This window comes from Manacus vitellinus, unplaced genomic scaffold (genome assembly GCF_001715985.3).
Source record: "Manacus vitellinus isolate BGI_N305 unplaced genomic scaffold, ASM171598v3 scaffold_14_pilon, whole genome shotgun sequence".
NCBI lineage: Eukaryota > Metazoa > Chordata > Aves > Passeriformes > Pipridae > Manacus > Manacus vitellinus.
In genome coordinates this window covers 13510313-13582401 of record NW_021939063.1, presented here as the reverse complement: position 1 = coordinate 13582401, position 72089 = coordinate 13510313, and the positions used below count along the sequence as shown (strand labels likewise).

The 72089-nt window shown below is 39.7% G+C and overlaps 1 long non-coding RNA gene across 1 annotated transcript; it reads left to right on the top strand.

Moving 5' to 3' along the window:
* The first annotated feature begins 11558 nt into the window (after positions 1-11558).
* On the top strand, positions 11559-17413 carry LOC108638943. The gene is made up of 3 exons (XR_001920170.1): positions 11559-11766; positions 17088-17182; positions 17348-17413. It is a non-coding gene; the product is annotated as an uncharacterized LOC108638943 (long non-coding RNA).
* The last annotated feature ends 54676 nt before the right edge of the window (positions 17414-72089 follow it).

Sequence of the window (72089 nt, the reverse complement as noted above, 5' to 3'; positions counted from 1 at the left end):
CTGGATGTGTTCAAATGTTTAACAACCTTATTTTTCAATTAGGCACCATTAGCAATTGTCACTTCTTTTTGCTGAGGTACTCTAAGAGAAGCTCAGCTCTCAGTTTCGTGCAACCTCATTTAACTTTTATCCCAAGAAAATGCAGGGAAATAACAACCATATTTGCTCTTTCCAGAAATGTGTTTTAGTTACCAACAGGCCCAGCAGATGTTTAGCAATTGTGAAACCACTCTACAGAGCACAAGTCTGAGCTTGATTTAGTGGGCAGTTTGTTCTCACTACCCCAGAGGATGAAGGCATTGGACACTATCATATTTTCATCTACCAAAACAAAGGCAATTTTCTTTCCTGCCAGTTTAGGATACATTAGTTAAAGGTAGTGACAACTAGTAAATATCCCCAAATGCCAGAGTTCCTTTAATTGTGTGTGAGCACCCAAAAGCCAGAGGATTTTCTGAGTTACACAAACTGCCAAGCCAAAAAAAAAAAAAAAAAGGCTTTTCGTACCTCCTGCTTCAGGCTGGCTCAATAACTACTCAAATGTGTTTTCTTTTTAACAGATTGGCAGTTCCCATTTAGAGTTAAAGGAGGGGCTATACAAGGGGGAAAAAGAGAACTAAATAAGAAGAAAATATTTAATGTATTTTAAACTCTTTAGAAGGTTTGACCTTGACCTAGGTGAGTTTCAGATACAATTCAACTCTCACCAGTTTGTCTATCTGTGATCATAATCAGGTTCTGCTCCAGCTTATGGAAACAGTAGGTATTTTTTTCTGTTACTATAGGAATAAACATTCTCACCACAGTGAGAAAGCTTTGCACATATTTACACTGAGAATCTCCAGTAGTAACATCTTGCAAAGCTGATGACACACTGTTCATTTCCCCTTCAAATGTACAATGATGTACAGGGTTTACTTTTAATACCTGTTCATGTATTTTTTTTTACATACTACCATTGTATTTCTGAGGCCATCAGTGACATCCAGTGGCCAACTAGATTAAGCCTAGACATGTTTTATAGATATCTGCCCGCTTTCCTTAGCAAAAAAATCAATAAAAATGTGAACCGTGCAGTTGACTTCTTTAGCTTAATTCCCTCACAGGTGTGATGGGAATCTCCCTGGAGAAAAGCTCTCAGGATTGGATGCTCACTCTGTTCCCTCCCTTTGAGATGGTGAAACCCAGCTGTTCCATGGGAGGCACAAGGATGTGATTCCAGCTCTGTGTTCTGTGACAGTATCAGTCAAAACTGAACCTGAAGTCTCTTGAGATTTGAGTTGGTGCACAACTATGACTAGATTTTTTTGGTTTTGATGCAGACAGACATGAATCTCAATGTGTGTCCTGTCCTCTTTGTTTCATTAAGGAGATTTTATTTTTACAAATTTATTTTAAATGAGCTACTCTAAAAGCAATTGATAGTAAAGGCAAAGGAAATATTTATTCAGCCCAAATCATATATCTGAATAAAAAACAAGTGTGAAGCACTACAGAACAGGTAAAACTCTGCACCACAAAAATGTCAGTCATACTGTATCTAACAGGAATGCAAAACTAAAATTAGGTGTGATAACAAATTCCCAACACTGAATTTTAAGCTTTCTTGCAGTGAGCTATCATGTTATTAACTCGGTTAATACCTTTCATTGGGTAAAAAAGAGGTGTTCTGGAGAAAGTGGTTGATGATGCTCAGCCCCTGAGCTAGCAGGGCAGCACAGGGGTGTCAGCCCTCACAGTGGGTGTTGAAAGGGCATGTCCACCCCCAGACACCCCCTCCTCCTGTCCATCTTTGGGGAGCACCCGGGGCTCTGAGTTCGGGTGAGTTGCCTTATCCACAAGTGATTATGCCACACGTGGTGAGAGCAAATGGGGGGGTGTTTGCCCTCACCTGGTTAGCCCTTGCAAAGAACAAACCCATTATATTTTTTTTTGTAAAAAAATCACTTTAAATAGAAAGGGTATGAAAGAAATGGAAGTTAAGGACCAAAGCTTTTGTTGTGCTGATTTAGCACTACAAAGTACAGACAACAGCACTATGGTTGCTACCATCGTGTTCCAACACCAGTAGTAATCATTTTGCTACTACCATGACTGTTTTATGGCATCTATCATCTTTTACTTGATAGTCAATTTTCCTGTGACCTGTTCCAATAAGCTATTATGTCTGCAATTTGCAAGAAATTCAAGAGCTAGATGCAGTGCTCTGGAAAAGGACATTTGTGCCAGCTACTACCATTGTCATATTTGTGATTTATTTTCCCCCCATCATCCTTTCTCCATAGCTGGCAAAAACTAAAGAAATGGGGCTGCTTATGAAAAAATAGTTGCGGTCATCAGAAACAAGAAGAAAAAATAATAAATTCCAGAACTCTAGTTTAGAATAAAGTGGTTTGCTTCTGGGAAACACAGTATGAGCATGAAGTAGCAGTGAACAAGAACTAAATGTCTGTTGCTCATTAGTCCACCAGATAATGAATTAACGATACTTCATGGATTAGAGCATGCAAAGATGGGATCTGTGCTCATCTATACTATTGACAAGAGGAAAGAACATCAGTGAAACTGAGACTTACTCCGCATTTAAACTAACACTGTCAGAGAAGAAACCACCTTTTTGTTTACAGTACTTTGAATTCCTTTAAATAAGTAGATAATATCCATTTAAGTGGCCAAGAAAGGCCAAAACCAAACCCAAGTTTTCACAAGCTTGCTTATTTGAAGTGCACTAAATAGACTTTAATTTAAAAGGTAACGGATGTTTACTGAGCTTTCTTGATTCTTGCCAAGGACAAGCTGACTTAGAGGGCAGACAGTCAGAGCAAATATGCACCTTCTACTTGTAGGCAAAAATGTTTCATAATCTCTTCATACAATCACAGTTACTTTTCTGCCTCTACTCTTTCCACAGTAACCAGCAGCCACTTAAATAGCAGCTTTGTGCACCTGGCAGCCAGTGAGCAATGGTGAGGGATTGCAAATACACACATTTAAATACTTGTGGATAATATATTTTTAATATATATATAATACAATATACTATGTATTGCTTGCTATATATTATATAGTGCATATATATACTTTTTTCATGGCACTTGTTCAGAATCAGCACTTTAATCAGCCTGTTGAAGGTGCCATTACAAACATCAGCATTCAGTGTCAGGATATGAGTTATGCCATTTTTTTCAGCGCAGTTTCCTCTGATTTCACAGCGAAGAGAGAGGGCAAAGCCTGCGAAACTGCTGCAGATGAAATACAGAAAGAGTGTTGTGGATCATTTCTGCAGTAATTCCCACTGAAAGCCAGTAATACTTTTAGAAACTTGCAATTATACGTGCAAGGCATCGTTACTGGCAAGTAGCTCTGCCATGAAAGGCTGTACAGTTGGTATTGCGGTTACTGACGGTTTGCTCTGTTCTGCTCTATGGTTTCCTTTCTATGTATCATGTAAAGATATTTTGATGATGTTTCACCACTGTAATATACAAACAGCATTTTCTATGAGGCAGAAAATTAAAATCCAGAGTGGATACCCAAAGGCATTGAGAAAATATGTTAGCTACTTTATTTATGCAGTTATTTAAAGAATCTCGTAAGAGCACTGGCATAGCTAAGCCCACAGTACTCATTTGGACAGTTGAGCTCAGGATCTTCAACTCACCATCAACTGCATATTCAGCTCACTGCAAGGAGCTTTTGCCATATGTTTTCTTTAGACTGTGCTGATAACACACAGTTTAAAAAATCCCACTTCTTCAGTCAGAATGGAGCATTTGCTAATTTTTGCAGGGAAACTAAGCATACCTGTGTTTTGGAAAATTAACTTTTAAAAGGCTCCTTTGCACTTGTAATGATGGGGTTCAGGTCTGCTAAGCTCCTTCTTGTTGCTGAGCCTATTTTCATTAGCATTTTCTGGCTCCTCAGACAGCTGATCACAGCATTGGCAGCACTATTTTTCCATCTAAGATTTGTCTCAGTTTTGGTCTAGGTAAGAGCAATTATGGGATTAATTATTGGCTGTACAGCTGTTCTTCCCCACACCCCGACAAAAGGCACCCTAGCACACAGTCTTCCCCACACAAAATGCTGGTGACAAAGCAAATATGATGTGCTTAGTCTGACAGAGACACAACAACTCCCATCCTAGAGCCAAACCAGAGTATTACAAGCAAACACTTGCCAGGAAAGCTGCTATGCACTGTGTGCCTGCCCCTCTGCAGGCTTTGGGCAGGCACTGTGAACACACCTCTGGGATCTGGAATATGGAATATATAAGAGTCAGAGATGCAGACCAGACTGTACTTAAAAAACATTTTTCCCCAAATCCACCAAATACTTTATGCAGTTATCCTAATACTAAATCTGTGTCATCAGTTGTAGTAGAACTATTTCTCAAACACATTCTTTGTACTGATTGCCCCTTATGTAATCTGTGCATCTCAGCATGCCAATATGGAGTTCTGCTTGTCCACTTCCTTTGTTGACACAGACACCTTTTTCTCTAAGAACTAAAGACAAAACTACCAATACTTCAGCCTAATTAGTGGCACTTTCTCCTTTCCATCTGCTTCCCTATGTCCTGCCCAACTACTTGCCCACAACTTCTTCCATGTGCTTCAGCAGTGGGTCAGTTATTGCTATAAAATATCTTAAAAGAGCCCAAATATTCATATGTGTCCTTGGAAATCAATGTTCCAGCATGGTCCAGCATGACTTAATTTCACTTGCAAGGTCTGCTGCTGGGCAGCTGCTGCTTTCAAAGCCACCTCTTGCCTGCTTCCCAGTTCGACATGGGGATAATGATGTAATCAAGTGAGTGAGCATAAACCCTTCCTTTGGTTCCTTTGCTTTAATCAAAACAGCAAACATGCACCTTTTTCTGCTAAGACCCAGTAAAAGTGCAAAGCAACTTTGATGCTCTAAGACAAATCCAGGAGACCATGGGACAAAACACAGCTGCCATGAAGAAGCAACCTGGGCTGAATTTAAAGCTTCAGCTTAAACAAATGTCATCTGCTACTGCTGCAGTTCAGCAGAGCTCTTCCTATGGCTCTCACCAAAGACATCATCCCAATCCACAGTCCCCATGGCAGCTCAGCATAAAAGCATCTATCCTTCCAGTGTGCTGCATGTTATTGTCACCACTCCTAAGTGGAGAACTTGGGGCCTGCAAGGATGAGTCAGAGTTTCAAAGATAGCGCTAATTCTCCATTGTTGTGTTTGCAATTTGCAATTCATTGGATTACATAAATCACACGATTAGCAACCAGAAACATTCCCACATCGCTTCAGAAGCCAACCACGCCAAGGCTTCTGACATTTGAATAGTGAACCCTTACAGTGAATTGCTTGTGTGCTATTCAAAAACCAAAATAATATTTTGAAAAAATGGCAAGTAATTTTAGACAAATAGTCTGCATAATGTAAAAAAATCTGTGAACCAAAAAAAGAACTTCTTGGTAGTTTTAGTTAATAATTTTAGCCTTAACCTATTCCAACCCAAATCCCATAGCTAGGTGTTTGCACTCTGGCTGTGCTCCTCAACACAGCTTTAATCAACAGCTAGCAGAATTATTTTTTTTTTCTTTTGAGGATTTTTTTCCTCTGGAAGAATTATAGAAGTGGTATAAGAATTATAGAAGTGGTATAGAAGTATAGAAGTGGTAATAGGGATCTTTCTGGAACCACATATTTATTTTCTAATCAAGTGTATTTCTATTGTTGCCCTCATGCTCCTGTTTAAGTGAAATCTGAACTAGTCCTGTAATATCTGTGAAATTTTGCTTCCAAGTCGAACTCTCACACTGCTTCTAGCTTTCAGTGACTTTCAGTAAGTTGTCCAATGGCTCCCTGCCAATCTGAAAGTTTCAGTAAATGCAAAGCATCTCTCTGAGGACCATTTTGGAAGCACAAATGTTTTTGGTTTCAGTAACAGACCAAAATCTAAAAAAAATTTTGGGATATTTACTTATACAGCATAAATGGGTATAATACTGTGTATCATGCTGTTGGAGTTTTAATTCCCAAACTACATCTTAGAAATTCCAAGCTTTTACCCTCCTACAGTGAAGCCTGAATGTTGTAGAAGCAGAGAAACAAATGAGGTTTTTGAACTAGATGATCTTTCTGGTCTCTTCCAACCCAAACCATTCTATGATTATCAATAACTGAGATATCAAATTTCACTCCTTTGGTACATATAAATCTGAAATGATCTGAATGGCTTCAGCTGAGTCACTTCCAGACATATCTGGCACTGGAATGTCGCTTCTCAGTGATATTCATCAGCTGCTTTTGCTACCTGTGCTCATTGTTTCAGGCACAGAGACGGGGCTACATCCCACCCACAGCACATTGGACCTGCAATCCCAGCACATCTGCTCTTGTCCAGTAAAATACAACAAGCTTCTAGATAAGTATGTGCTCAAGACTAGATATGCAGTCCAGCAACCAAGATTACAAGTGAGTTCTGTAGGTGGTAACATCTGCTGGCAGTGGGTGTTTGAAGTGGACTTGACAACCAGACTATTAACCTTGGGGTTTGATGTTGTTGGTTAGTTGATTGGTTGGGGTTTTTTTTTACATCTTTGAAGAATGACAAAAATTTGCTGGAAAAACAGGAAAATAATGGGAGTGAGCAGCTGTTGGAAACTGAATTTTCATCTACCCCAAAACAAGCAAGACTTAAGTTGCATAAAATTCTTTCTTTGGGACCAGACAAGTTTCCTTCCAACTGAAGTGTTTAGAGTTTAATTTCTTTTTTTAGAGGAATTATTTCTGGCTAGCTTTTGCTGACCCGTCTAGATTTTTTTTAATTTTATTTTTGTAAAACAAACTGACTGAAAACTTAACTCACCTCAGCTGTAGAGGTCACTTTTACACAGAACTGCTCATTGCAGAGCAGTGGAAGTTCATCTGTCATTTTTTCTCACCAATGTAATATAAGAGAAATGGTGGGCCCCACCAAGCTCGGGTCAGAAATGACCACAGCATCTCTGTGTGTCTGTTCAGGTGTGAGCACAGGCACTTGCAGGGCTGGACATACCCACCTGCCCACTCAGTTGCTTTTTAAGTCACAAAATACTATACCATTTGCACTGATCTCAGATAAAAAAAGTATATATCTCTAATCCAGAGAGATTCTGGGACTGAAATGCAGGGGTAGGGTTAGGGTTAGGTCCTCACAACCACTCCTTTCTCAATAATATGTTTAATTAGCCACACTATCTTCTCTGAGGTTTGCTGATTTAGTAAATGTATGAGATTGTATCATCTGTTTGAGTAAAGGGAGATCTGACCTAATAGGTTTTCTCTAAGAAAACTACTGTGAGAATGCATGTACAGAAAATCCTAAATACACAATGCTTTCTTCTTCACCAGATAATGCTTTCTTCTTCACTGTACTAGTTGGTCACTGTTGTAAACAAATATGCAAAATCAGGAGACATGCAGAAAGATGTCATTCTCCTGCAATAAAGTTGTTCACCTGCTAATGTTATTACTAAAGACAGGAATAAATTCTAATTAATAAGGAGAAGACAACTGCAGGAGACACAAGAATAAGTTGTACTCAAAGCCCATCAAGGTGATGATCAGCTGACCTCAGTGGTGGTTCTTTCTGCTTTGCACTCCAAAATGCCTGCACAGGTACTGATTATAATAAAACAAATATTGGTTGTGCATGCCACACCGTGCCAGATAGCAGATGCCTCTTAAAAGACGAGTAATTATAACCTTCCAAGATTATTAGATTAGCAAAAATACAGCTGCAAAACAAAGTAGACACGAATTTAATTACCATGCTAATTTTCTTTTGGTATGAGAAATACTGACTCTACTGTAATTGCTTACTTTATACATCTAGTCTCGCCACTACTACTGTTTAAGTTACTAAAGCACTTAAAAAGATAGAAACTGCATTGCAGTCGTGAAGTTTTATGCTCAAACAGCCTATGAGTATTAGGGAGTTATAGGATCTTAAAAATTAAAAAGATAACTTTCATCCTTTTTAGGGGAAATAAAAGCTGGAGCTGCTAAGCACTAGGGAGAATAAAAATACATTTGTGCAAACTGTGTCCCCTCTTCTATTAAGCACTTCTGAAATTGTTAATAATTGATGCAAAATTAAATGTTTTTATGAAAAATCTGGGGATTTTCTCCTTCACCAATTAGCATTTCAGCATTGACTATAAAAGAGTCTTTCTAATGAAAGGAAAGAAGGAAACAGCAGGACATTCACCAAGAAAATGCTCAGACCCCGTGAATTCACTGACACTTCTACTCAGGAAAAGTGGAACTTGCCACTGAGACCTGTGTGATTTCAATCATTTACTCACGAACATTGAAACCCCACAGTTCCCTCTATCATTGCTGTCATGAGATCAATGTTTATAAAAGGAGAAAATTCAAGAAAAGAGTGTCTGTGTTGGATTTACTGCCTGGTAGATGCAGACAGTCCTGCTGATGGGAGACTGGAAAATGCCATTGCTCAGGTGTCAAAGGAGACGTCGGATCAGCTCCCTTAGAAGACAATCCCTTTTGGGCATCAGAAATATATACCATTCTGTTAGAAGAACATAATTGGGGTTTTGCCATTTTTTTTCTTGTTCTCTTTTAATTTTAATGCCTCTTGTTCAGTTTATCTTTAGATAGCAACAACTAACATTTCTTTTTATTTGAGAATATGTCCTATAGCTGGTACTGGTATTCAGCAACAAAGAATTGCACAGCATAAGCCTTCACAAAACAATCTACCCTCAGACATTTGTGGACAAGTCCCATAGAACCTGGTGCATACTTTCACCTTATAAATTGTTTTTGTCGGCAGAATAATGTTTCTCTGTAAACTGTTCTGGATTTCTAGAGCAAATATAAAGTGCTGTTTCTAAACAGTAATGCTATTTCCCCCCTCCAAAGTAGAATATGCTTCAATTATTGGCAGGAAACTCATTCTCTACCCTGGGATAGCTTGAGTGAGTAAAGGGAACAAACCACTATGAACTGAATACTTTAAAAAGAAAGAAAGAAAACTCTCCTCCCGCTTGCAAACAGAAGATTGGTTCATTTGCGCATGCTGTGCAAAACTTGCCACAAAGTCCTTTGTGCCATCAGCATGAAAAGAATCCTTTGCCCAGGCGGGAGATTAGGGTGGCCAGCGGGAATCCCTGCACCCGAAATTCAGATCAGAATGGGTAAGTTCATGGGAAGTTGGGATTTTAAAGGGATTGTTCTGATGATGCCAAAAGAGCAGCAGCAACAACAGCCAACTCCACGGGTCCATCCAAATTTCAGCTTTCTCTCTCAGTGAAGGTACACTGAGGAGACAGAGCGCAAGGGGCTGGTTTTGCTCACCTTTAAGGGTGTCATGCAAGAGTGAACCACAAAGGTGCCAGCAGGTACATCAGGTGTCCCGTCTGAGACCCCCAACCGCAGCCTCTCCCTCCCCTTTGCATCAGCAAACCCCGAGAGATCGATGCCGCTGCTGGCGGCAGCTGAACGCTGCGGTCTCACGCAGCACAATCCATGCATCAATCTTCCTTACAGTAGTGTCTTATCTTGGCTCCCAGAGTCGTAGTCAACTCCAGAAACTATGAGGGCACCGGGGAGCGGGTGCGAGGCGCGGGAGCCGCAGCTGCCACTCCCCTCCTGTGCCGGCAATTGTGCTGCCACCTCGGGAGCGCTCCCGGCCGCCCGGCCTGGTCAAAGGACCTTTGAATTAACCTTTTCACTGGAAAAGAGATTGTGGCCCTATAGAAAAGTATGAATTCAGAGCAAAGCCTTTCTGCGGGATTAGTCCATTAGAAGCAAGAAGAGAAAGGTTTTTTTGTTGTTCTGCGAAATATAAGTGATTACAGGATTTAAAGGAGGGGGAAAAATCGTCTGCTATAGTGGGGAATATCAGCTTTGGAACAATGAGTGCTCTTATCCTCCGGCTAAGTCCCTGTACTGCCCTTATCTGCAGCCCATCGGACTGCCTGCCAGGAGAGTGAGCTAAGAGATACAGTGTCCTGTGTGGTCCTTCCCTCCATCCCCTCTCAAGGGAAAAAGGTGTGTGAGAGATGTGGATCTGCTGCACTATAGGATTTTTTTAAAGAGGGAAGGCTGTACTAAGATTTTATATCAGAGGAAGAGAAGTCATCTGATTTCCTGTCAGAGTTTCTTCTTGTTTTCTTTTTTACATTTTTTTTGGTGATGTTTTCTTCCCTCCTCACCTTGCCTTTCAATGTTTCTCAAAGTCAGTTATTTGTCCATTAATAGCCAAAGCACCACTATTTGTTCATCTCACCTTTGGGAGAGAAGTAAAAGACTGTGGAATTCCCATCAACTTAGAAAGAAATTACTTTTTTGTATTTTAGTATTAAGATATCTATTCTGACATGCCTAGGTACAAAGGAATTTTTTTTTTTAATATCAACTAATGGAGGGGCATTTTCAGTTTGGTGACAAATTTGAGTAACCTTAAAAAAGCAAGATTATTTTTTTTCCTAAAAAAGGGGGAGAACAGCACTTAGTAAATAAGAAATCTGTTCCCTATACAGTATCTGGTAGAAAGAGAAGAGTGAGCACCTCTGTTTCAATTCATCATACATCCTCAAATAAAGGCAGGGTTTCTATAGGTCCCATAGTAACTAAAGGTAAAAGGCTTTTCAAATTTCAGACCACGCAGTCCTTACGTCAAAACTATTCAGTTCAGATCTTATCATCAGACTTTCAAATAGATTCTGATCTTTGTTTAGAAACCATCTGGCCAAAGAAAAATTGCCAACTATATCCCTTTTTTTTTTTTCTTTTTTCACTTCATCCCAAAAATGTGTTTTGTGACCAGCGTTTCACTTTTCATCCTTATGTGTCAAAAGTGATAAAGGACATTTAAATATCCAGTGCATGTTCTTTACACATAACAAAATTTGTGTAATCACATTCTTGTAGCACTAAAATTCCACATTCCTTCCCTTTACAGATGGCACAGTAATTATCATTTAGCTCTTAGAGTATAACTCAGGGTGTGGAAAGACACACAAAGTTTACATGCATGCTAACCCACCCTTTTGCAGAATTTCAAATGTAACCAATTTTTTGGTTGTATGGTCACATTAAAATTCCCCTTTTGCAACACTTTATGCAAAAAACAAACACCTGGATTCAGAGTTTCCTAAAGGAGTCATCTGAAAATAGGTACTTTCTGCCAAAATGTCACAAAGATTTATGTGCTTACATTCATGGATTAAATTGAGGACAGGTGGGAGAACATTCAAGTATGAGAAGGAATGATAGCAAATTTATGTGTAAAAAAAGGGGGGGAAGGAGGGTAGTTATTATGATTTCTGGTGGTTTAGATAAAACACACATAGATTTTTTTAAAAGGGAAGGTACCGTGCCTGAAAATCCATCCTTCAGCAGTGAAATAATTATCTGTGGGATTGTATTTCCTTAAAGTGAAGAGAGAGGCATTCTGGAATTCAAAACATAGTGTCTTAACCACGTCACTGAACAGCACTTGGATGTCACACGGAGTGTTGGAGCAGATGTTTATGGCCAGGACTCACAGTGCACCAGCATGGTGCCAGCAGGCACTGAGACACTGCAGCTGCAGCTTGCTGTCCTTCCCTGGCCAGGATCATTGTGCCTCTCCCAAGGACATCCCCTCCCACCACAAAATGGGAGAAAGCAACGGCTCCTGCAGAGGAGAACTGGATGGTCACTGACATTCCCTGGAGCCCCTCACACGTGGTGGCCTCTGAGCTTCTGCAGGAAGGGCAAGAACAGGTGGGCACTGGTCATGGGAGAGAGGAGACTCAAACCAAGTAAGCTGAAGTAAAAGCAACAAGAACACCAAGCTGTTCGTGAAAATCTGGTTTTAAACCTCGTTTGTGTTTCAAACCCTTTTCTAATCTCTAGGTAGTCTTAAATAGGATCACATAATGCCTGACCCATTGGGAAGGGATGCTGGAGTCTGACAAATGTCCTCTTATCTCGATTTTAATGGGGGATGGAGATGAGGGTATCCATTAGAAGTCCTGTTGTGTCCAAACCCTATACAGGACACTTTCAAACTAGATTTTACACTGAAGAAAACTGTAACATAGCTCAATAGTCAGCCAAGCCAGCTGCTACTTTAGCCTCTCTAAAACACCATCCCAATTATTATCAGGATTCATAGCTAAGATATGTTGTAAATCAAGCTGTTCAGTGCTCACTAAATTCCTTTTAGATTAAAATTAACTTCATTCCAATCCGTGCACCCAGAGCTGGCTGTGTGTACATTATCGTTCCTTTAAAGCAGCGATGCACTCAAGATCAACACATTCCCACCTTTAAATCACAGAGGATGATTACATTGAGGCAAATGAAAACTGAAGCATATTGACAAGCTTACTTTTTTTTTAACTCCCCACTGCAGGAAATGATTGTAGAGGTAGGCAACCTAGTGTTTCACAGAAGTACTGTGTTTTATGTAAATAAATATATAGCTAGGAACAGTCATGGAGGTTAAAGGGCATCTGTAAAGAGAAAACTATGATTCCTAGACCCTTTGTTAAGTTTATTTAGTAGAGGGACTAGAGAAAGTTTCAGACTGGGCTGTAAGGTGCTAATAGCCCAACCAGATAAATGTTAGCTTCCCAAGTCTGGATGCCAGAAGAAACTGTAAATGGCTAAGAGCTGACACAGAATTCTTCTATCCAAGAAAAACATATTATTCTGCACCAAAAAAAAAATTAGGGTATAGAGTATTACATCTCAGTATAACATTGATGTATTATTCTTTTTCAACCTCTGGCCTTCAGGACAGTGCAGTGTTATCGTTCTATATTAATCCTCCCATGCATAAATTTAGCTTTAAAATTTTTAAGTAGAAACCATCAACCTATGCTTCATAATTTAAAATTTATTTTTATTCACTGTTGCCTCCAATTACTTCTTAGAAACTTAAAGCTGAATTAGATTGCTTCCCTATATTTATTTTTCCTGTATCACATACACATGAAAATTTATCAACGTGGAGCACTTGTATAAATTCTGAACCACTGGAATTGCTTTTCTGTTCAGAACCAAATTAAATTATTTATACAGTGACAGTGACTGCTGGATTAGACCTTAATTACAGCAACACTTTTACAAGAAAAACAGGTTGAATTTACCAAGTTTATAATTGATAATCACTAACAACAACTTGCTCAGTGAGTATTTCACAACTAGGTTAACAGTATGTTTCAGGTGATGCTCCTGAAGGCATCAGGGGCATTTTTCCATCTGCCCTGTACCTGCAGAGTTTGACACCTGACCAGAGTCAGGTCATCTGTATCTGTCTGTTGCATCTGAATTCTGAACGAAAGGTTGTTTAAAAAATTATGTCTGGTAATTTCATCCTGCCAGGTACAACTGAAGCTTCTAGAAATTAATTTTTCTTCAGATAACATAGAATTTTCCATCTGAGGTTCACCAGTTTAATACAACCTTAGGAAATACTTAAGTTAGGCTAATATTGTATAGCTATGTTGCTTGAAAGCTCTTTGAAAAGTGGCAGATTCAACCTATTCCCAGCAGGATGTTAAATTTTGGACCTGGTGGGATCAAATCATGTCCCCATTTTCACCTTTACAATCACTCTGAAACCACCAGAAATATGCAATTGGAAAAGAAAGCAAATGTAACGTGAGGTCACTGTTCCTTTTTTCTCCAAGATAAGAAGTTTTCACATAGCAGCAGCCTCTGGGAAACAATCCATTTTAGACCAAATTAGTCCCAGTGGTAATGTTGATTTTTAGCAACTGAGTTACACCAGGGATACATTTAATTCTACTGTTCTTTGTTGTTCTCATTAATAAGCCACATTATGTCACACAGTCTGCATGCAAAAGTATGATTAGTGTTATTTAATTACTTTGTTTTTGTAAGAAAATCTACCCAGTTGGGTTGCATATAACCAGTAATGTGGCCAAATCAAATGTGTGCACTCCAACCCAAATATTTTTTTCTTTGTTTCTGCACATATAATTGCATGTAATTTTTAGTTGTGTACAGAATTTTTATGATAAAACCCCATTAATCACATATTCGTCAGTGCAGCAAAAATACATCTGAGCAAAATGGTATAACGTTACAAACATAAGACATGTTTTAGAATGGAAAGAGGCCAGGATTCCCATCTTCATCTATCCCCTAATGTTACATAAATGACTAAGTCATCATATCCATGGTTTTCACATGGAAATATAAACACCACTGAAATTCCATGCACTATAAATGTCTATGGCTCTTGAGTGCTTAAAATTACCAAGAGTGCCGTAAGAACAGTGTACACAACGTCCACTGAAGGATGAGAACAGCCCAGGCAGTGCTGGCAGCGGGTGTAGATGACGTGGGGCATTAATTGCCACCCAGGCTCCCACGTTATCACCTTCCCTGGTGTCCTCACACACAGGTTGCTTCAGATCTCTGGCCATTCGGTTCCCTCCAGCTCCTGGAGTGTTTTTTGTTACACTTCCATCACTTGGATTATTTAGCTCTGAAGGCCTAGCATGCAAGTCTATGGCTCCTGAGAGAATGGGGTCTCAAAGTTTATTTAGTTCCTGAAGGCCTGTTCTGGCACTAATTAAAAATAACCTTTCATGTGGGGCACAGTGTCCCACTCTTCTGCAGAAACAAAGAGTTGAAGTCAGAGAAGTTGCTCTTCATGTATAGCAGCATCCGGGTGAGAAAAATTTTTCTCTGTCTGTGCTTTTGCAACTAAACCAAAGCCAGGCCATATTCTAATCTAATTATAGTCCTTAATCAGGAGTGTGTTACCAGCTCAGGGTCTTTTTAACTTTAGAGTCTCGAGAAAACAATTCATAAACAAGCAGTGGTTGTGAAATCCAGTCAGGCAAGAGACTCCTCTGATTTTGAAGTAGAGATTCGTGCTATGTTGATGACACTACTGGCTCAAATATCATATTTACATTCTAGTTTTTAATGGCTTGCAGTTAGGAATCAGACAAGCTGTTCTGTAGGTGGTCTAAATTATATCCTGTGTGCACACTGCGTGCTGAGAGAAGTTTGCTGATCTAACAAATGATAGAAGACTAAGCAATACCCACTGTACATCCAAATCTTTACCCTGGCAAACCTTATGCTGATTTTTCACAGGAGTTTTCCCTGAGTAATGGCCATAGAATTTGGCCCATTTTGACTAAATTAGTGATTAACAGTTCAGTACCAGGAACCCTGTCCCTTTGGTCCACTGTAGGTATTTAAAGCTAATTCGCATTATTGCAATTACAAAAAAAAATCTTACTATTTTCCAATCTTTTTTAACCTCAAGTTTTTCTGTGGTGAAAATATTTTATCCATTTAATGTTAATATGTTTTTTTAGCCAGATCTGGTTACCTAAATATGTAGATGTATGACTTGTGGGACTTTCAGGAATACCTGTCTTTCACTAAAATCAAGGAGAATGAACCGTTAAATGTCTTTAATGAGTCATACCAAACTGACTGATGAATAAAAATCACATTAGAAAGCTCTGACAAAGCAGGAGATTTATTCTGCCACCCATAAGCCAAACCACTATTCAGGTCCCAGTGCTTGACTTCTGGTAACACTGTCAGTCTCCTTCCTCTTTAACTCACTTCTTTCATGTACTTTAAAAAAGGGCTGTCTAAGATACAACCTGATGTTTCAATCTGTACAGAGCTCAGTGAAGATCCTAATCCTGACTGAGACTGGAAATACTCAGCTTAATTATTTTAACTCCAATAAATGGTAAAACCTAGAAATTGTGGTGACACCAGTAGAGAGCTGATACTTCCCATTCTTTGCTTTAATGTTGTATTTGAAACAGAAATGCTTGCAGAGGGGTTTTCTTGTTGGGGACGGTGGGTGGGTAAACTGAAACAATAGTTCTGTGACAGGTCCCTAAATGATATCAAAAACTAACACCTTTGTCTTATAAAAGGCATAAAAGATGAGAGCATGTCCTCTGAGGCTCTGCTCCCTCCCCAGCAGCTGAGCAGGCGCGTGCGCATCTGAGCCCTTGTGCCTGAAGCTGCCGAGGGCCAACTCAGCAGGACTGTGGCTTCTGCCCCTTCTGCACTGGCATGTTCACTGCTCTATCCAGGGCAGCAAGTCACAGTGCAGGCACAGTGGATTCCACCATGTGGGGCCAAAATCAACCTTGGCTGCTTTTCTGGGGGAAGAAAAAGCTCTGGGGCAGCCCTGTGGCCTGGGCTCTTAGTGATGGCAGAAGCCTGGGAGGCGTTGTGGAGCACAGCTCCCAGGAATTTGTACTCTGGAAACACACTGACTAGTGGGACTAATTGGGAGATTTACCTCCTGATCTGAAGTAACATGAGACATCATGTAAGAATGGGATTAAAATTATTAATTTGAGGCAATTGCAAGGAGAACAGCCCTTCTTTATGTCACTTCTTCATAATCCTGAAATAACCCCTGGAAGTAGGCAAATTTCAGTTTCCTTCAACACCTGCTAATATGTTTGAGATACATGTTGTAATCCTTGTTCCTCCTTCCTGTATCTTGCTGGACTTTGGCTTTTGGGGAGAGATTTCTGTCGCTGTTCTCTAATTGAATATAGCTCTGCTTACAGCCATGAGTTATTAACACTGTGAAACTCCCTACAGTATCTCAGCTCTTTATCAAGTTTAGGAACAATTTAAATAACAGTTTAGCAGATAAGGTACTTTCTTACTTCCCCTCTTTATCCCACTGCCTTCCTGCAGAGCCAGTAAAGAGCAGGGAATAGGAATATCAGGGCTACCTCTTCATTCTTAATAAAACACTGCTTGTGAATAATCATGGAAGGACAGGAGGAAATGCTCCAGCAAGTTCAAACCCGCTGCCAACCCTGATGGTCAGACAGAGGAGGGAGCTGGTGGGTCCCCAAGTATGAGCACTGTCTCAGTGGGGTGGGGGCAAGGGGAGCAGGCAACAAACCCTGTACAGGTCTCATCTGTGGGAGCTGCTGCCACAGTTCATGGACAGGCCTTGGAAATGCAGCTCCCAGTCCTTCTTGTAGTAGTTATTAGCAGTATAAGAGCTAATATTTTCATTTATAGGCAAAATTTATTCTTTATTTTATTTTTTGTAGTGTATTGATCTGATCAGATTTTCAGCCTCGGTGCAACTACCTGCTATTTTCATCCCCAAGACTTTGGAGAAGACAGGACATCTGTACCATGTCAGGTGGGTGCTGTCCTGCAGGAGGTCAGAGCCTGTGGAGTGATAGCTTTTACTCAGAGAAGAAAGAGAGTTCTTCTTCCAGGAGCAATGTTCTTCTCTTCATGCCTTGGAGACCCTCAGCAGCAAAAACTAAACTTCTCTGCTTTCTGCTCTTTCCCCTCCCTGAAGGCTGCCCAGAGCCCTGCCTAAAGGCTGCAAGATACCCCCTGTTCCCAGTGCCCTGGATTGAACCACGAGCTGCTGAACTCTCAAACGTGCTTTTTGGTGGGTGCACACAGTGATGTTTTGTCTGCTGCCCCTTCTAACTTGAGTTCATTTGTCTTGATGTTTCCCACAGATGGTTACAATAAGACTGCAAATGGTTTCCCAGCTTTAAAAAAAAAAAAAGAAAAAGAAAAAAAAAGGCAACAAAACCTCCCTCTCCTTTCTATTCTCTTTAGAGAAACTCAGATGTCTTAGTTAGGAATTAAAGTCTGAATATTAAATTAAACTATTCTGTGAAGTCATTTTAGTTTTGCTGACCTGGATTTTTAAACAATCAAACCTCTTTGGGATGGAAATGTTCTCTCTGTAAACCAGGAGAGAAGAATCTTTTCTGCAGTGGCTTAGGTGATAAAGGGTATATATAGTAAATAATAACATGGTCATATTTTCAACACTGTCCTTGGTCATTGCATTAATCACCCCATGCATAAAAATAGGTTTTCTGGTCTGCTTATATATTGTTCTGCATATTTGTTCCTCATTTGTAGCTTCTTTTTTTTTTTTAATCTAGCTTGCTAGATCATGATGGGATAATTTCAGGAAGTTTAGAGCTAGATTCCCTCCTGCTTGCACTAACTCTCTGCTCTGAACAGCAGGACATCCATTCCAAACTAATGTAAGAAAAACAAGAACAAGTTTTCACTGCGAGAGGTTCCTCTCCTAATTCATTCAGACTTTCTGGGAGAAGGGATGAAAATGGCTTTTGAAATATAAAAGACTGCTATAGCTGGCTCATCACTAGGGTTTGTCATATCCCATTAGCAGCGATCTAGAAATATCAGTGTCATAACGTCTTGGCAATCACCCCTCTTTACCAGTATCATATGAATGCCCATCCACATTAATGTCCAACCTGTCATTCAAACAGCTACAAAAACGTATTGTGTAACAGGAAAAATTGCTAATGCACATAGGCTTTCCTGTTACCAGTAAGAGTAAAGGAATAACATCCTCTATCCTGTAGAAACTGGTACCTCTGTCAACGTTCACCAGACAAAAAACATAACCATCACAGGTACTTTCACTACTTTTTAAGATTTTACATTTTAGATATTCTTTTTATCTCCGTTAAAATCCCTTACTATACATGTATTTCATGTCCATGCTGTTTGCTGAGGTTTAGATGTAAAATATAGCTTCTTTGCCTAATAAACTGCATTTTTTTCACTTCTATTCAAGTAGGTCCACTTTATTACAGAAACCTAAATGTTCAGTCATTGTAAGGGATTACCATTACATATTCCTATAAATAATTGTTCACTTTAAGGATCAAGTGAGTAGGAATTTGCTTCCAAAGCATTCTCATCAATATACTGTCAGCTTAATGCTGATACCTTTTAATTACATGGGATTTTTTCTGGAGATTTATCCTTAAATCTCTCAATAATCCTAGCAAAATCTTCATGTCAACTAATGGACCGCTCCCCTTGCAATTGCATCAAGCAAAGAAAAGGATCTAAACGTTTCCTTCCCTTTTTCCTCAATTTAATAATACAAAGTTGTTAAATGGGAATAGAATGTAGGAAATGTCAGTCCATAAACAAGAAAACTCCCAGTAAAAGAGACTGGGTTACATGCCTTCCTCTGAATAGAAAAAATTCAGCTGCAAGTCTGTGGCATGCAATTTCATCTTTCAGGAATTTTCTTCGGGCTCACAAAGGAGTACACATTATTCAGCTTTTGTCTGCAAACGATAAAACAAAGCCAGCACGAGCTCGGAACAGGAAACAGAGAGAAGCAAAACAATAGCCTTGAATTTGGAATAAGACCTAGATGTTAGGTGGCTGAGCTATTTGAAATATAATTGCAGTCACAAATATTCCGGGCTCGCCGGGCGAACTTTAATAAATAAATAAAGAATTGGGTGTGAACACGCCGTTGATGCGGGCGTTCGGCACAGGGCCACCTCCTGCAGACCTGCCGAGCTCCGGAGCACATTTTTCTGATTGAACGCTCTTCTCCCAGTCAGTCAGAGCGCGGCACCAGTTGCCAGAAATCATTCATCAGCCCCTTGCAGAAAGGGCTGTCAGCTCAGGCTGCAGGCCTAGCGCCAGGCTGTCAAGTGTTGGGCTTGCAGCCAGTCTGTCATGGTTTGAGGCTGGTAGCCAAGCAGTAACTTTGATGTTTAAGGGGTTAGCCAACTGGTATGTGAGGGTGGCCTATCAGCTCAGAAATAATATACCGCACTCAAAGGTCACGAGTCCTGAAACTAATCTGGCTGTTATAATATTTCTAATAAAAACTGAGGTAGACCTTTTATATTGTAAAAAGTGTTCAAATTATTTCAGTATTTGTTTTGATTAAAATTTCCATTACACGTGCTTTTCATTACGCAACTCAATTAGTATATAAAAGATTTTCTGTTTAAAATGTTCAAATGAGCATAATTGTTCAATTTGGAAAGATTACAATGCTTTTATTTAATTAACACTGCAATAAATACTTCATTTTGTAATGAACCCCATACTTTTGGGCCATTAACCATTCACTAAATTTACAGTATGGAAGGTTCTTTATGGGGAAGAAGATAAATAAAGCGATTTAAATGAATGTGCAACAGCTCTGATGCTAAGCAGCAAATTATAGCTTTTTGCTTCCCATCCACAAGAGTCATACCTCGATTACAAACATATGGGAATGTAATAAACACTATACATTTCAATTACTATTTTGAACATGAGTTACACAACACTTTCAGATCTGCTACGTAGAAATGCATGTCTGCATTTGTGGCATCTTCCCAGAAAAAGAAGATGAAGTAAATTTTCATCTGCCTTTTGCTTTCTCCTTCTCCCACCCCATCCACTGGTTCTTCAGTTCTGAAAATCTGTGTGGGAATTTCCTGATTTAGACCCAATGATTTGTTTCTTCATGAGAGTAAAAGGAATCAAAAACCAACAAACTTCCCAGCAGTAGCAATATGATGGAGGAAAATGCCCTGGTAGTAGCATGGTGTGGTGAATGAAATCACAGCAATGAATGAAACCACAGAGAGCCAGGTTCTAACAGAGTGACAGGAATACAGAGCAAACCCTGGCGCTCCAGCTGGATCACGTACATCCATCCCTCCATTCTAAAGCTACAAGTGCATCTAAATTCATAAATCAGAAAGAGGCCTAAGAGGTAAAAATGGCTCTGTCAGGTAGTGGAAGTACTTCTCAGAGTTGGACAGGAAGCAAGAGCCTGGAGTCATAGAATCATTTAGGTTGGGAAAGACCTCCAAGATCAGGGAGTCCAACCGTTAACCTAATGGTCCCCCCAGGCAGGGCGATCTGAGCCCACCGTGCCTGACAGGAGTGACCACGGGGTGTTAAATACCTGCAAATCCCAACAAAACCCGCAGAGCTGGGAGCTGTGGGTGGGTGCAGAAGCCGTGCAGCATCCTGTTTGATCCCAGGCTGCCTGGGATCTGCCGCCAAGGCCGCTGTGCCACCCACCTGCTGGGGAGCTCTCCTGGAAAAGGGGCTCACTTCTGTCAATATTTTGTGTCATTTCATGGTTGTATGCATGGAGGGCAAAGCTATTTCAGATTTACAGGGCTGCTCAGCCAAAAAAGCTCGTAAAACTCTAGTTTGCCAAAAATGGTAACATAACCAGTAACAAAATCTAATTTGTGAACTTCACTAGGAAAAAGGGTTCTTTGTAAAACTATGATTTCATCTAGGAATATGGATTCAAATGATTTTATTATTTCATTAACCAAACCTCTCTTTCTCTAATCCAAATTTTACAATCCAGAATCTTTAAATGAAAACCATAAAAACTCACCCAAAAAAACCCAAACCAAACCAACAAGAAAACAACCCAAGAAAACACTTGGAAATGTATTACACTTTCCTTTTTCATGCTTTTAAAATAGACTGGACAGCATTTTTCTACAATGTCCACTGGAGTCCTTTCAGATATTGTGCTCTGTTTACAGTATCCATTCTTTACAATAATTATGAAATTAAATTAAGTCACATAACCATGTATTTAAGCATTCCTTATGAACTGTAACCATTGAACAAACTACTTGAAAAACATTACCGCATGCTCTATTTCCCAACTGTTATTTGGAATTTTTTTCCTAATCTGAAAAAAATACATAATTAGCACAGACATAAAATAAAATAACATGTAGATTTAGAGAACATTTAACACTACAGGTGAAAATAAAAAGTACTACTGAAACCTGACTTAATAAAAAGTTTTTCTTACGAGCATTTAAAATTTCTAAGTATACCTTAAGACAAACAAACGTTTAAAATAGATTGTTCTCAGGAAATTTAGCCACCTGCTTTTGTATATTTTCTGGAGAGGGAAAAAATATAGACTCCTGCTGTGCAAAAATAAATCATGTAGTTTGTGGTAACTTTATTAAAGATGAGTAATTTTTAAAGCTAACAGTGAGACATAAATGTTTAACACAAGAGTCTCTTCCTTACAGAAGCTTTGAATAAGGACATGCCTGTTTTAAACTGTAGATTTACAGGCAGAGAAGAAGCAAAATATTTTAAAATATTATCTGTATAGTCTGGTCAATGAAAGTGTTAAAATCACATTAAAAATTCAACGAGCTTCAACCTGTCTTATACTATCTTCTTAGTCCCTGGTCCTTGCAATCCTAGTGAACTAGGTAGGTTATGGGCCTCCATGTATTTCAGTGAGGCTGCTCTCACTTTAATAATAGACTTAACATTGCTAGGAGAAGAAAGGATATATTCTTTAAAGTCTATTTTTGGGCCTATTTCAAGGGCCTGATTAATAATCAATACACTACATTTCATGGTACTTAAACACAAGTTTATGAAGTAGTTTAGTTTAACTGCAAATGTTTCTCTCCGATAGTAATCTCTGTCTCATTACTAATTTTCTTTCTAATTTCAGACCATGAGAACTGCTCTTTTCTTGCCCAACTGCATGATTTGAGGTCAACCAGATTGAGAAACGATAAAAGATTCCTTCATAATTAACTGATGTTATCAAACTCCAGACATAAAAGTCAAATATTCTGAAACATCAGGTCCTCCAGTTTAGTTCTGCAGTGTTGTCTCTGAACCCTCCACCTAGGAAGGGAGACACCTCTGGTTTGGAGCTCAGGTACCAGGGAAATAAAACATTCCTACTTTTTGTCTATATGGCAAATAAGAATTAAAAGAAACGGTCATAATAGTCTAAAGGATAAATTATTAATTTCCTGGTTTTGTCTGTTCAGGTAAAATGACTTCTGTTTACACAGAAAGGTTGATTTGGTTTTGAAACACTTCTTTTCTTTACCATTCTTATCCCAACCCTGAAAACGCTTCACCTTTCTCTTTTTATGGAAATATAAACATTGAAAGTAATAATGACTCTCCAATGTTGTCTTCCCTTATACCAGAACACCTTAAGCTGTCTATTTACAGCGTCTTAAGAAAATAATTTAAATTACCAGAACGGTGTTTTTTCAGCTTGTTCAGTACATGATTATGAACCAAATATACTTTTTCATGAAATGTGTGTTGGTAGGACCTTGGCAGTGTCCTGAAGGGTAAGATGGGAATATGGTCAAGAATGTTAATGTTTTGACCAAGATGTCTCATAATAGTTGTGCAAAGGGCTGCGGCTTTACAGGCCTTTTTTCTTATTTAGCTTTGCAGAAGTCTGAAACTATGCCATTAGGACACTTCTGAATTACATGGCCATCAGACAGTCTTGTCTGGTGCCTTAAACGAATGTCTCCTTCATTATGTGGATCAGAAGTTGAAGTATCGCACGTCTCATATGCACAGCACTCAGCACTCAATGTGAGCCCTTTTGAGATCCTTATCTCTCAACCAGCTTTTCTTCAAAGTCATAAACATCTGGAAATTGTGCACTATTCTTGCAACAGAAATCAAACATTCGAGTCCTTATTTGATCTCCCAGTGAACATTCCCATTGCTTTCTTCTGTTGTGTAGGTGTCACTGGATTTGGCTTTCTGTTTGACAGCTTCTTTTCCGAGGTGACTGGGAATCAGTCAGATAAGGACAAGTTAGGTCTTCTTTTGCCATCTGTGTTATTTAACTGACTAAATAGTACAGTGTTCAAGAGAGAGTCAGAGGTTTTATATTGAGATAAAGTTGTTACGATAGAAAAGTTAAAGTCTCCTTTGCCCTTACTAGGAACAGAGTGTCCCGTGCCATCCAGGCTTTACCTAGAAAGCTGTGGTCAATTATGAAGTCCAAACTCTTAAATATGCTTCTGCTTGTGGGTGAGACACACACGTAACATAATGTTTTGCCTGGCTAAGGAAAAGAAATAAACAAACAGGGGAGGTATACAGTGATTTCTCCCTCCACAAACCCTTGCAGCTTCTGACAGTATCTGACTTTGGGACTTCCTAAGTTGTTTTCTACGAGATAACACTTAACACTGCCACATAATTTAGACATTAATAGTTTTTTCCAAAAGAGACAGATCTTGCTTCATCTGAATCCAGCAAGAATCGAGCTCGGCCTGATGTTTCAGAATGGAAATTTCCATAGAGGCTTAAAAGCAGTTTTGAATAGAAGGCTCTCATGTGGCCACGGCTCAGCTTTAAAAGGAAGAGTTTTAAAGGATTATTGGAAAGTTTTCACTAGCTCATCCTGATTTTCCCATTTTCTCTGTTACTACCATCAGGTGATATCAGTAGCTTCCAGCAAGAATCGAGCTCGGCCTGATGTTTCAGAATGGAAATTTCCATAGAGGCTTAAAAGCAGTTTTGAATAGAAGGCTCTCATGTGGCCACGGCTCAGCTTTAAAAGGAAGAGTTTTAAAGGATTATTGGAAAGTTTTCACTAGCTCATCCTGATTTTCCCATTTTCTCTGTTACTACCATCAGGTGATATCAGTAGCTTCATAAGGAATTGAAGATATTTTTTTAATTTGTGGGAAAAAAAACCATCAATGGTATATGTTACATTCCTGATTCATGTTTAGAATGAGGGAATACAGTGCCCCATATCATAGTGTTCCTATGGGCCTCACAGTTAAAATCCTTCTCCCGTCAAAGCAGAGCAGCCAATATAACATTCTATTTGAAGTACTACATTTAGAGAGACTTAGAATGTCTCACATATCTCAGGAAGCAACAAGCATACGCTAAGTTTTACACAGAAAATACAGGCTGAATAGAACAACATGAAAACAGAAGTATGAATTGCCCAATGGAGAAACAAATCTTCCATTTTTCATGTCAAACACATCAAATTCCGAGTACCTCATACATAGGAGAGACCAGGAGCAGGTGAGCAAACGTGCTACTTTTCAGATCTCAGTTTATCTTTGTGCTCTAAAAACCTGAAGCTGTTTCATATAAATGCTTAATTGTAAGGCTGTAAATAAGGTGCACCAGATTCTGAAATGGAAGCATGAAAAATACATTTTTTTTTTTACAAGTTACCCCACATCATTAAACTTTCTGAAGGACTGTCTGTACTTCTTAAACCTTTCTTTTTTCACAACCTCTTACAAAACATTTAAGTATTAAAATTCATTCAGAGGATATTTATAGTTATGACGAAGAATAACAAGTTTCATGTGGGCATCTGAATATTTGGCAAAAAAAGCAGCAATGTGACTGCCTATACACTGGTGAAGCATCAAATATGTATTTATTTCATGAGTTCAGGATGCCAGGCTAATTTATGAGCAGCTGAATGAAATAGAGCCATAAGTGAGTTCAAGTTAGTGGTCATCGCAGATAAGTAAAAAAAAATCCAACCCTACTACCCTTGGATTTAACCACTGGAGATGTTCTCTGTCATGTTAGACCATGTATATTATCTGTGCAATAGGCTCTTCAAGGGGTCTAAAATGTACATTTAGTGGTATTAGTAAGCAATTGTGCTGCAGGAATCTTCGTGGCTGCCTGTCTAGTTCTGGTCTGGGAATTGTCAATCTCTCTACAGCACGTGAGAATAACATGTTGGGATGCCACAAGAATGTGGGTAACATTTATGTAACCTTCAGCCTTTGTGGGAAAATAAAATCCTTTGTTACTTGGAGTTGACTCTGTACCAGATGGTATGAATAAATGTTTGCAATGCCAATGCTGTTCAGCTTGGCTGATCGATTCTGTCATACTCCCAAGGAGGTAGAGAGGCCTTAAATAACTGATTCAGGATGTAGAAAATATTTTCCTTTTCCTGTTGCAGTAGTATTATGCAGAAGTGATGCTATTCTGACTGCCAGCTTCTCACTCAGCAGGATGCATGAATTATGTAAATATTGATCAGGCTTTTAGCAAAGTTGACACAGCTCATTGCTAACACTTTTATGTATTTTAATTAATTCCAAAGATGCCTAAAGCATAAGAGTCACTATCTTTCTTTTTCATTTTTTATTTCCTGTTTTGGTATTATTGTTGCCTGAACTAACTGGAGCTGATGCAAAACCTGCGTTTGGTTCTTTATGAAATTCCAGTCTGGCCAACAAGAGCATTCCTATGGCAGAACAATTTGGCAAACCTTTCTCGGCCAGTATGAGCCTGATGACAGCAATCACCTTATTTCTTATGTGTGGAATATAGTGCCTAGTGCTGGCCTGAAGCTGACTCAGAGCTTCTAGGTGCACACTATGAATAAAAACAACCAAGTGATTCATTTATAGAGTTTGCATAACATCTCTTCTCCTTCTTTAAATTTTCCCCTTTCTTTTCAGTATCCAAGGTGGTGGGTCTTACAAACACAGGCACCAGTGGGTTTTTTTGAAGGGCTCAATCCCCTACACCCCACATCCCCAAAGGCTTCAGCCCCTAAAATTTGATTATGTGCCAAGCTTTATGTGGGCCCTGCTAAAGCTGGGCCACAGAGACCAAACTGGGTTTTTTTCCCGCAAAACTGCAACCAAAAAACTGATTTTTAAAGATTACCAAAAGCACGTGCTACTCCCAACTTCCGTGCTACACACAAAAATTTGCTGAAACGCCTACTGTGGTATCAGGTGGGAAAAAATTAGTTTCTGCAAGTTTCTGATGCAAACACATTTTTATTTTAGCAATGTCACATAAATGTCTTTATGTTGTTCAAACATAAAGTTCTTCAAACTCCTGATATATTTTAACTCTTCTATTTATGCCGCATTGTGTCAATTAGGAAGCTGTGAAACCGCCAAGGGGTTTTTGGCCCTTTTATATCCTTAGCACAGCACAGATCAGACCTGCTCCTGCAGAGAATTCCCTCTGCTCTTATCAGACCACAGCAAAGCCTCAAGATAATCCTTCTCTATGTCTTAAAGTGGGACAGATACATGAGTATTTACATATTGGTGTCTACAAAACTATTATTACAAGGAAACAAGGGTAAATTCACATATTAATACTTTCTTTGATACCAATAGAGCAAACCTGTATTTACAATATTATAATTTAGAGGGAAATTCCCCTTTATCTGTCCTACTTGAATTTACAACAGATACACAAGTACACTTTGGGATATATACATTATGAACACAGAACTGTCATCACAGCACTTGGGACTAGATTTTAACCTGTACATGTGGTGTACACCTGTGCTTTGTCTGACAATGCACTTGATTTGCAGTGTGGGAAACTCCCAGGTTCAAAGTTAATCTAGTGTCTTTTTTTTTCCTCTTATGAGATCGTTTTAATCTCTCCTCTGTAATTCTCATGCAGCTTCTGGGGTAGCTGCAGCATTAGTTCCACCTCCTTTAAGAATATGAAACTTATTTCACTAATACAGAATGAACCACTAAGAAGAGCACCAAAGATTATAATCTGTCCCATCAATGTTGTTGTTCAAATGCCCTACTCTATATTTTTTCTCTTAAAGCCAATAACATTCAAGAAGAAATCAATTTCATCAAATTTTAAAAAATGACAGAAAGTCAAACCCCACATGTAAATGCAGTTTCTTTACTGTTTCACTTCAGAAACCATAATCACTGTCTCTGCTACATTCACCCTGCAAACAACCTGTCATCACACTTTCCCGTGATGAGCACCGTGGAGATATTATACAACTACTTCCCTTTCCATTTTACTCATTCGAAGAAAAGTCACCAACTACTTCTCTCTTTCTTTCTCCGAGGCCAGACTGCTCATGAACCCAACTGGGACCATCCACCTCCCTTTCCTTTCCTCCCCCTCCCTTACCGTACTCAGGGCAGCTGCTGCATCCCAAACTGAACAATACCCAGAGGTTGGCTATCTGTACTTTTCCAGGCAAAATGGCTATATCCTATGTATGGAGTATACTAGACTCTTTGTAATTTAACGCTGGCATCTTTGACAAGGTAGCTGCATTCTGTCTCACAGCATGTTGTATATTTTAAATGCTGTTGTACAACTGCAAGCCAGACCGCACAGTATAAAGTAACGGCTGAACAAAAAAGAGATTCAGTACTAACAGGCAAACCGCAAAAGTTTTGGCTGAGCATCCAAAACTGCTAATGCTTATCGGGACCTCCTGAGAGCCCCCCTCCCTTCTGCAGCCCAGAAACCTCCACCGCCAAGTGTCCTGATCCTCATTAACTTCACATCACTATCATTTGTTAGTTTTTTGCAGCAGCCTCCACAAGCTGCTTGGCACTTCCCGAACACAGTACGAGACATGATTTGCTATTGTTTTCTCCTCGTTGGTTTTTTTTTTTTTTTAGTTTTATTTTTGGGGACAGCAGGAGACATGAGCTGTGCTGGAGAAATTACAAAATTAGAGCAAACCCTGTTCTGTGTCTGTGCATCAATGAGGTGCCATCTGATGAGAGCTGGAATCTGGCCTCCCCAGCCCTTCAGGGGTCCTTTGCTATTTGTCACACCATCAGGCCTCCAATCCTGCCAGCTTCGTCTGAAGCATGGAAGTAGCTCCATTAAGTTCAAAAAGAGACCCATTTTAAAAGTTATGCCCAAGAGTTTACATTTTAGCAGAGACAAGGGCTCTTACCCCTGAAATGAGAGCACACCAAAGTATAGTGAAGGAAAGTTAGAATATAGCTTCTTACCTAAATGCCTACAAGCATTTACCTACCAGACAGCAACTTTTCAGGCTTCCCTTCTCCTCTCCATTCCTGCTCAGTCTGTGTCTGCAGTAGGATGACAGTTGCCATCCTCAGCACAGCTGTAAAATGCATTGCTAAGGCTCTATACCTTTTTCTTGACAGAAATACCATCATTGATCCTCTTCTCTGCCAATAAGCACTACTGCAAGATTGTTTGGGGGTTTATGCAGCTTCTCTATAAATGTCCTGGGACCACAGTTAAGTGTCAGGATGCACCATGCAGTCACAACCTCATCTCAATACTGCAGTTACCCTTCCGAAGGACAGAAAGTAGAGAACAACAGCACAGATTCTATCACAGGATCAGCATTTTCTTCACTGATTCTTTTTTTAATTTCCTTTCTCTTCCCTTTTATTTGGAAGCTCTTCTCCTCCTAGTGTTATTTTTACCCATTTGGCTTCTCATGACAAAATGCCCTGCTTCCAGCCCCTTGGTGCCCTCTCTGTGGTTTGCAATGCTTTGCTCCTACACCACAATTAATGAGTTACATCTGCCATCACAGGACCCAGCTTCTGAATGGCCGATCAGGTACGATGACACGTGTGACCCAACACCAGCAGAGGGATTAGCAAAACTAATTTCTCTACAGATGGTTAAGAATCACAGTTTTACAGGAAAGCAGCTACTCTAATGAGACTGTGACCTGTCAGTGCCCTGGGAAATATCTGTTAGGTGTCACCAACACAGATAAAAGTGCTTGCTAACATGATTTCACTCACTCAGAGTGTGACAATATGATGTTATCCCTTGGATCTGATCCACAGCACCAAAAAGGCTGGAGGGTGTTGTTTGGGGTTTTCTTAACAATAGCAAACATGGCTTCTGGCTTCCTTGTGGGTGGTATATTAAATTTGAATTTTTTTCCCCTAATGTGGTTCAGCTATGAACTTATTTTTTCCCCACCTTGCTTGAACCATAATATTGTGCTAATATTAGTTACACCTTCAGGTGGCTACAAATCAGATATGCTGATTTTAAGATTTTCTTGCTGTTTTGCGCCAAGTGTTAGAAATAATTAATTAGCATATAATGTAGCACCAGAAAAATCCTGATTCCCAGGATTATCATAATATGCAATATCTTCTTACAAACATACTCTTGCTGTAGATAACAAAATGGTGTATGTTCAGTACTTGTGGTGGTATTCCTTAGCAAAGGGCAGCAGTGTAGGCTCTGAATAGAACAGCAAATTCTCACTTATCATTAGAAAATTTTCATGATCCCACAGACACGTCTCCATGGGAGATGAAGTGGTACAAGTAACCGTGAAATGGCTGTAATTAGCAAAGTAGTGCTTGCTGGTAGTTGAAAAAATAAATAAACCTTTAACTCAGCAAAGAAGTTGAATACAAATAATTGTCTGAGGAAAAAAAAAAGCCCACTATCCAGTATATCCTTCATTGCTGTTTCATTTCTCACTTTGATAAGGGGATGGGCTTTTCTTTCCCCATCTGAGGAAGAAGAAAATAATCCATATCTCACAAAGGAAATCTGTGGGAGGTTTTTCTTAACTGTTTATTAGAATTATCCAAATCATCTAACATGCTGCATTATTAACAAGAAATTGAACTCATGGGAAATTGAACTCATGGGTATATCTGAGTGTTACAAACGAAGAAGAAAAAAGTTCTACCTGAAAAGATGCTACTAAATGCAGGATATTGCTTGTGTGAAGTTATGGTCTTGCACTAACTGCTATCAGTGGACACCATCGTTAGGCCTGTGATTGCACACTGACTGCATGTGTATTTTATAATTACACATGATTGCACAGATACTTCACATCAGCTCCACTGCCTCCCTCACCTGTGCCATGACTGTACAGTGGAAGGAACAAGGCTTTTCATGTTTCACTGAAATTTGGTTTTACTTGAGGTAAAAACACGTGTTCAAAATGGCTAGTGAAGTTTCACAAGCAAGAAACTAGACACCATGCCTTCTAACTCATCTCTCAGAACCACCACAAATAGTGGTTTCCCACTAAGAAGCCCCTTCCAAGCACTTTGGCTCACTGGCTGGGCAGTGTAAGAGGCATTTATGTATACATTGGATTATATACAAGCTTTGTCTGGCTAAGTCTTTTGCTTTCAAGTTTGTTAATCCTGGTATCTTTGGGTTCTGACTCATAAGTCAGATACTTATCTTAGGATGTCTGCAGGGATTCCTGCTCTGTGGTGCCTGGACCACCCATCTCTTGGAGATCTCCCCCAGCCTATTCCTCCCATTGCAGCAGGACTCGCTGGTTGTGACTGATGGACCATCATCATGGACCAGCTGTCACTGCCTCACATCTTAAGCAAGGAGGGAATGTCAAAAACCTACACCACCTCCAGCATAGTGCTCATCTGCAACATGGGCAATGCAGACTGTATCCTCTACAATTTATAGGAACTTAAACTCAGTTTAGCTGATTTAATCTTCAATTCTGGGCAAATGGTAGAAGGACTTCTCCTTACCTCCTTTCCCAGGGGTTTCCTCAGCGCTGCTTTTCTCCATTGTGTGTAATTCCCTTTTCTATTAGATCAGGTCTTGCCATGTTCAAAAGCAGATATTTAGGGTTTTAGGGCTATTTAGGTGTCTAGAGATATTTACAGTTAGAAAATATGTAGGAACCCAATCAAACTGATGTACTAACTGCAGGGGAATTTTTTGGGACCTACAGTTTAGAGTGCCCAAGTCCCTAAAGAGAGCCTGCTATGCTGGCTCTATTAGTAACTGTTCCAGCCCTAATGAGGAAGGGAGCAACAAGCATGGGAAAACAAAGGTTGCTGAAATATGGATGTCTGGCACAGTCTGAATGACTGTGGTAAACAACGTAAGGAGTGACAGGAGCAGAACTTCCTTTTTGACACATGCTGCTTTGGGTTGCATAGGATGGGTAATTCCATTTTTATGATGATGGAAGATAGTAAATATAGCTTTTTATCTTATAGTCCTCTTTTTTGAAAGTGGAAAACCCACTGTTTGTGAAGAGATTGGCAAATATCATAAATTTGTGTGAAATGTTAGAAAGTACCTCTGAGGCCAGTTCACACAGACTGTATAAAGCTACTCATTATTCTGAGGGGGGAAAAGCCCCACATTTTGGGGAGCACTGACCTGTCTGAAAACCTTCTCTAAAAGCTGCTGAAGTTGATTTTGATTCCAGAGAACAAAAGAAAGTTGTATGACGTTATACAAGTCTTCCCATTATTTCCACTTGGTAATGGAAAGGGTATTAATACAAAGACTTCCATGTTTCCACTTGGAATAAGTCACCCCCAGTACTGACACTCAAAATGGGAAAAATGCATTAGCACCTTGACTAGCACCTAGACCTTTTCTATTCTTGACTTTTTGACTGCAAACTTTGTCTCAGCTCTTCATGTCATGGTTCTCTATCACCTGTCGAAATAATATTATTTAACAGGGTTTTTTTATCCTCAGACAGTTCTTAACAGAATTTCACCATCTGGCTATCATGGCCTGGTTTTTTGCATGTCATCTGTTTTTGATTTAACAATTCTGGTTTGTGGTTTAGAAACTCTTGTCTGTGACCTCTGTATCTTGAATATTCTCTGTGAGTCACCTTCATCATTACTGTCTTCTAATTCCTCTCATTTCTTCTGATCTCTTCTTATTATACCTGACTAAATAGATTTGTTTATTTTGGCCCTAGTCTAGCCTCTGATCTTGTGCTTATTTAATCCTTAATCCTCTTAACACCTCAATTGAGAGAGATACATTTTTCTTTTCAGGGCATCTGTTCTTTCCAAATTAATTCTTAACTACAGTAGTGTCTCAGGCAGCCACTTAATATTTAGATCTTCCTCCCTCTTCAACACTAATAGCATTCAAAATTTGTTATTGCTGTCAGTAATGCAGTGTTCGAGCGGTAGGTGGAAGACAGAGCTCAATTAAACCAGGGCTCCTGTAACATTTTCATTGCTCACAAAAAAGCAGCTGCACACTTGAGTTTGGGCTCTGAGACAGAATTTTCACTAACATACGTTTTGCAGCTGGCACAAGGACATACAAGGCTATCTTCGGTTTGACCTTTTGTCCATCAGTAAACTGATGTCCAGATTTCCCTCTATGGCTTGTAAAGAGGCAACAGTGAAGTGGACACCACTTAATCTTTTCAGTACAGAACTCTGCAGACCACTGGTCACCTTTGATAGACTTTCTTGTTAAAGAAGTGATGAGTCATCCCTAATATTTCTCCATTGCCCCTGTACGTAGGATGGAATTCATAAGAATTTGATGTACACCTGCTGAAGTGCAACAAAGACTGAAGTAACTTATACATTGATTCACTGATTTATTTCTCTACCCTACAAGAGTAGAGACCAAGACAAAACTTGGATCACCAATATAGTGCCTGGAGCTTCAGAAAACATCCTGCAGAGGACTGCAGCTAATAATTTAACATATCTTTTTTCTTCTTTTTTACTAAATATAGTTTCTCTGGAAAGATGACCTTCCCTCTTTGCCTAATTGTCTTACTTTAAGACTGTCTGAGGTAGCTGTCAGCCTCTGTGGTGGAAGCATCACCCAGCACATCAGATATCTGTGTCATCTTTTTGTTTTTCATTTTTGCAGTACTTTGGTTTGTCATGAATTCACAGAAACACAGCAGATGTTGGGCATATTGGTTGCTGCTGTGCTGTGCTGTTGCCAGATCTCCCCACACTGCTGACCTGGCTGGGTAAGCAAGTCCTCAGCCAGACTTTGGCACTTTGGTTTCTCTCCTACAGAGAGCTGCTCTTAGCACCTTCTGCATTAACCAGTGCAACTCTCCCAAAGTGGCACTGAGAGCTCCCACACCATCTGCTCCTGCCACTGGAAAACATTTCTCCTTAAAGACTGAGTTGCGGTGGCTAAAACATGGCTGTGCCATGGGCACAGGGAAGAACTGGATTTGTGTTTCAGCTACACATCTTCCTTAGTCTATGATGAACCCATTTCTATAACAAGAACGTCTTGAATAAGAGACAGGAGTAAGACCAGAGTCTTCCAAAAGTACTAGTGTGAATGTTCTTCATTGCCACACAACTCTTGTAGCAATACTAGAGAAAATACCAATCAGAATATTTCTTGTTCAATGTTACATACAGTATACAAAACCCTCACTGAAACTACTAAGTGAATATAACCTTGAGGCTACAAGACTATCCAATTCACCTGTACTTGTCTTAGAAGTGCTTTTCAGGGAAAGATGCTTAAGGGAAAACTTAAACAATCCAGCCTTGAATAGACAGCAGATAAAAAGTTATCAAAACTTCAGTCTGACCACACTGACATTAGTGAATTTTCTCAGCTTTGGAACATTTCTCAGTTTTCCTACCAAAACCCTCTGTTTGGTGACCCTTTGGTGACAACAGTGCCTCATGTAGGAGAGATTTTGGTTAAGGAAAAAAGGTATACTTTAAGAATTTGCTTTGCTTTATATATATGCTGGAAAAACTATTCAAAATAAGGGAGGAAAATACACCCAAAATGGTATTTAACGCAGATAGTTCCTGAATATTCAAGAACATAAGCTGACAGTAAATTTCTTTGGTAGTTAAATATATTTTTTAGCATTACTTTTTTGGGCTTTTTTTGTTCTTTTTCCGGTTTCCCAGGGGCTTCATACAAGCATTTTGTACATGGTAGAACACGTAAAGAACAATGACTGAGCTCACAAAAGGCACATACGAAGTAACCACAGTGTCACTTAGTATTTTCTGTCTTCATGATGGACATTATAGAATTTTGCTCAGTTTACAAACACTTTCCATGCTTAGATACATGATATTAGTGATTAATAAGAGTGTGTTTCAAGTAGACAGAGCTCTCCTTTTTTGCCTTGAGTAAAAGCTGACTTCTGGAAAGTGATTAATTTACATTTGCTAATGTGGTGGTAAAAAAACACGCTCATCCACAGACCAGTGAATGTAAGCAAACATGCCTTGCCACGCCTGGCCACCATGAGGACTGTACGTGCAGTCAAGTTGAACTACACAGAGCCAGACCTTGCCTGCAACTTGGCAGAGGGACAAAATATAGAAATGTGTGGATAATTTTATTATTCCATCATCTGTGGCTTTGGTAATGGTGATGTAAAATCAATGACAAATCACATCTCTGTGTGAGATTGTCAGTGTGGTGTCTCTTGACTGTTGCAGTTTCGGAGTCAGGCAACATAAATCCATTGCTTCTGTGCAGACCCAACATCTTCGGAAAGAAAAGGACAAAACTTGTCCTGAGAAGTTCCTGGTTCACACTCAGCTGGCACTTGAGTTCTTTGAAAGAACAGATTACTCAGATGGGTGTGTACAGTTTGATACTGGTTGGTTCTGTCATAGAATATGAAATATATATATGAGGAATATAAACCTTGCTGGTCACTTCAGGTTCTGCTAGATTCACAGAGAGCTGCTGGCAAATTTCAAGTCTTCTGCTTTGACTTAGGTTTTCCCCTTCCCCGAGTAACAACAATGATGCAGAGATACTTGTCTCTGGACATTTGGAAATTGGATGGAAACAAATACAAAAATGCAGAAATATGTAACTACTCTGCCTTTAAGAGAGTAGAACCTCACCTTTTGTGTAGCTTTTCTAGAAGAGCTGCTGAAAAACTTGGGATAGCTTTCTCTGTTCAGACAACTGCTTCATAACTTCAGAAATATTATCTTTGTTCTCATCTCCTTATTAGGTAATTTTAACCACTTTGAAGGCATGGCAAATTCACCTCATTATTGAGAAAAAAACCCCATGCATAGTTTTTACAGTTCAAATGAGCCATGTTTCAGAACATAAAAGCAAATATTTCTGCAGAATGATAATTTGCTATCCAAACAAACATAATTAGAAGCAATCTGGTGAAATAACACTCACAGTCCAATTAGTGTATAAGAAACTAAGAGAAAATACAAAACTAAACAGTACCTAAAATCTTTTTTGAGTGTTCTTGTCTGATTTATTCTAATTCATCCATTATCCAAATTTTAGAAGTGAACAAAGCAATCTTGAAGCAATCTTACCATCCAGACCAAGTCTGGACTGTAATTACTTCTCTTCCTTAAAAAATATAGTAAACAATTTTGCAGTGCATATGACTAAGTTTATCATTGGCCATGCTAATTGGTATATACTTTACCCTTGCCAGCTCAAAGGAAAAGCATTACTAAAGTGAAAGATGCAGAAATAGCCCTCATTGTATATGTTATATACATGAATAAATGTACCAGTTTGCAGTAATAACAGATCCAACCCTCCAGAGAGCACCGAGCATTTGTGAACTGTTCAACACTCATTAACTGTTGACATTCTTTAGAAATGAATAATTTATTTGAGTTTGGAAGAGTAGCACATGATCTAATAAAATAAACAAGTCATTGTCATCTGCAGGTAGTGTGCCAGATACATGACTTAAGCTTTGGTGGAAGCAACAGTACTATTTGCATAGAATATTCGTTTAGGGCTAATGTTGAGAAAGCTCTGCTGACAGCTCTTGGCCTCTGCAGGGAGATAGGAATCTTCACCTGCTGTCTGCTCCCACCTGCTGTTGAGGTCTTTCATAAAGTTAAGGACAGCCTTTGGCTACTCTAGAAAAAAAAAAGAATCATCCTATATATAAGTACTCTGTACTGGTCACTTAAAGCATAACTTGCTAGCCTCAACCTTTTTATCAGTACTTATATGAGCAAGCTAGACTGTGTCTTTTGTGAAAATAAATACAAGGAGAGTGATTGGTGATTGGTGCCTTCTGCTCTGCTCGAGCTGAGGACAAGGGTTGCACACAATATCCTATTCCGAGGTAGCCCTCCTGGCTGAGCAGGCCTATTGAGGGACTCCAACTGGCACAGTCTGTGCTTCGTGGTGAAAAGGAGTCCCACCCAAGAGGCAGCCACTCCTGTGCTTCAATCCCTACCTCCAGAGACAGCTGACTAGTCCTGTGGAACTGAATATGACTTGGCAGAGGTATCTTTAATACCATCATAGAAAACTGCATCAGCTCCCCCAAGCACATTACGTTTACTCAAATGCTTGTTATTTACCACACATTATTTTGCCCAAAGGAAATGAACAGAGAACCAACTAGAAGGAACATTTTAAAAGTTCACGGATTTGTAATAAAATTTCAGGTTACACCGACTGTTACACCATGGGAACTGATAAAACGCACAATATCAAATTAAACTGACTTGCTAGTTGTTGTACAAAAAAAAAAAGCATGAATTTTTAAATGTTTAAAGCATCAGCTTACAGAGCAGGAACTAATTAGGCATGCACTAACGAGGTATGATATTATGAAATGAGAATTAATGAAACTTCAAAGTGCTACCTTTTGAAGTACAAAGCTGGCAAAACATCTCCAGATAATTGCCTTGGAGACAGGACCCAGTCCAGGCTCCAAGATCGGCCTAAAAATCAGTCACCACCCACTCCTGTAGCCACAAGGAAGTGGACAATCAATCTGGACTAACTTCTGCTAGTGGCATTTAAGGACTTGCTTCCCAAGATATATATTTATATAATATGGACAACCTCCAGCAGGAAGCAAGCAATACCATCACCTCGCCAAGAGGAAACAGCTGGGGGCTAAACTACACAAAGCTGTTCAGTCCTGTGCCTGCAACAGGGTGTTTTGAAGTTAACAGAGAGAAGACAAATTCCTGATCTTGGCAGCTGGAGCTTTACAGCTTTGCTATCTGGAACTTCGTAAACCAGTGTTTAGGAGTTTCTCTAACTAATGTACCAAGGGAGTGACAAAACCAAGGGTTGGAGTGTCCAACTCTTCTTGCTTCCCTCCCTGCCTAGCAAAGAGTTAGTTAATAGAAAGCAGGACAGCTACAAAATGAAAATCAGGGACACATCCAGAAATAACAAATAGTCTGGTAGCTAAGGATGTGTGCCAGACATGCAGAAGACTGCCTTGTAGGTCCTGGCTCTCAACCAAGGCCAAGCAAGGACTTGGTTTTGGTATCCAGCACCCATACCAGCAGGTCACAGAGGTCATACAAGGAGCACTTGTATCTTCCATCAGCAAGAACATACCACTAGGCTAGAGAAACACTGTGAAAAATGGCTTGGTTTGGAAATTTTCACAGATTATATGATGCACCACTTTGAAAACCCCAGGCTACCTGGGACAGAGAATGACTTTTGAGATACGTTTTCAGTTCAGCCTTATCATCTCATCTGAAATTCCAAGGCTTCAGCAATAAATGAGAAACTGTCGTTTGATACTGTTTAAACTCTTTCAAAATATGCTTAATCCAAAAGATGCTCTTGCTGATTCTTTGCTTTGACCACAAATCGTGCTTCACAAGAATCAATCCCTATCTGGCCTGCAGGACCACAGGCAGAGTGCATGTAATAAAACAAAAAAAAATGGCTTATGCCCTAGTAAGAAAAATACAGCCAGGAAAAGATGCATTCTAACCTTCTCGCTTCAAATACTTTAGAGTCACTTCCGTGAAATATAGCTCTATAAGCTTCAATATGTTGCCTTCACCCAGAGTTCAGATCATTATTGACTCTCATAGAAAAGACTCTAAGCCCTTTTATCAGGCAAAGCCTTTGCAGGAACTGAGTCAGGCAAAGACTTTGTAGGAACTATGGATTCTAACCATTCTCACAAATACCTCCATAAATATGAATACAGTTTGCATTCTACCGTACTTAATATGTGCCTTGAGGAAGAACCTGTAAGTCTAACATATTAAATGCACTTTCTTCCTCCAGGTACTGTAGGAGAGCAATAAATGACATTCCTACCCTCTGATCTGAAGCTTATTATTTTAATAGAACTCAGGTGACTGTGTGTGAAGCATAAATGACTTTGGGACTTCAGCCTGAGTTCATTTCACACAACAGCAGAAAACGGTACTGTGCAACAATACAGTTCAAACTTCCCAAAGAGAGTCTGCATACTGGATTTTGGATGTAAAGAGATTGTTTTCACCATTTCATAACTTGTTCATGCACCCCAAGTTTGGATTTAGGATATTTCACTGTTGACCTACTCTACTGTATCTTGTCATCCACTTTACCTTTCGCTGTGTGAACTGCTGCCTCCCCACATTTTGTACTGTGTATCATAATGATTTTGAACTACATCTGAAATGTCTGGAGTTTTAATCTCTTCCGAATCACTGTGACTTTAGCTTCTTCAACAGCTCTGGTTTTCATCTGATTTATTAGTACTTGTCCTTCTTATTTTTACTACTCTTTCAAGGAGGAAAATGAAAACTGTCATAAAAATTATTGTTCTCATACACATACTGGAAATCCAGATAAGGACACTGGATGTAGATTTAAAGTTTCTTCCTTTTATTTAAAAATAGTATTATTTGCATTAGAACATCTATTAAACTTTGCTCGACTTTTTCACAGACATGTTTTTGCCCCTTTTTTTTCCGATAGAAAAATATTCTCCAAGGGCATTTGGATATGTTTGAAACAGACAGTCACAAAATATGTGGGATCATACCCTCAGCTGGTGTAAACTGATGACAACCCATTTCTTTCAAAGCTAGCTTTGTGCAACCACCTTGTTTTTTGCCAGTTGTGGCTCAAAAACTATCTGGAAAACAACCACTTTGGAAATGTTTACACGCCTGGCTGGTCTTATTCTATCCTGTTTTGTTTATATCTTAAATATTTTGGACCAGATATATGATTAATTCAGTGGAAATTTTACCCTGGTTACTCACGAGTTGTTTTGCAGCGGTTTGATTTCACTTCAGGGAGTGGAGAGATTGTGTTTACTGATGGAGGAGAACGAAACAGCAGCGATAAACCCCACTCTTTGACACTGCCGATGCACAGGAATGCTGCATACCGCCCTGTCAGTGTTGCACCACGCTTTCATACTTCTCCTCTCACAGCTTACCAGTGAGACTCAAGATTCCTACAATTCCCAAAGCGCCCAAATCTTCTAGACTGAGGCCAAAATCAAGTTATCACAGTAAACTTCAATGAATTTTTGTAGCTTTTCAAACTGTATTTATAGGTCAAGAGGAGGATTTGCTTTGGTTTTTTTCCTCTTTGAAGCCTCAGAACATATACTTTTTAACAAGATATTGTCCTCTAATTAGAAAAAAAGAAAAGGCTTTCTGGCCCTAAAATCTATGGAGTGCAAAATAAACATACAGGCTTTCTTCTTTCATGTTTTCCAGACCAGACATTTTTATACTCCTGGGAAGCTCCTACCTCCTGTTCCTATCAAAGGAAGACAGGTAGGAGGGGCATAGGGGAAGCCGGGGCTTTCAAAATTGGTTTATTGGGGGTTCAATTGTAGACTCTCTAATGCTGCTTTTGTTTTACACAGATATCAGGATTCCAAACCTCCCTTGTCCTCCCCAACACTTCTGTGGCTATCAGAGCTTTCAGCTACACAGAAGCTGTAATGTGCAGACCCAATCTCCAACAGAGCCCAGCTAGGTAGGGAAACAACTTTCATAAAAAGCTAATTTGAACACAAGCTATTCTCCCAGTTCTCCCAGCAGCTCTCCCTGCCACTGCCTACATCTGAAAGACTGGGCAAAAGTCACTTCTTTTTGCATTTCAAAGAGTTTTAATGTCATGATGCTGATGCTGGAAATTATCTTTACACAGATACCTTAAAAATACTTCATTGTATGAAACACAAGTTCAGAGAATATTCCATAGTCAACGGAATGGTTAGGGAGAAGATGAGCATGTGAATTCAATTCCCACAATGCTGTTCAATAATGCTTAAGGCACTGCAGTTGCTTATAAGCAACAGGAATACAGCAAAAGCACATCAAGAGTTTTTAGCTGTCTTTTAATGAAATATAGCATGTGGCAATAGGGAGAGGAGAGAAGTAGCAGCTCGCCACAGACCACCAGAACACCACAGAGACCTTCTATCAGGAGGGTTTTACTCTTTAAAGCTGAATTAGATTCCTGGTATTCAGTATAACCAGATCTCCACAGCCAGAGTTATGAATGAGACCCCCAAAATCAAGAGAATGGTTTTTAAGTGAGATTTAAGCGAAATATGTTTTACTTGCTTTCTGGGTGTTCAACCCCTAGGGTTAACATTTCCAAAATTCTGTTTGTAATCACAAGGTCTAGAAACCCACTGTTTAACTGAGATTTGTGCATGCTTCAAGAGCTGAGGTGTGAAGAAAAACCCCAAGCCTTGCACAAGATGTGATGAAGTCGTCATAGTTGGCAGTGCTGTGGATATTATATAGTTTGGCCCTGTCCAGGGGAAAAATACTCTCTACTGCTGACCTTACAAATTCTCCTGGTCTCTACTGGTGATATCGCTCAGTCTCAGGCAGTTCCTGCACCTCTGCACAACTCTTCTGAACTCTGAAATGTTTAGAGTTTATTCCACAGTAAACTGAGCTCAACCCTGAACGGGCTGACCAGCCAAGAAGCCAACATCAATAGCTTTTCACAGTTTGCTTGGCCCCAGGAGTGCCAAATATACCATAGCAGATATAAATCTGAGACATATAATATTATTCTAAAAAGAGAGCTAATTTTCTCAGCATCTAATTGAATTCTCTAGTAGTTTCACTGAGAAGTGTTGTGCTGGTTTCATCTCAACATTTAATGAATACTGATTTTTTAAAGAAACTGTTTATTTGCATTAAAATTTACTTCCCCACACTCCCCAAAGTATCAAAAGAAATTGAATCTTAGATTTATAATTAATGTGGTTTGGATTTTATAAGAAATTTTTTACAGCAAAGAACATTTCCATAAATCATGTCCATGATTGAAAAAACATGGTCATAACTGAAGACAAAACTGCTTCATTTTTCATCTGTTTCACATATATAAATGTGTCAGGTTTACTTAAAACACACTGATAAAGATGAGGAAGAAGGGAAGAAAATTATAAGAAAAGCTTAGGTTGTATTGGTAACACTTCTTTTACTATAATTCTCTCTGATACTATTGTGACCAGACTCATTACTTTTCTTGCATGGTTTAGTCATTTAAGCTATTAAGAAGTTAAAAGAAAAAATAACTTTTACGGAATTAAGCTCTTAGTTCAACCCTACAAAAAACCGGGCACATGCAATGCGTCATTACCTTATTTTCTTCTGACCACAGATAGCAGCCCCAAATTAGTTCATCACAGAAGTGATTCCTTTCTGCTCATACCAAATGTGGTGCTACTGATAGCTGTGATTTCAGGATCTGTGTTGTTAGGGCAGTGCCAGTTTAGAGACTAAGAGAGAATGTGACCAGTGCTCCTGTAACAGGAGTGAAGTGAAGCAGTTTGCCAACACAACCACTTATCATATGCAATGTCCTACTTGTATATTATTACTTCACAGCATAACATATCTTCCAAATAAATAACTTTGCTGCCTAGTTGGCCAACAATCTGTTATTAATAAAAAAGGAACACTAATATGTTTCTTCTAATATTTTTAATTAAAATATACATCTTTAATATATTTGACTTCTTTTTACCACAGCAGTTTGGCATGAAACATCAGAGAGAACAAGAGTACACAGCAAAAATAAATTAAGTGTTTAACCCACCACCATCTTGATGGGAAAACATATGAAACAAATTATTCAAACACAGGTAAGCAATGTGCTGCATAAGTTTTTTTTCTCCTAACAAGTGTGTAGGTGGTGTGGCTAATGCAAAGGCTACGTCCTTCTTCACATATAAAGTCCTTTTAAAATTGTTTTTAGACTCTTTCCATTTATAGTGAAATCTCCTTCAGTTTACTTAGGACTTAAATATTTAACTATGTACTTAAAAAAATAATCAATTCTTATTTTCTGTAGCTTATTTTAGCAGCAATACATTATTTAGGAAAAAACCCCAACTGTTCATGAGAAATTTCTGCCAATAAATGTCCTGTCCTTCAATGGTAAGGTATATTTCTTTTTATGATATATCCATTTACAAATTAACAGGGAGGGGGAAAAAATCCTTAAACATTTTCAAGAAATGGCAGGTAAGGTAGGTGAGAAGAAAAACTATTACTACGTTTTCAGGTGTTTGGGTAAATTTGCAAGCAATTTGAAAACTCGAGAGTCCCTCACGTTCCGCTCCCCTATCCAGCCTCCCGAGGCTCCGACTGCCGGCGTGTGGCAGCCTCGTTATTGTTTTGTGCTTCCTTTTTATTTTAGTTGGCGCTTATTTACTTGCTGAGGGCAAGGTATCCTCCAAACTAAGGCAAACCGCATTTTTGGAGGCAGGGGAAGAAAGAAGCGATACGATTTGTGCTGACGAAATGGAACCCGGGTTTTGTTTGCCCGCGGGCCCAGCGGCCGCAGGGCCCTGACATGGCCGCCCACGCTCTGGGCTGCCCGGCCACGTGGCATCACCATGGCCACCAAGCACAAACGTTTGGGAATATCGTGTCCATTTGGGAACAGCTGCCCCCCTACCCCAATGGGCTGACCGACATTGGAAAGGGCTTTAAAGTTCCTGCCCTTTCCCCACAGGTCGAGGTTGGACCATGAGCAGCACGCACCCAAGGCTGTGCTCCGAGGGGCAGGGAAGGCTCTGGCCTCTTTGCCTTCCCTGGGGTGAGGGAGCATCAAGCCAAGAGCTAAAATGCAGCTGCCCTGGCTCGTGTGGGACATGAGTCCCCAGGATTCTGCCACCTCCTGCCCAGCACCACCCTGGGCACTGCGCAGCCTCATCAGCACAGCCCGGTCCCGATCTGACTGAGGAGAACACAAAACCAGACAAAATAAGGAGTGGAGGGGAGAGGGAGAAGGCAGGACAAAGAAAAGAGGCAGAGTTATAAATAAATATAAATAAAACAATGAAGCAACAGAAACTGGAGGGCGAATCTGACAAATGACTGGCCTGCTGACAGCCAGCCTGGCACAGGGACTCAGACTGGAGCAGAGGGTTGTATGCACACAAAGGCTGGGAGGATTTTGGGAGAAGATTTTGCTTCCCCCGTGGTTCCCCAAGTAGCCCTGAGCTCTCTGTGCCTCCATGTTGACCAATTTGTTGTGACTTCAACCCAGGGAGAGGAGGCCAGCAGCCAGAGAAATGCTCATAATCCTCACAAGCAAATGGCAAATCATGAGATTTTCCCCCTAACGTGAATAAGCTGTATGAGAAGTTGGTTTTGCATGAGCAAAGACTGCAGGACTGAGCCTAGGGACCACCTTATGAAGATGAAATACTTCTGATTTGGTTTTTATATTTGAAATCCTTGCATTAGCCAATCTCCCAAATAGCAGCAATGCCAAACTTCCTTTTACTGAGCCTCAGTCAGCTGGCTTTGGGTGCCCAGCCAAAACCAAAACAAGAATTTATTGTGTGCTGCTATCTCCAGTTCCTAACAATATATTACTCAAAACCTGAAAATTTTAACTCTGCCAAACATTCTTTATCAAGGAGGTACCTGGATAGAAACCTTAATTTCTGAGTGTTTCTGCAAAGAATAAACTACTGCTAATGGTAGGAACATTACAAGATGGATATATTCTGGCTCTATACATTTGAATTCTGTGCTGATTTAACTCCATCTATACAAGAACATAAGAACAGCTGTACTGGGATGCATCTAACAGTCTCCAGGCTCACAGGGAAATAAAAAAATATTAATTTAAAAAAAAAAAAAAGGAAAAACTGTTGAATGCTCCTAGTGTCTCTCTCATGAGTCTTTCTCCAGTTCTGGCTGGAGTCCATATGAAAGTCTGACACCTAAAATGTCCAGAGGTTCTTCTGCTCATCTCATGGAAAACTTGGTGTTTGGGGCCTGGTCCCCACAGCCCTCACCTGTGAACCTTTGTTCTCCTGTTAGAGACAGGCAAGAATCAATTCCACTCCACCTACTTACAGTTTTCTAAACTTTAAGTAGTAAGACACTTCTTTTAAGAGGTTGGGGGCAAATGAAGAAAAAAGCAATTAGGAGGTAATAGCTGTACTGGGTGAGCTATTGAAACACTTTGATTTCCACATTAAACCAGCAAGACTCTGATGTTTCCAAGTTCACTGGGATGTGTGTCCAAAGTGACCTTTTATTGCATATGGTCAAGTGCTGTGAAAAATCCCACCACTTAGCATCTCCCTGTTATCTCAGCCACAAGCAGGGAAATTCTCCCCTTCAAAGAGAACCATAAAAAGAGATAACAGAGACAAGGGCTTCTGTCCCATCAGCATTTCAAACTCCACATCCCCTCAGGAAAAGAGGGGGTTTTTTTGTAAGGGAAAATAGGGTTATTTGTAAGAGTAAACTGATCAATGGCTGCAGTTTCTCACCCACCAATCTTGTGCAACACAGAGAAGAAATGCCTCCGGGCTCTCCACCTGGAATGTGTAGTGGCAAACCACTGCAGGTACAAGCCTTGCACCAGTGGCATTGGTAAATCATCTTACCAAACACACACAGGATTACAATTCTTCCATATATCTGCAGTGCAAAGACAAATTTCTAGCCAACTCTTCCACACTTTCAGCCCCCTTTTTACCAAGGAGCACGATCCATTTCACTTTCGTACACTAATAGATCTAGAGTCAAAACTGCTGCTATGTACTGAATGCCAAAGTAGATGCTGCTGTACGTGGGTGGGAGGGGGAAGGAGTCTGCCAGTATAGCACATTTCATTCAGGGAACTGGTATAAACTACATACAGACAAAACACTAGCTTGCCAGTATAAGCTGTGGCTACACTAGGAAAGTTTGCCAGAATAGCAAACTGCCAAATCTTTTCTAGCATAGACAATCCATGCTATCCCACAGATAAATGTTGCTTCAGACATTAACTCTCACTGATCTCACCACACTGCACGTACGAGCTGACTTCATGTACCACCTATGGCCATCTTTCCTATAGTTGTACCTGGAGTCGAAGCAGTGGTGATTACCATCCTCCAAAGACTTAAACACTTCACAAATTAAGAGTAGACACAGAAAGTCCAGAACATCTGGGACAGTAAATACCATAGATACAGAGGAGCATAGGGTATTTCTTTTTTTTTTTTTGATGGCTTTTTAATTTAAAGTCAAGAGCTTTACTGGGAGAACATATAAAATATAATATAATATCATGTAATATCATATAATGACATCTGAAAACACAAGAGAAATTATTAGAAAGATCATGCTGTAGTCAAAACATTTATCATAGCCTGAGAAACTATTGTTCAAAGTAGTGGTTGACCTCAGCATCTGAAAGCAGAGAGATGGAGGTAAAGAAGCCAATCAATCATTTAGCAAAGTAGAGTGTTGCATATATGGCTTTTTCTATGCAGATTGCTTTTTTCCTCACATTCACAAAATCTTGATAATTAACTGGCTAAGAACATTTAAAAACTACTAGTCTAGAGTAAAAGAAATTATATCATTGAAACCACCAGGAACAACCACACTTTACAGAACTTTGAAGGTTATGCCCCAAGACCAATCAGCAGTGGTTAATGCTTTTTGCCAAGGTAAAATAATGAATTTCTAATATAGGTTTAAATTCCAGTCTTGCTCTCTATTTTTCTCTTTTTTTTGAGAATTCTTCTTTCCATTTTGCAGGTAGGTGATCTGCTTTCTTATTTCATGTAAGCATTTCCATTCATTTGCTCCCGTATCACCTGGTCTTTTATCAATCTAATTTCTGAGAAAAATAAGTCTTTGGATTTTCCTTGCATCCCCAGGCTGTCTGGCAATTGGTCCTACATTGTTACAGGAGAGATGACAGTTTATTAAGCATTAAGCTACAGACTAATGAGTTCTTGCCAAAGCCTGTCAGAATTAATTCTTTTTCCAATGAAGTGAAATGAGTGGCTGGATGGATCAATACAACTGCCTGCAATCAGTGCTTCTCCACAATAAGTGCAGGAAAGCATTGCCACTACTATTCTGCTGCATTTGCCATTAGTGACTGAAGTTTCAAATTGCCCAGCTTCTTTTCCGATGCAAAAGAGGTTTGCCAGAGAGGGTGAGGAAATTCAGGCAAAGTAAATAACAGTGTTATTAACTAATTTCTTATTCTCCTTCAACATTTTTCCCAATATTGCCCACATTTGTCAGCACTCAGATTTCATGTCTCCTTTGACTTTCAGGAAGAAATATTTCAGTTTCTCGTAAGGACCAGATCTTGGCTGTCTTACCACTGCATGGGTTCTGGCTTCAGAGATAGTCCCACAGATTTTTGGGAGGAGACCAAAAAAGAAGAAAAAAAAAAAGCAGAGAGAAGGGCTTCATATCAGTGGAAATACACATTCCCAGGCTAGGCACTCCTCAGTGTGAGCCAAGGTGTTAGTGTGTTGCCACCAGGTTGTCTAGACTAATTAACTTTAAACACTACTCTTTACTATTAAAATTTATTTCACAGCTTTGTCTGTTTTTCCTGAGTTCCCGAGTTGGTCCTTGTGACTCTGAACGCTGCTGTTCTACCTCCTTACGATTTAAAAAAAAAAAAAAAATTAAGAAATCCCCCTTCCCCTCTGCCCTGGCCATCTTTCCTGAGAACAGTGTGACCTAACACACAGCAGCTCTGGAAATGCAAAAGGCTCTGGGACTCCTTTAACATAGCCACTGACTGATTTAAGGGGCGATTCTTATTTATTATACATTATGGTAATTCATTTTTCATTGTTTGGGAGATTCAGGGGGCTTTGTGTTACCTTTAAAGAAAGTGCTGACAAGCTACTACAAGTGTAAGGAGAGAGGCCACACAAGAGGAGGAAAAGAAAACCAGTGCTAATGGCTGTTTGCTCGGATATGGCTGGTATTCTTCTTTCAGTCCATATTTATTTAGGAATCCAAGGAATATTACAATTGTGGCAACCAGTCAGGGGCTACACCATTGTATAAACTGGTTCACTTATTCATATCAAGTGCTCAAAGCCAATAAATGTCCTGGTTTGGGATGTATGACACTGACGTGCAGAGTCACCGAGGAGGGCAATGAGTGCTCCCCCTCAGCCCAGCACTCAGCACTTAGCAGAGCTGGCTGCTCCACAAACACTGCCCTGGATCATGATCTGTGCTCGGCAAGCGATGCAGCTGCTCCGCAAACACTGCCCTGGATCGTGCTCTGGGCTCGGCACAGCCTCGCTCTCCAGCCGAGCCCCAGCGCTGCGGCTTTCGCTCTGCACAGAGACAAGTGAGTTCCTCTCGTTGGACAGAGGAACCAGAGCCCAGTTTTCTTTTCCTGTGTTTACTTATTTCTCGTGTCTTCTGCTTTCAGACAGATGAAATTTATTGGTTTTCTAGGACCAAGAATTTAAAATATTGATAATGATCCCATCTCAGGATATCTTCATAAGCAAACTCCCTGAGAGATAGCAGTTGGTGTGTTAACAGCAGAGCCAGTAAAGCTGCTTTCCCAAGAGTTTGTGCCTGACACTGAATTGCTGCATGGATGCACCATTATCTGCAATAAGAGATTAACATTCACTACAACCTGTTCTTTGGTAGCGACCCAAGCTAGGTCCCTTTGCTGGGTTATTTTTACAAAACAAAAATGGAAGTTATTTTAGAATTCTCCCCTTCTGAAAAGTTTGGTTTAAGCATCATCAAATGAGAAGGGAGGAAAAGTGACAGCCAAACCCCAAAAACTTCTTCAAGAAAAAGAATTAAGTACCGTATAGAGCAAAAGTGGGGAATTCTAGTCAAATCTACTGCAGGTAAGAAACTACTGGAATAATTATTCAAGGACCACATGACTAGTATTTAACCAATTAATAAACTATCTGAAGTATTTAGAGGATTCAGACAAAAAAGAAAAAATAAGCGATTTAAAAAATACCACATTAATTGCAGAATTACACCTCATACACTCTAAACTGGTTATAAATGCATTAAGAGAATTGTAATATTTCCTCATTTCTTTTATACTATTTTGACATATCATCAGTATCTGTTAATACTAGCTCATTGGAAGATACATTTTTGTTTCCTTTCAGCTCTGCTGTCTATAGAGATAACATTATGGAATACATTTTCCAATCCCAGGCCCCACATTTTCCTATGCTCAAATTTACTATACACATATGTCTAGATTATGCACAAAAAAATAAAAGGGGACAAGCAGCACATGTTCAAAAGACTAAAGAAATAATTACTTTAAAGTCAACATCTCAGTATTTTGAGGAAGATGGAGAGAGGAGAGAACAGGGAAAATCAGGACTCAGTCAGTTTTAGAGCTTTTATAGCTACTATTATATGGAGCAGCCTAAATAAATAGGCTGAAACCAACGTGCTCTTTGAGCAAGAAAGATACTGATATTCAGAGTGTTCTCTTGATGGTTGTGCTTAGAACCAAAGCTATTTTATTTTTTAATCAAATCTGCAACTTTTTACCATTCCATCGGGTATAAACTATTGGCCTAAGTAACAGAGCTCCCTCTAATGGTGTTTCTATAGTTGTACTGATTTCTAGTACATTGTATGCGTGTTCTTCCTGCTTGTTGCTAGTAAAGTTTACATCAAGCTCACGGCTGCCTTTGTTGTATATATTTGTGTTTATTCGCTCCCATCTGGTGCTACAGCTTTTCTTTCTGAGAAAGGAGCAGTTCATTGCAATGGTGTCTGAATATCAAAGGAAGTCTGTGCAGAAAAGGATCGTTATTATGTATTAAGCTCCCAAAAAAGGAGCAAAAGCATTAGCAGCTGGAGAGTATTTTATAAAGCTTTTTCCTCTGTTTGTAAATACTGGTTACTTGCTTGCAAAAAACAGTAATACTTTCTTTGCATGTTTGGATTTTTTTTTTTTTAAATTTTCTCATCCTGGAATCCCACCACAGGAGAGGTTGCTGCTGTCTTTGGGATACTGCCAGGCATATAACAGTTGAGGTGGGTTTAAGGCAAGACAGGATTCAAAGAGTAAATTTGAGGAAAAAAGGTGTAAGCACTTGACAAACCTAAAAGAAAATAATATGAAAACTTGCTGATGCAGAACATCATTCACTTGCTTTTCATCTAGAAATTGGTCAAAGTCAGGTTTATTTCAGATAATTCCCCCTGATCCACCCCTCTTTTTGCAAGTTCAAATGAAACAAGACCCAAAAAGAAAACATGTCAAATTTTGATCCAAATAAACAAAACTACCACAAAAAGTTGCTTGTTTGTTTTACCCCCAAAGCACTCCAGTTTTGCCCAGAAGAGCTCTGAATATTCCAGTTTGACCACAAGTAGAAATGCTCTGCAGTACCTCATCTTTGCCTTCATTTGTGCACATCACCAAGCTTAGTAAATCAGCAAAATTACTGCTCCTCAGTGAAGGAGTAAGCATAACATGGAAGGGATAACTGCCAACAAGAAATAAGAGGTATTGACATGGTTCTGTAGAGAAGTCAGCACCATTAATTCACTCTTTAGTATCAGCATGCAACTCATTCACACACCTTAAACAAAAGCTGGACAGAACTGGACAGAAGCTTTACTGTGCAGTGTTGAAAGAAGAAGAAAAGCCAGGACCATCTGTCCAACAAAAATTAAAAAATAAAAAGTTAAGAGCAGGAGGGAAGGGAACAGAAGCTACTGGAAAGAAACCTGGCTTTGCAGAACTGCAACTATGCACGGCTATGTTTATACGTACTTCGTGCTTTATAAAAAATTATGAGTATACACCACATTGGTTTAAGAAAAAAGAGCAGCAGAAGTACTGAGAGAAATAAAACACACCCTTGGCTAAGTATCTTGGTCTGTCTCCCCAGGGAGAAAAAGCATTTTTGGTGGTCAGGCAAAAAGGAAAGCAGGGATTCATTATTATTACTTTTGTAGAACTACATTGTGCATGCAAAAGGCAGGAATATGCAGAAAACATTTATTTTTACTTTCCCATGTATTTCATTGGCAGCACAACTTTAAAAAACTTTCTGCACAGTACCTGCCTATACAAGGGTTGGCAAACAATCAGCTCCCTTTATAAGTTTTGGGGGTTTTTTTAAGCTGGTATTGTTGAAAATCTGCCTTTTCAGAAAATCATTTAACAAGTTCAAAAATCTGGAAATAAAGGTCTAACAGAGGCATCGTTCAGCAGCTGGGGCACTGCAGGTGTACAGGTTGCAAGCCCCGTTTAGGTCACAGCAGTGGGTGGCAGTGGGTGGCACTAGTGGTGGCTTATTTGATCCTAAACTACCATCTTATTTGAGTTTGAAAAAACTCCTATTTGTGGTTTTCAAATTATGGAATGAACTTAATTAAACTGTAAAACATTAAACAACAGCAGGAAAGATGATATCCTTGTGGGGAAAAAAAAAAAAAAAGAATAAATCAAGTTCCTTAGTGACTTGGAGAAAATAAACATAAACTGGCTGTAAAAATAAATCCAAAATTTCTACTTCTATCCACCACCTGTTTAGTGGAGACAGCAAGGTGAATTTGCCTTTTTAGAGAAAAGTTTCTTCAAGGAAAAAAAAAATAAAGCTGATATATAGATGCATGTCCTTGAGAAAGAATATTGGTTCTTTTCTCTGTTTTTTCTCTTCTCCTTCCCCTCTCCTCTGATGTCACTCTGTCAGGCTAAGAACTGCACACTCCAAAGAGTTCAAATGTTTTTCTAAAGCTAAAGAAACATGGTAAAATGTGGAGCATTACAACACTACCGCTCTAATTTATCAAAAGTTTGGAATGTTCCTCAATATGTGTGAGTGGGAAGGCAGAAAAAGGCATTTTTGACATGTAAAATCATGATTGGAGAACTTTATAGAAAGTGCAGGCAAAAAAGGAGAGCAATGGAAAAAAACAGAAAACAACAAAAGGAGAAAAAAAATTGGTGGGGAAACAAATTCACAAGCGTATCTGACATTAATTTTTTAAAAAATAAAAACCTGTCATAAATTGTAAAGATTTCCTGCATAGTAATTGAAAGAAAAAAAAAATCAGTTGAAGCCTTTTACATGAGACAAAAAAATGTGTTTCTACCAGCTGTCATGAAAATATTGCACAATGACTGGCACAGAAAACTAACCCTCAGCGGTTTTGGGTCTTTTTCTGGTGGTTTTGGGGTGGGTTTTTTTTAAAGTATACTCAATGCATCAGAAAAACTAAACTGGAAAAAGAAGTTACCACTTTGGATTCAACTTTTAAACAAGGAAAAGCCTGATTCTTCTCTTACTCTGTGAATTGCAAAACTACTGAAGACAATGTCATACTGAGAGCTTAATTCAGCAAGGTACTTAAAAGTGTGCCCGGTCTCAAATCACAGTGACTGCTCCATTGGGTCGGTGACATTCTCTGAGTCAGGGCCCCAGAAAAAATCAGGGACAATCTTAATAACTTCTATGTAAGAAACTGTCAGTGAGAAATTAAAGTCCTTGGTCTTTAGAGGACTCTTGGAACTGAGTAAATCACAGAGATTGACCAGGAACGTGAGGACAAAGACTGTCAAAGAGATAGGCTGGGACTGTGTAACACCTTACAAACAAGGCAAGCAATTTCAAAACCAGTATGGTATTTGACTGGCAGCCAATACATTTTCAAAATAAATCGAATGTGCTCCTGTCATCTCCTTTTCATAAGAAACCTGGCAGCCACATTCTGTGCTAGTTGGAGTTTATGTAAAGTCCCCGGTTCCCTTAACATAGTGAAAACCCAGCCTGCGCTACAAGTGTTTTCACTGTTCATCTAAACTGTACTTGCATCCTCAAACACCACTCTGTTTTCCCATGATTTTTCATCATATTGCATTCATGAAGAGCCTTTAAAAAGCGAGATTGTACTGATAAAAAAAAAAAAATCGTTAAAATAATTTACTTGCAGTGAGTGTTCTCAGGAACACCATAAATAAAAGACTGATTCCATATCTATCATTGAATGCTAAACCAAATCGGATCAATTTCAGAAACAAAATTAACTGATCTCATTAAAATATGGAATTAATTATTCCTTTCTGAGATTCATTTCACATTAATACATTAATACATTAATAGTTTTTAATATGATATTATTCTTTTTCCAAGCCTGGTGTATTAATATTGAGAACTAATAATTACTAAACAAAAAAATGTTTCAGTATCCCTTGAATTCTGAGTAACAACTGAGTATTTTTCAAATATTAAGCAGAGCGGGAATTGGCAAGAAGTTGTGGGAGGAGCAGGAAAGCAAAGCTATGGCTAATCATTGAAAGGGAGGGAAAGATGCAAGTATGGTGCAATAAATCTACATTTAGAAAGCAGTGAAACAATCAGCTGAAATAGATAATGAAGAGCTTTGCCAGGATGATGCATAATAAACAAGCAGCAGCCACCAGATCTGTAAGTGGGGAAATTCATTATACCTTATACAAGCTGACGAAACCAAATGACATAAATACAGTTAGATTTTAAAGAATTCAATTATATACAAAAGTCCAGATTCTTGATATCAGGCTCTTGATTGTAATTTGGAGAAAATTCCATTAGAAAACTCCAAGACTGATATAGCAGCAGAATTTTAAGTGAGAGAAAAAAATGCAATGGATTCTGTTGTCATAAATGTCTTTAAAAAGGCAGAGAGAGAGTGATGGCTGGATAAATGCTAGAACCAATTTTATTTAACATCTTTATGAATATCTTTAAAGGGATTACACAGCACATTGACTAAATATGCATGACACATTAATTAGGAAGTGCTACAAATATCAGGAAGGACCCAGAAATATTTAAAACCCCAGAAAGAAAAAAACAAATTAAATACCACCCAAGCAAATATATGCTAATATTCTGGGAAAAGAGATGGTTAAATTCTGCACTAAACTTGGAGTTCTAGTGGCTTTTATAATATATGCTGAAAGCAAATTAACTGTGCAACACTTGCTTCACATAATGCAACACAGGGTGAAACCATCTCGAATATTTTGCACGTCTCCTTTGAGACAGGGAAAGATATTCAAGCTTCAGTGTGGCAAGGCTAGTTCTTCCCAATGATGTAGCAAGGGAAGAATGCCATGTTTGGTTAGGATTTGTCTAGATAAGCAGGTGAATTATTATGTTTTTTGCTCTCTAATTCCTATACCTTACATCTTCTCCCTTTTTTAAGTGAGAAGAATCCTGCCCCCCCAATCCCAAATATGAATTCTAATTAAAAAAGAGATTGCAATGCAGCTTGATCATTGTGCTTTACAAGTTATTTGTCTAAATTATGTGGCCTTTGTATGAATAATTACTCCTTATCATTCAGTTTGCTCTCTATAAAGATAGCTGAAAGCTAATTAGAAATTGTTCAGTGGTTAGCCAGTGCTGTCTTTGATCACTCCTGGCTTTTAAAGTTTGTGCCTGTACCCACATTGCATTCCCAAGATGTTTTCATTTACCATCAGGAAAATGGATAGGATTAGATCATGTCACAGGAAAAGAGTGCTGAGAGGATGAGTAAAATCAATGCAAAAAAAAAAAAAAAGGTAGTTGTAGTTTATCTAACAAGTTGAAAAAAACCCCAATCAAAACACAAATTGGGGATTTTAGGATTTTTCGTACAGAAAGGAAATTCGTACAGTCCTTCCAACATGCTTATGATCAAAACCACATCGTGGCAGCCAAATATCCAGCGCTCATTGCTTCAATAGCTCCTTGTTAATTCACTTAACTCAAATATTGGAAGTTATGTTTGGGAAGCCCCACTCAAACTTTACATGGCCAACTGACTCAGAAACATCCCCCTGCTTCCATTAACTCTTTTTATATCTTCCCTTCAAAGCCTCATCACTCACGGAAAATGAGCCACTTGTGGCAGTTTCTGATTTTGACAGGACTGCCACAGGAAAGGTGATGCCCACATAGGCAGGGTGGGCAGAGGACTGTTCCTGTAGCACTCTCCAAAGCTCTTGTGGATACTCCTGTATTCAGTATCACAGTAAAAACGGAAGTTATCAGGACAGACTCCACACCACTGGCCATTTGATAGCTGATTATGCAGCAGGCTTGCCAGCAAGCTTGCTGAATAGGCTTTAAAATATCTTATATGGCTCAGTGGTCTCATAATCCCCATTATACGAGACCTGGAACATCTCTTTTGGAATTCACCTCTGCTTTACTCAGTGTAAGCCTAACTGTCTTCTGTCTGAGCAGAACATATTGATCCCATTTGATTCTACAATACATCTGCTGCCATTAGAGTTTTATTGGGAGGAAGCGTCACCATAAAGGGCAGCCTGCTGCCTGCCCAGCATTTATCAATACCTATCTGCAGGAAAAACGAGCTCATTAGCAATGTGCTGTGTGGAAGGTCTGGGAACAGGGAAACTGCATAACAAATGACAAGCCACAAACTAGAAAGTAAAACATGCTAGAGCAGCGCTGGACAAATTTGACATCACAGCAATGTCCCTGTCTACGCCCAGGGAGTAAAGGAGGCCTGCCCTGCGTTTGAAGTTTATTTGAGAGAGTAAACAGCAAGTGCTTCTCTTGCATTTGTCTTGCAGAATTAGCAGTGTGGCTAGAAATTTCTCTTCTGGGAAAAGCTTTACATTTTATGTTCCACATCATCTTGGGAATTGTTGACACCTCTGTCTAAATCTTATCAGTAGGTTTTACCAGCTATCTCCTTCCTCATTCCAATTAGCATAGAGAGAAAAGAGGATTTGTCTTTTTCTTCAGGGGCTGAACAAGATGAGAGGAGCAGCAGATAATAATGGATGCATTACAGGAATTTTTAGACCCATAGGTGCATGCACTGTGCCCTGTGGCACAGACTTTGAGTTCCTGGTGCTCTCCAGTCTCTGAAGTCTTCTACAACACATAGCCAGGAGGATGGTAAACTATTTCAGATAGTGTGAGTGGTCTCTCTAAGTTTTCAACAGAGGCTTGCTTACCTCTTTAAACAAGACTCAAACTCTTCATATAAGGGTGTCAGTACTGAATCAGATCAAAGATTCACCCAGCTCTGTTCTGCCTCTGACAGCAATCCCTAAAACACAAGGACAGGTCTCACCTAAAGATATAATTGTAGAAAAGTGGGCAGTGGCACTATCTCCAACACTCATCCTCCTAACTTCCAGTCATAAGGTGGCATAAGGACATCCAGAGCTGGAGGGTGGACCAGACCTGAAGGACTAGGCCTGCATTAATGTATCTAGATCCTTTTTTAAACTATTATACTTTTAAAAACACAAGCCCAAGGGTCACTTCTTCCTCCCCTTTAGCTCATAGGGAGAGACAGTCAGACCATGCAGTCACTTCTCTCTGGCTGCTTGGCTGCACCTCTCGGAAATTTCTTACAATTGCTGAGGTGACACTCGAGGAAGGGGTGAGCAGGACTTCTGTTTTCATCAAACTTCCAACACCACCCAAGCAGTCCAGCAGCCTACAGTAAAGGGAATTGTATCCATTTTTGCAAGTCCTGTGTGGCAGATGGGTATATTAGATGTGAAACCAGTAGTGCTTCAGAACAGAGTTTGATCCATGAAAGATGCGAGTCCTCACAGACTGGCTCTGCTATGGAAAATAAAGCAGAGTCTTTTTCTAAGAGATTAGAAGGTGCTGAAAACAAGTTTGCTGGTCTGCAAATTAGCTGTGCTGGATATGTTGGCATGTTTAATATGTTGCTCAAGGAAAATAAAGTGCTACAATACAAGATAGACAAAGTAGATAATGAGACCAGAAAGAGGACTTCTAAGAATAGTTCCGTGTCTCTGAGAAAATTGAAATAGAGAAAGGGGATGTTTGCTCTGCACAGTGGCCTGAGGATCTGTAGTACTGGGGGAGGACTGGGTGCTGATTTGTTTGATCTCTGCCAGAAGAGCACCATGGAAAAAGCAATATATTCTGCAGCAGTTGGTTGCCTGGCACAGAGGGTCCTTCCACACCAAGGGGAAGCTCCCAGAGATTGGACTATCTCAAAGGTGGTTCAAGGCTGGGGAATTCCCTCCCCCATCTGCTCACAACTTCTGCTCCCACGGTGAAATATAGCTTTTTGACCCATGTTCTCTAACAATTGCTCATAAATTGCTACAAAGCTGCCATGGTGCACCCTCTTACCTTTGGGATGAGGTGAGAATCTCCAGGGGCTGCTGTGATTCATGCACGGGTGGAAAGCTCCCACCAAGTGAAAAGTGATCCCCATAGCCTCATTTATGTGCTCTGATGTTTTATTAAACTGACTCTCCTTCTTGCTGAACACAGCACCTAGTTGTTCATTTCATATATTAATTTCTCATTCCAGTCAAGTCAAATATTCACCTTAAACTACCTCTGAGGTCCTTTTCTGAAAAATTTTCTCTCAGAAAAATATTATATCAGCCAGATGATAACAACTAAAGTGAGAAGAAATTCTTAAAATGTGTTTTCTTTTACACTCAACTCAATATCATGTTCCTCTGACATCGGTCTCCTCATTTTTCCTAAGTGCACTATCTATTGAGTATTCTCAAATTTGAGGCTATTATTGTGACATGAGGGGCACTCTCTTGATATGCACATAACAGTAAATATGCACAAATTTCTATCCTGAAATCCCTTTTTTTTCCTTCCCGTTTGCTTTTTCTTCTCCTCTCTTCACTGTGACTATGATGGGAAGCTAGTTCAGACACCACGTCCGGCTCACAAACCCCGTAAAGCAGCTGTTTAAATTGCCCACATGTTTTCTAATAGAGGCCAGATAAAATGCATGTTTAAGTCTTTCTAAATCAGGGTGTTACAGTTAACACAGGTCACTGTGCAAAGCCTTAGCCAGGCAGCGTGTTGGAATAGGGACCACTCACATTTTTTACAGTGCTGAAAGCACTGGGTTTCTAATCCTGATTTCCTTTAATGTTGCATAAACAGAGACCTGTCAGTGCCTGGTGAACAAGAGCAGCTTGGGTGCATACAGCAACTGCTCTACATTTACAGCCCCAATTCAGCTTGTTTAGATACCCACAAGTTGCATGCAAATAGGTTTGTTCCCATTACCCTGCTGCATTCTTGTCCCTTCCGTCACCGAATGCTGCTGCAGTGGATGACAAACAACTCCCCACATAAAAGGCAAGCTAAAGGTCATACTGCTACTTCATTCTGAAAGCACAGCTACTTCATTTCATCTGCTGCAAGAGAAAACACAGTCCTCTTCACAAGGACTCTGAGCTGAATCTCTATTATTTAGATAAAGACGATAAGGAGTGGGGGCATCACCTTGCAAACACCCAGGGTACCAAATCCATCCCCTGACCCTGCAGGTGGCCTGGTGCCCATCTGGTGCCAGTGCAGTGGCTCACAGGCACCAGTGTCAGGCCTGGGGATCTCAGAGAAGTTTTGTAAATTTTAGGAATTCAGGAGAAGGGCATGGAGGGAGGATTCAAAATTCAGAAACATCTACTTTGATGTTGCGTGCTTTTCCCCTGTCATTCAAACACATGGTTTTTTGTTTAAGGATGATTAATATGTTTTTAATGTTTTTCCTAACTGAAGGAAGGCCTATGCTATATATTAAAAGAGTCTAGAAAAACACCCCGAAAGCTGAGCTGGCATAAGTGGGTAGCCTGTATGTGATGTTTATTATGATTTTTCCTTAAGATCTTTGTCTCCTCATTTTTCACTGCTTCTTTTTGCATTTGTCACTGCCCTGTTTGAGGCATCTTGTCTTCACTCCCATATTACTCCAAGTCCCAAGAAAAATTCAACCCAAAACACCCTCTGAGAAGGCTTTAACAAGTACAAAACTGAGCCAAGCTCCAGGTAGAGCTTTGCAGTACGTGCAGAGCGCTGACTTGCTGCCACTGCAGTTGGACTGGCCAAAAAACCCTGGGTGTGATAGCGTGGGTTGCAGGGTGTTTGTCAGGTGTCTGGATTAGGATACAACCTGGGCTGTTCACATATGGCCATGGCAGACCCAGAGCTACTGCTCTGGCAGGGCAAGAGGAGGTTTCCCAGGCAGTCTCAGGCCAGGGCTCCACGCCCACTGCCCTGCAGTGCCCCTGCCCCAGTCCCAGGTGAGCACTTGCCTCCCCTCCACCTCCTGTGCACCAAAATGCCATGTCAGGGTCTAACTCTGAGTACAGGAAGATACAACAAGTCCCACTGAAGGCAGGGGGATTATTCTGTCTCTCATGGTGATATTTTGGAGTGTTAGCATGGGTAACTGCAGATGATGGTTGTGCCTGACACAAGGGGAAAAAAATAGCAGAAGTTTGACAGCAAACACACAAAGTAAACAGTTCTGGAACTGGATTCACAACACTTGTTAAACACTGGAACTGGTGGACGTAGGAGGTTTACGGGTCAGATGAAACAGCTGCTTAAATTTCCAGGAAAAATGACTGCTCCACTGGCATGTGGCACAGGCTGTAACATTTATCAAAGAAATAAACAGTAGTCCATGAGGTCCTCAAATCCATTCATTTCTATTCCTATCCTTTTCACCTTGCAGATAAGACAAAAAACCTCATTATATTTTACTTTCCTAAGTTTTATGGCTCTGACATATACTCAGAATGACTGCCTTTGCTGCTGTTAACTACCTGCCAGCACTCTCATTAAGGTTCATTTAGGAATAATCTATTACCAAAAAGGAAAGGTCCCAGTTTCAAGGATCGATTATTTAAATCACAGCATGCCATCCTGCAGCAACAGGAAGACAGGCAGTCCCCCCACCAGCACCTTTCAGAGCTGCTCAGTGGGGGAAGAGGCAGCCCATGGGAAGGTGTATTGAATTTCCAGATGGGAAAGTAATGGCAGAAAACTCAGGTCACCACGAACCTGGACAAGTGCAAAAGAGCAATATTTCACTCCAGTATGACGAACAGCATATAAAGAATATACAGTCTGAACTCTCCCTTAAAAACTATCCAGATGGATGGATGATAAGAATATTTAGCAAAACATACGCCATGCAATATTATTTGCATATATTCTTCCTTGCATTTATAAAATAAAGATACAAAAAATATAGTCTTGGAAAAGATACAAACATAGGCAGAATACAAAGTAGAAGGCTACTCTAAACTACAGACAATAATGCACATACCCATTTTTCTTTTCTTTGATTTTAAAAACTTCTCTAGAAAGTTAAATGTATGCTTCAATGAAAATTTAACAAATACTATAATTTATATTACTATCCAAGCACCTTTGATGGTTCACTTAAAGTATTTCTTGTCTAGTTTACTTTTTAAAATACATTGAAGTCTAAACATTTTTAGGAAAAAAACTAAAAAACCACCCAAAACACCAATGGAAAAAGAGGGGAAAAAAATCAAGTCATGTTGACTGACATACAAAAAGTAGACTTTGGTAATGTTATATTCATTACCTTAGAAAACATTTTACAGGAAGTGTAGTAAATCCACCACAGATGTGATAAAGATTAAAACCTCTTTTAAAGCAAATCTGTCCATTTAAAATAACCCAAAAGGCATGTGCAACATTTCTCAGCAATTCTCCAAATAAATAGCTGACAAAACAAACTCACTATTAAACTGAGGTATTTAATAAATTCTACACAAATACAGTCTGTAAATCAGGATGAAAATCACAAAATCCTCATTTTTCCCTTCATCTCCCAGAGATATTAAAAAGCACTTAGAAGCTGATTTGAAATGGCAGCCCATTTGCTCTAGCACTGTGCTACCTACCACAACGACACACAAAATAACTTGCAGTGCAACATGTTGCAAGAAGAATACAAGTACTTAATTTAACTTAGAGCACTAGTTAAAATAAAAAAAAATAAATAAAAATTTGAAATACAAGTGTCTAAATTGAGAGTACACTATTTGCCATATTTAACAGAGCAAATGTTACTATTTTATCCATATTTCATTTTGGTTTCTTTAATAGACCATCTTTAGATGAGCCTGGATTTAATATTTGCATTAAGCATACCTGTAAATGCTCCACCCGAACACCAAAAATGGCTTGCAAGATTCTGAGTCCTACATGCATATTAAATCAGCATTAACATTTTTTCCTAAGGAATATCTGACAGTGCAGTAGAGTTAAATGAGAGTTTACAAACAAAGAATTAAACCACCCACTTCATCATGGTAACATGTTGCATTTCATTCTCCCCTGCTGAATTTCCCCATCCTGCAGTTTACAAACAGGATTTCTACCATTCTCCTGTACTTTTAACCAATGTTTTAAAGCGGTTGAATTAAAAGAAATATTTAGATTGACAACAGAGAGTCAGAAGAAAACATACAGACATATTTTGCTATTGGTTTGTAAGCTGTGGTATAACCTGATCGTTGCATACTACTCCCACACATGACAGCTATAGGAGAATACAAAGAAAGTTGAAATGGTGCAGATGAAGAGGAAAAACAGCCTTGGGACCCAAACCTGCAAACATTTTTTCCCATGATTAACTACTCTGCCATGAGGAATTTCATTTGAATAATTAAGAGTACTCAAAGTACCAAAGTTAAATACATACATAAGTATTTACAGGCTTGGACTTTGATATGACCCAAGGAAGCAGCAGAGAAACTCTGTCCCTATTTTAATTTTGTCCTCAGTTGAGCTAATTCCCATCACTAACAGGAAGGATTTTCTCAGGAAAAAGACCAGTCATCAGGTGACAGCTTCCCCTGGGCACACAGAATTTTAATTCAGATTTTTAATTTGAAGAAAAAGTTATCTCTCTCCCAACAAAAGCAAAATAAAGAGAACAGGTACGCAGATTGCAGCCCATAAAACAACTATATACAATGTTAAATATTTGCTTATCTTCTTATGTTAGCTTGGCAAGAATTAAATTTGCTACTCATGACTACTGTTGACATTCCAAGTTCATGCCAAGAAATGTATTTACTACCACACACTGCCATCTTTTATATAACATAACATGCGTGTGTTTATATGCATATACATATATGCATACACAGTCAAAAAGAGCTGTGCCATAAATAATAAATCAAGTTAAAGTAATATTTAACCCACACACACCAAACATGCTAATAAACATATGCAGTGTATAGACATACCTATGCTTGACTTTCATCATGATGTAATTGCTATTTCAGATCAAACTGAGAAAATTAACATGCCAGCCAAATTACCATGAAGTAGGCTAATTTGGCCAAAAGATTCAATTTCTCACTTTCTTTCTGCAATAAAAATATTATTGAAAAATTCAAATTATGTAAATAAGGTAGGAATAAATACAGCGTTAAAAGCATAAATCAGTTCCAATAGAACAGGAATGCACAAAGTATGAACCCTGCTTCTTAATCAGGTTAATTCTCTGCTGAAATAAGGAGTGCACACATCAGGAGATGCCAAAAAGAGACAAGTGCTCCAAATACAGCATAGGGAAAATCCATTTTTTTCTTTTTTTAAATAAAGCAATGCAGTAAGTATAGACTTAAATGCTTAAGAAATTTTCCCCATGGATGACATACATAATTTGATATATTATATGTATTTCCTTGTACATTTCCTCCAAATTCCTGTATTTGAATTGTCAGTTGTAATATGCTATTTCCAACAGGAGCTTGAGCAGACATCAGATCTTTCACTCGTCTGTGACTGTGCTATTTTCTTACAGAATAACCAAGGACCAAACATGCTTCCAATAAATTCCCTGATGTCCCATGGCTCCAGAAGAACAAGGCACCAGCCTAAGCAGAGCCCACAGCACGACAGCCACGGTACAGACTTGGGCAGAGCCCAGTCCCTGGGCCTGGGGCTTACTGTGATAGATTTGCATTCTCTGTTACTCAAGAAGTGGGATTGGACAGCACTGAGCTCAAGACCCATGATTTACCTCTCAATTCTACATCAGGCCTTGAGGAGACTGTGTATCCAGATGCCTGTCAGTGTGCTGTGTTGGTACCAGATGTCCTGATACAACACTGTTGGGCCCCTGTACTTGCTCTGTTCCAAGAAAAAGGGCATCTCCTTGTGTAAAGAGGTTCTCACCTGCTGAAACACACCCTGGAGCTGCTGAGAACTCTTGCTATAGTTTAGAGAAGCTAAAACAAGACCCAAAGCAGCTACGAGCAGAGACTCTCAAGTCTACACCATTTGTGCACACAAGTGTTGACTTGATTCTACCAAGTCAGGTGCAGCTCCCCTGTAACTGAGTCAGGAGCCCTGCAAGGGTTGCAGTGACTCTTAGAGTTCACATCAGGGCAACTGGTAGGAAGATTAGTGTGCTCCTCACGTCATAAATGTCTCTGGCCAATATCAAATGTTAGTGTAGTCCAAACCCACATCAATTATACAAATTAAGGTAAAGTTCACCATAAAAAAACAAAATCAAGACCTTTGGGTCAATACACAAAATTCGGCAGAGTGCACTCTCAGGATTTCCTCTAGTGAGATAGAACAAAATGCCCATAAAATGTAGACAGCTGGTAATAACATCAGGGCAAGGAAGCCTCTATGGATTGCTTAGAGGCTCAAGTACATTTCAATTTAAAAATGATTAAGCAAACTGCATAAACTGAGTGCAAATCATGTTTCAGTAATTTACCTTCTAAATAAGAAAACCTACTTACTAGGAGACTGAAATACACAGTTTTAGAACTTGTTTGCATAAGAAACGTACATCCTAAATTTTGTAATATACAGTGTTGATAGTATATATTTAAATGAGCCTCTATAATCTCACATCCTGCTACTATAAGTGTTTGTTTAATCAGCAGAAACAGAGGCCTTGATGTAGGCAATTCTGAGGAAACGCAGCTCCCTTTTCCTTCTGTGGGAGCTATGCAAAGCTCAGTGTTCCCCAGGAGGTATCCAAGGATGCTCCTCGGTCTGCTGGGAGTTGGTGGCTCTTGTTCTGGCACAGTTGTCCTTACTGCACACCATGTTTTCTTCTTCATGTGAAGGTTTCAGGATTTGACCTAAGCTTAATTTAAGTTGGAAAATCATAACTGCTATTTTAATAATACACTAAAGTTAGAACTAGATGAGCAAACTATTGTTTCCTGTCTGCCTTTCCAGATACAAGCCAGTAACAATTTTGGAAACAAAACTCTCGTGCTGTCACAAAACATAAGAGCAGTAAGTGGAGCAACCAGTAACTTCTGTAGTAGAAATTCCAAAAATCAATATTTCAACATAGAGCTCATAAAAGGCATCCATCCATTAATAAGAAAAATCCACTGTGGGTTTTTTTTTAAATTCAAAGTTATCTATCAGCTTCTGAGAGGTATTAGGATTGCATTTTGTAATTTTCCTCTGGCATAAAGTCTCCCAGGAGGGTGGCAGAGGGACTGAAGAGCAGTGACCCTGCCAAGGGGCACAGTGGAGGCAGCAGGAGCAGCTGACCCAGTTACCTCCCTCTAGACTCAACTACTTGAAAGAAGGTGGTTGTAGCAAAGTGGTGGTCAGTCTCTTCTCCCAAGTAACAAGTAATAGGACAAGAGGAAAAGCAATAGGACAAGAGGAAAAGGCCTCAAGTTGCCCCAGGGGATGTTTTATCCCCTAATTGGATTTAGTGAAAATTTCCTCACCCAAAGATCTGTCAAGCGCTGGAAAAGGCTGCCCAGGGCAGTGTGGAGTCACCATCCCCAGAGGGATTTAAAAGACATGTAGGTGTGGCAATGAGGGACATGGTCTAGTGGTGGACTGGGCAGTACTGGGTTAATAGTTGGACTTAAAGGTTTATTCCCACCTAAATGATTCTATGGTACACAGAGCATGATGCCATATGGCCTGGAATATCCCTTTGGCCAGTTGGGACCAGCTGTCCCTGCTGTGTCTCCTCCCAACTTCTTGTGCCCCCGCAGTCCACTCACTGTCACGGCATGAGAAACTGAGAAGTTCTTGATTGGTATAAACACTGCTCAGAAACTAAAACCATCAGCGTGTTATCAACATTACTCTTATCCTAAATCCAAATCACAGCACTGCACCAGTACTACTAGGAAGAAAATTGACTCTATCCCAGCTGAAACCTGGACAACAGGAAACCCTACCCATCCAGAGATTTCTTCCCCGCACTGTATCTGCCAGTAATGGGTACCAGAGCGGCAGGAGGAGACGTGTGGGAGCTATAGAAGCAGCTATGGAGCAATCTTCTTGTAGGAACAAATCCTTCTGAACCCTTAGCCTGGGATCTGAACATCTGCATTTACATGTGTTCTGAGTTTTTAAGAGCATTTGGCTATACTTGAATATATGTAATAATTGAATTGTAATAGCTGTCTATGAGATGAGCTCTTTGCATAAATAAGTTTCAGACAAGATCTGGTCATTAAGGGGGTTTAATTAACAACTACTTGGAAATTCTTACTTGAAAACTGATCAAGTTACTGAGTGTGCAGGTGGCTGTCACCAGTGAGGTTGCTAAAGAGTCACCAAAATCATTTATGAAACTTTAAAAAAAGGAGAAGAAACTGCCCTTCCTCAGTTTCAAGCTGATGAAGGACACATGTGAGTGTGCCCTTAAACAAATAAACAAAACAAAAACAAAATGAAAAAAAAGGTTTCCTGATTAAATAATGAGCTATTGCCTGGAACAGCAAAAACACATAAACAAATACAGTGAGCTAAAATGAGGAGAGAAAACTGCTTCAGTAAAGACTAGGATCCTCTCCAGAGCACGAGCTGTGAGCAGTAAGCCGAGCCCACGTCATCAGTATGGTTGGCACCAGCTACTTCTGAGGCCATGAGTTGCCAAAATGTGCTGACTTTTTTTTAGCACTGACCCAAGTTTCTGCCATCTCCTGGAGTGCATTCCTCTTTTCACTTTTTTTCTTCTTTTTTCTTTTCTTTTTTTTTTTTTTTGGTGAGTTTGTTTTGGGATTTTTTTAAGTAGCAACACAAAGGGCTGAACAGGTTGATATGGTGATGGCATTACATTTTGATCTTTTGCTTCAAACAAAAGACGCACACCCAACTATCAAAATAAAGTGAACTTTGTTTAACATTACTTTCCCTTGCCTTTTACCCTGCGTAGTCACACAGAACAGAGCCAACAGGATATAAAATGTTACCCAACCAGAACTATCCACAATGCAGACATTTGAGACTCATGTTGCCTCTTCTTGTTTCTGAACTCCTTTTATAAATGTCCTTTTTACCTTGGCCCGCTTTGTAATATTTAAGTAATTTTCAAAAGAATAACAAACTCTCATTTAACTCAAACTGTCAGAATAGGAAAGTCATTTTTCCAGGACAGCTTCCCTTCCTCTCTGTCAAAGGAAAACAGGCTATGGCAGGTCCCAAAGCAGGTGACTGATTTACAGAAATGTTATGTGCAACTAGTGAAGCCTTCTCTATTAAGCAAGAATAGCTGCAGCAAAAGTAGAAGCATTATATGCAGTATTTCTTTAAAAGGCATAGTTACAATATCAATGTGCAACTAGGAGCTTCCACACCACCTGTATTTTAACATTGTCCAACCAGAAGTATGTCAATGTATATGTTATTCATAAGGATTCCAAACTTTAAGATCTCTCTAGCTGGGAAAACAAACAACATTCCCCCTGTTTCCCACAAAGCTTCCCATTTCCTATTCCTGCCATGCAATAAAAATGCTTGCAAAAGTTTTTGGACAGTCTCCTATCTTTTCTCCTGTTTGAGGAGAAAAATAAATGTTCCTCAGATTCCTTATAACAGAGAGAGGTTTAAAATAGTTTCTAAAAGATTTTATAGCATCTTAAAATATTCTCTTTTATCTTTTATATTTTTCTTACAGTGTCTGAAGATTATGGGCTGAGTTTAAAAAACCCTTGGGTGCTACTTTTGGAGTTGAGAGTATGCATATGGTGCACACATTTCCAACTAAGTGATGACTTCCATGAGACGTAGTACTACATGTGGGTGGGATGCTGGCAAGTAACAGATTTTAATGTACAATTCAAATAAGGGCATGAAAATCCAAGTTCTGCAATAAAAGAAACATGTCGAAATTCAATGGGAGAAATTTAAAGTTATTTATTCTCTGCCTTCAAAAGAGTTGGGAATTTCAGTTCTGTCCTGAGGCTGCACAGAATGGCTACATGGAAAATCTGTCTCCAACCAAATCTGCCCAGGACTGCAGGCATTAGGCTGATTTTGTGATGTCATCCAGTGTATTGTTTCACAGAAAATATGGAATTGATTGCATTTTACTAAGTGAAATGGAAACAAAAAGGTTTCTCATGCTCAGATGTAATCACTTCAAAATTAGGGCTAATACATCTTTCTGCCCTCAACAGAAACCTCTACACCTGTAAGTGACTTCAGCAGCCTCGAACGAGGTGTGCTGTTATCATGATGTTGGGCAGTAGCCTGGCCACAGTAGGATGAGGATAGTGTGGGCTTTCAAGCTGGAGACTCAACACTACAAAAATTCTTTGCCCAAGGCAGTAGCATAATTAGGGATGGCTCTGATCATTAATGCTGGAGAAGCAGTCGTATTGTTTAGCAATTTATCCAGTACAAGCAACATGCTCAGCTCTGTACAGTACATAGTTCACATTTATTTCCTTCCCCAAGGAAAGTATAGATTGACCACACCACAAAATGTACTGTGACTGGGACATTGTGTCCCAAATAAGTTATAATATGCTCTGCTCTTTGTTGTGTAGACACTAGTACTGAATTGTGTTATAGTTCTACATTAATATAATATTTTTAGGTCTTTAAGAGTACTAACAGCATAGCACATAACAGATAACCCCCAGATTCTTAAAAGCCTAACAGCAAGTTTGTACAGATCTGATTGATTTACCAACAAAAGTCTTAAAGAAGTATTTATTATAAAGACAGTTTCTGAAGAAAGAAAAAGTAGGTGTTTGTTTACTGCAAAAATGGGAAGATGCTCTCACAAATGGAGGGGGTGGGTGTTGACAGCACAAGGCATATGAACATAAGTGGGAGAAGGATGAAGAATTTGGGGGATGTGGTATCATAAAAGAGCAAGAGGTTATGTAAAACTAATGAGACATTCAGAGCCCTAAAACCTCATGCTATTACCTAGGGATCAGATCCCACAAACATCCCATGCAATTTAAGAAAATCATTTTTTCTCATCAGATCTAAGACATACAGTATAGTAGGAAAATTTTTTTCAAGCTTGGCAAGTCATCAAAGTCACCCATGAAGTCAAAGAAAAGCACCTCCACCCTAAACTGAGGTTTCCACATGGGGAAAGAAAACATGTTCCCTTCACTGGTTATTTCTACCAAAGAAAGCAGAAGGTAGGTGGGAGACAGAGAGAGCCATCAGCTCTTCCCATTCTGCCTTAATTAAGCTGGAATTCAGCCAGGACAGTACTTTTGCAACTGCGCCGTCGAAACCTGAGGTGATCCAGCCCAACCCCTTCCCAAAGATGGCACCTTTGGAAGTCCACCACTTCCTCCAGCTCTCCTTTCCCCCTGACTCAGAAGGGCCGTGCCTCCCAGTAGCCCAGTGGGCCGGGGTTTTGGTGGCTTTCCAGCCAACGGTGGAGGCCTGGCCCTCGCCCTCGCCTGCGAGCCGGCAGCTCCCAGGCCAACGGGGAATGGCTGCAGACTTGAAAGACATGCTGCTTAAAAGGCTCTCTCATGTTTCAGCTGACCATGTGTTTTCTCTTAGTACCCTGTGAGTTCAAATACCTCTGTATAACAGAAGTCAGACTGAAAAGGCATTGTGCATAAAATAATTCTTATCCACGTTGCTACGAGCCTTTGTGCTTCTCAAAAGCATACACAAGTAGGCAGGGTCCTATTCACACTACTTGGTCCACAGATTGCATCTTGTTCAAATTCAGTGATGAAAAAAAAGGGTTGTAAAGGTTTTCTTTTAAACCTGATCTGTAGCAGCACAGAAATATTTAACAACATCTACATCATTCATAGGTAACTATCTTTTGAGAAAGACCAGATTTCTCTTTCTTCCCATGTAACATTGCTAACATTGAGTGTGTGTCAACAGCAGGATCAGGCTCAAGGGAATGACAGAGTTTGCAACATCCTACCAGGTCCTAAAGCCAATCCCAAACCACAGCTGGTTTGGTTTAAAAAAAAAAAAAAAAAAAAAAAAAAAAAGTGTAGTAGTAGTTCTGAAGTATTTAAGTAATATTGAAGGATGCAACTCTACCAGTGGTTCTGATTACCAAGAAATCAGAAATACGCCAACAAGGTGTTTTGCGAACACACCCCAGTTCAGAAAGAATATTTGTTATCTCTGATTTTTATTACTTATTTACTAGTTTTACAGGTTTTTTCAATGCATTCAGAATGCCAGTAAATGAATAATCACTTACGTAAAATTTCCACAAAGAGTGAGTAGTCACTGTAGCAAAATAAGGCGGTATTGGTTCAACTCAGAAACTGGGACTTCTTCAGGACAACAGCTTAAGAAATTATTTTGATTAAATTGAGAGGTTCATATGATACTATGCTTTCTACCAAATTACTCATTGTCCACAAGCAAACATTTCTACAGCACCCCTCAAAGTCTTTGCTTTTATACTGCAAACTGGCACTTTCTCATAGACATCATTCAGGACAATGCGATGGACTCTGCATATTTGATCTCATCATCTACTTACCAAGCTCAGCCAGTTGTTCTCTCGTTGGCATGGGACCTAGGGAGCAGCTGAGAGGTGTCTTCATTGAGGATTTTAGGTACTAACACATGGAAAATGGTAACCTTTTGGTGGTGACCTCCCAGCCTTGCAGATACATAGTCTAAAATTAACCACAGGCGTACAGACAGATACACACTTTCCCCCAGGCACCCTCAGATGGAGGTGGTGATGCAGGTTTGCTTTCAAGACTCAGGAGAGGCTTTCAGTGCAGAGCCCTCCTGTACAACACTGTCCCTGATCCACAGCAGTCACATCCTCCCCCTTGCAGCCCCAGCATGCCTTTAACACCCCCATGTACTCTCTTTTTTTCTATTAAGATCATAACATAATATGGGCAGGATTGCTGACAGTGCCCACAGACTTCCAACTCCTGCAGACCCATGCTTAGATTAATGGCAGGCATTAGGGATTTAGCCAGTCATCCATGCAGGTCTGAAATAACTTCTCTGCTGCCTCCCTTTTGCTCAATAACCAATGTCCAAAAGCCAAAGAGGTCAGGGTTGTGTTGTGAGGTAGCACAAATAGTCTTCTCTTAGATTACCAGGAATCCTTTCCCCAAACCGGGTCAATAGGGCTGGGGAAGCTTCACCTTCTGCACCACGGGGCACTCAGCTGCTCCACCCACCTGAGCAAAGCACGATGCAGCAGCTCCCAGCCAGCAAAGCCTTGCAGGGCAGCACTGGGGGGTTCCTACTCTCTACCTACAGTTTAATTTCCCACTTTCTCCTAATCAGCCTTAGTGAAGCACCTCACTGCTACAATCACATTATTCTGAGTACTGACCCCATTCCCTGGGTTGTGCTGTGGACTTCTCTTAACCGTCTGAGAAACGCCATCTGCATGACCTGATGCTCTCCTAGGGGTTTTTGGAAACTCTGAATGCTTGTAAAACCCACATTAACATACTGCATCCCATTGTGCTGAAAATTGTTATCATTAAAGAAAATTCCAGTGTCATGAGAGCATTTACAATAATCATTTCTATGTTAGAACAGTGTTTTACAAAAGCTTTTTTCATTTGATAAAAATCAACCTCCCTACTTTGTTAAGTAAGAAGTTCCCAAGCAAAGGCAAGTCTAATTCAAGAACAGCAAATAGGACTAGAGCTTGTATTGCTTGTGTGTGAGCCAGAAATAACTGGGTTTAAGTTGGTTATTAATGTATACCTTTACTACTCTGACTCAGCCTTCTGTGCATTTCTTTTCCTCCACTTTATACCATCCATCCTCTCTGTTCACACGGAAACCTGAGACTGGCAGCCTTTAAAAAGCACGTTAGCTGGAAGAGTTAGAGGTATATTCCAGATCTCATGTATTAAATTCCTTCAGCCTGCTGACCTCTTCTATTCCCAGGGAAAATGCAGGCTGCATCACTGGGCAGGACTTCAAAACAATTAGGGACAGGGATCAGACACCACTGGACTAAGTGTCTCATTTCTTTCCTTTCTAAAGGAAAGAAAATCTACAAGACACGCTTCGGTTCTCATTCACAGTTTTTCTGGAGCACAACATGTTCTGTGTTGCTATGGGTTATGAACACGTGTTAGGGAAATTATATAAGCACCTAATCCAAGCACCACTCAGTTAATTAATACTGTGCTGTTAACAGGGCTATAACTGCATGCGTTTCATGAGAATTAACAAGATTTGTTTGCATTAACATGGTCTTACATCTCCCAGGTGACAGCAGGGACCCTGCAACAGAGATTTACACTCTGCTCTGGCCACTGTCACCAGAGGGGCTGGTTAGGGATCCTGGCACTGGTGCACAGGGGCCCATCACCTCCAGCACCCACTGAGGAAGGGCACAGCTCGTGCCCTGCTGCTGAAGGCGACTGCGCTTCGCGTTGGGAATTACTGATGGCTTGGCGCAGGGAGAGGGGAGATGACCCTCTGGCCTCCAAATTAAATGGACTAGAACTGAACTTGCAACAAAAATAAACACAGCAAGTACACAAATCAGCAACACTTGCGTGACTTTACGAAGACAAAAATCAAATTACTTCAAGATGATCTTTACAATTACGTTAGCAAGTTCAACAGAGCATCGAAGTTGACAGCTGTAGCTCTCTGCGGTGAGGAGCCGCAGAAGGCGGTGACAGAGCTTCTCTGGGCTTCAGCAGTGGCAGGGCTGAGCCCCTCTTCCCTCCCATTCCTCAGCCATTACTCACACCAGTGCCACGAAGATTTTCATTACACAGTATTGGGAAGAAAGTTAGGATAGAAGTGGCAAATCTGCTTTGGGTCTGGCACTGGTTAGGCGAGACTTCTGCTACTTTCAGTTCACAATTTTCTCCATTTGCTCCTCTTCAGTTGTTTCTCTCACCAGCTTTGCAAACTCCTACTACACCTAGAGAGGAGATGCCCTGCAGAGCTGTCTGCTCACTGCTGACAGCATCACTCAGGGCCTTAGTGAGGGCCCGAGGTGCTGACAGTAAAACTGTGGGCATAACTGCAGTAATGGATGGGGTTTGCTCTCTGTCTGCTTACAGGGCTATTCATTATTAAAATAAAGGATCCTGTTTGCTTTTATAAATTTCAACTGCAAAAATATTTTGCATTGAATGATTTGGCTCCAAACACTGGATTCGCCTCCATTGTTAAGAGTTAAATTTATCAATTTTCAGGAACAAGTAGGACCCACAGCAATTCACAGATGAACACCACACCAAACACAAGGTTTATGGCCTTGAAAGGTCAAGACTGTGCATTTGATGTGGACTACACAAGGTTTAGCCAAATGATACAGGCCAAGTTATGGGGCAGATTTCTGTAGATCTAAGACAAGGTCCACATATTCCACTCGTTTGCTCATTTGCAAACATCTGTAGCAGAACACAGTGATCTTCCACTAAAAAAAAAAACAACAACACACAAATGGAGTCAGTTCCATTTGTTTTCCATATATGGGAAGAACTGTCTCTAAACAAATTTAATTCTTGACTCCAAGTGGAATTGAAGATGCTTTTCAGATAAGAAGTGGTAAAATAAAATCGCAAGAGATCACAGAAAATGATGTTGTTATTCCCTTCCTGCAGCATTCATCTAATTTTATGTTTTGCATTGGGGCAGTTTGGCCTTCTCTAAGACCAGAAAGACAGCAGACAAACAGCAGTTGAGCAGTGGTTAGACTGCACTCATGTAACCCAGTAATCATAATTCAAGGGAGAAAATGATTTCCTGTCAGAAATATAGACTGAAACTGCCAAGAAAATCTCTCCAAAGCTACAAACTTATCACCATTCACCCATTAGACTTGTGATGAAGAGAAAAATCAAAATTGCAGCACTCAGTAAACCATGCATGGAATACCACGCAGAGAGGAAGAAAAGAAGACACAGCCATGAAGTCAGCT